Here is a 72,089-nt window from a genome sequence, read left to right as displayed (position 1 = left end):
AATAGACGATACTATCTGTTGTCTGCAGAAGACTATCATTCGTTTTCCCGACGTAACAGCGAGGGAACATGCAAAAGTAGTGGGGAAGATCATTATGCATATATAATGACAAGGTTTTCTTCTATGGAAATTGCTATGAAAGAATCATGGGATTCTAAGTTATTTTTCAAGTATCAAGATCAAGTGCTTGAAGAACTCAAATTTTGGATAGAATGTATTCGTTGTGATAATACAACATTTCTACATTCTATTAAAAGGAAAAATGTAATCATTTATTCAGATGCAAGTAGCTCAGCATCAAGCGCATACACAGTCGAGGTTAATTCTAAGGTGTTTCATTTGATGTGGAAAGAACATGAGAAAAGTATGAGTTCTACGTGGAGAGAGTTGAAGGCTATAGAATTAGCGTTAGCTTCTTTCAAAAAAGAACTAAAAAATATGACAGTAAAGTGGTTTACCGATAATCAAAGTTGTGCGAAAATAGTACATTCCGATAGCATGAAGTATCACTTACAAGTTTTAGCATATAATATTTTCAAAATGTGTGCTGAAGATAAAATTTCTCTTGATGTTCAATGGGTTCCGAGATCAGAAAATGAAAAAGCGGATTTTTTCAGTAAAATGATTGATCACGATGATTGGGAAGTTACCATAGAATTTTTCGAATTTGTTAGTTCTATGTTCGGTCCTTTCTCTGTTGATAGATTCGCAAATTTTAACAATCGTAAACTTGTAAGATATAACTCAAAATTTTGGAACCCTGAATCAGAAGCTGTAGATTGCTTTACACAGAATTGGGTAGGCGAAAACAATTGGCTAGTTCCTCCCATTCATTTGATAGTTTCTACTATAAAACATTTACTAGATTGCAAAGCCTATGGTATTTTGATAGTACCTAACTGGCCCTCAGCTGTATTTTGGCCAATGTTGTTTGATGTAGATCTAAATTATAAGATTTATGTTAAAGATGTGTTATTGTTTAAAGATACAAGGGAGATAATCATTCAAGGTCAGAACAAGAACTGTCTATTTGGTTCTGTATATTTTGGCTCTGGAATACTTGCGGTAAGCTTAGATGCTACAAATCTTTAATTTGTGATGGTGTATTGCAGATGGTTTAGGCCCTGGTACACCTCGAGCAATGATTGTTGCCTAGCTGTGGCAAATGTAATTGATGTATTGCAGCGAAAAGTGGTCCTGGTACATCAGAGAGGGTGTATTGCAGATGATGAAGGTCCTGATACACCATACAATATGTAATTTGAATTTTAGAAGATGCTAATCTTTTGCTTTAATAAACACATTTTGCAGATATATTTAAAGTGGGCAGATGGACAGGACTTAATTGTGGATTACAGGATCATCGTCTAGCGGAACTTGCGTCTGAACTACCCCGATATTGTATAACATCTAAGGTTTTGCAGGATTCTTGAGATTCTCAGAAATAGTCAACATCCGTTATTCAGATATCTGTATACAGACTAATTGTGTAGAAATTAACATCGTTTAAAGTAAAACAGATGTTTATAAAACTGGTCATAAAGTTTGTATTGCTAGAACATTTTGTGACACATGTCCTGTAAATATGCTGGAAAAGTTCTTAAAATTGTCAGAAGCTGACATGCATTCTTCTCAATACTTGTTTAGATCTCTGTCGTTTTGTAAAAAATCCAATATTTATAAACTCAGATCGGATAATCGTCCGATTTCTTATACAAGGGCAAGGGAAATCATATTGGACGCACTTGAAAAGATTGGTTTAGACAAGCGTAAATTTGGTGTACAGTTTGAGATCAGGTGGCGCCACCTCTGCAGCCGCCTCAGGTGTTTGTGATAGACTTTTAAGAAGCATGGGCGGTGGAGGTCAGATAATGCTAAAGATGGATATGTTAAAGAAAACCAAACCGAAAAAACTTTCAGTCACAAAAAAAATAGGGTATTTAGTATATTCGTATTCCTTTCTTCTTTGTCTTCGAAATAATTAAACTGCATTTTCATTTTGAAATACGAGATTTGATTTTATCATTGGTCTAGTTGTTGCCGAGCACACGTATTTATTAATGTTACTCAAACATGTGTTTGTGTTTGTTTATTCTCGTCATATATTGGCTGTTAATATTGTCACCTAGTCAGGTGACATAAATATTCATAGCACGGGCTATTAGTGACCATGAAAGAAATTTTGTACAGAGAAAGCCATTCGAAGGCTCTGTTTCGTGCAGTCTTATAAGCCCCACCCACCCGCCCATTGCTACGTTTTGAATATTGTAGATTTATACTTTTTAGTAAATTTTTTATTCTCTATTTTGTAGAATTTGGAGATGCATGCATGCGGACATAGTGTAGAAAAAGAAAAATTGAATGTTATGTGTATTGATAATTAAACTGCATTTTCAGAGCGCTTCACATCCTACCTCACGAGTTTGTGTTTATTTCATAAATGTTTTATGTTCGTTTGAGTGAAACGAATAAGAACATAAGTCCTACAAAGCACTGTTCACCTTTCTTTTTTCTTACAGGGAGTCGAATGCGATCTACTTGAGGCAGTCAAGGAGTGTAGAGTTGTTGTTGAGATGCTGAGGCAGGAAAGGGAAGATGATTCAGTTTGGGACGAGTTGTATCAGGTGGCATTATATTTAGCTGCACCGCTACAAGTGGATGAAAGTATGCCAAGACGGTGTGGAAGACAGACAGGGAGAGCCAATCACCCAGCTGATACTCCCCGACAGTATTGGCGCATTTCATTGTATTATCCATTTGTGGATCACGTTATTATGGAACTCGATTCGCGACTACTTAAATCCGAGGATCGTTTCATGGCGCAACACTTTCTTCCCATATATTTAGAAAATATTACCAATGAACATATTGCAGCCATATACAATGCCTTTCAGGACGATATCATATTGTCTTTGGAAGAGTTTAGGAGAGAAGTTGCCCGTTGGCGCACAAGATGGGGATTGACGGCGCAAGATGAGAAACCGCGCACACTTTGCAGTACATTAGATTCTATTAATTCAGCGCTATATCCAACAATAGAGTCCATTTTATTCATATTGCTAACCGTGCCGGTAGCAAGTGCAACTGCAGAGAGGTCCTTCAGCGTTTTGCGGCGACTGAAAACGTACGTCCGTTCCACTATGCGAAATGACAGATTGTCATCGCTTGGACTTCTCCATATTCACAGAGATTTTAGAATTGATATAGAAAAAGCAATGGAACAATTTGTTAATGCTAAATCCAGAAAAATGGATTTTGGAGAATTTTAGGTAAAGGCTAAAGGATAAAACACGAAACATGACGCCGCACGTTTTGGGGAAATTAAATTTGCTGGATTGAAATTGTTTTGTTTTATTTTCATTATTTAAAAATTAGACAAAAAATGGAACTAAAAATACCTTTTTAAAGTAATCACAAAAATTCAGACAATGCACTTGATTTTATAAAAAAAAAAACATAAATATTTTTTAAATATTATGGAATTCCATATACGACAGTCAACTGCTTACTGCCAACTGCTCACTGCTTACTGCCAACTGCTCACTGCTTACTGCCAACTGCCACACATATTTGAATAAATTTTCATATTTATATTGATATTTATGTGAATTTTCATAAAACCAGACGCGGATCCAGGATATTTTTTACAGGAGGGGCTCAGCCCAGTAAAAGAAATTCCAACCCAGAAATTTCGTGACAAGAAAAAAACAAAACAAAACAAAAACTTAAACTCCTTTCCTAAACGTGAAAAACCTATTTCGGGGTGGGGGCTGGGGTGGGGGGTTGACATTTATGCTTCGTATATATGACTTTTCATATCAACTTAACACGGATCCGCGTTTTCAAGGGGGAGGGGGTTGCAAGGTCAATTTTGGTTGGTTTAGTATAGGCCTATACATTAAATAACTGTACAAATTCCAGGAGATGGTCTAGACCCCCCTCCTCCCACCGACCCCCCCCCCCCCCCCTCTAGATCCGTGTATGTAAAACATAACTTATTTGGGAAAACAAAGAGATATAAATCTTTAATTTGAGGAAATATTTCACTTTAGGAATTAACGGAAATGGAAATTTATTTTCAAAACATCTTCCCCCGTGAAACAACAAATCCTTTTTTTTTAGTTTCTATTCATCCCAAAGGTTTTCTCTTGGGGGGGGGGGGGGGCACGTGTTTTTGAAGATTAAAAACAGGAAAATAGTCATTTTATTACCAATTTCAAATGAGGTAACAAATAAAAAATGTTTTTACAGATCTAACAGATCTAACATTAGCCAATAAAACGATTTACATAAGACACATATAAAAATTCCCACACATAGGTACTTTTTCTAGGGTCAAAAGAAAATCCGAAAGATATTACAAGATATTTTAAACTGGGCAAAAGTTGTTTGTTATTATAACTTTCAGTAATATTTCTAGTATAAATACATATACCAACAAATGTTATTCAAGACCCTTTTAAAAGTTTGTTCTTTTGTCGTATGTGACCCCCCCCCCCCCCCCTTACCCGCATCAAAAAAAGCTATCAAATTATTTGCCTGCAACGAAATGCAGAAATTAAATGTTTTGTTTTTAAGAAGAAATACCCCTTCTTCCGATTTACTCCTTCCTCGTCTTTACAGTTTAAAAGTTCCTAAATCCGCCAAATTTTGTTATTTGTTATTACTACGCACACTAACTCTCGATTCCCGCCTACATTTTCCACCAATTAATTCAGTATAAATGGCAATTTGGACATGAAAACTTGTTTGAATGCAAAGAAAAGTTCATTAGTATTAAGTACTTATTTTAAAAACCAGTGACAAAAAGAAGTTGCTCTTATTTACAACTCCTTTCATAAGGGGGTAGAAAATTTTATCACTTGAAATCAGGCTAAAAACATCACCATTTTCAAATACTCATGAAAATGAAAATGGATAAATGACTCTTCAAATCTCACCGTATGTTTTAACTTGTGTAAAATTTAACATATGAGACTGATAAAGTGATAAAGTACATTTTTTTTTGTTATCTCACTTGAAATTGGTAATAAAATGACTATTGTCCTGTTTTTAATCTTTAAACACGTGCCCCCCCCCCCTCCTCGTAAGACAACAAAACCTGTGGAATGAATAAAAACTGAAAAAAAAGGATTTGTTAATTCACGGAGGAAGATGTTTTGAAAATAAATTTCCATTTTCCGTTAATTTCTATAGTGAAATATTTCCTCAAATTAAAGATTTATATCTCTTTGTTTTCCCAAATAAGTTATGTTTTACATACACGGATCTAGAGGGGGGGGGGGGGGGTCGGTGGGAGGAGGGGGGTCTAGACCATCTCCTGGAATTTGTACAGTTATTTAATGTATAGGCCTATACTAAACCAACCAAAATTGACCTTGCAACCCCCTCCCCCTTGAAAACGCGGATCCGTGTTAAGTTGATATGAAAAGTCATATATACGAAGCATAAATGTCAACCCCCCACCCCAGCCCCCACCCCGAAATAGGTTTTTCACGTTTAGGAAAGGAGTTTAAGTTTTTGTTTTGTTTTGTTTTTTTCTTGTCACGAAATTTCTGGGTTGGAATTTTTTTTTACTGGGCTGAGCCCCTCCTGTAAAAAAAATCCTGGATCCGCGTCTGGTTTTATGAAAATTCACATAAATATCAATATAAATATGAAAATTTATTCAAATATGTGTGGCAGTTGGCAGTAAGCAGTGAGCAGTTGGCAGTAAGCAGTGAGCAGTTGGCAGTAAGCAGTTGGCTGTCGTATATGGAATTCCATAAAATATTAATAGATCTATTATTTTTTGGTGTCATAAATCAAAATATCTCGAAGTTGACTTCTATGGCATGTCAAACGTTGCAATATTCGATTTTTTCCATTTGCATTGTATAATTTTCCATTTGTATTGTATAATTTTTATTTGTATTGTATAATTTTCTATTTGTATTGTATAATTTTTCATTTGTATTGTATAATTTTTATTTGTATTCTATAATTTTCTATGTGTATTGTATAATTTTCATTTGTATTGTATAATTTTTATTTCTATTGTATAATTTTCCATTTGCATTGTATAATTTCTTATTTGTATTGTAAAATTTCTTATTTGTATCCGATAATTTTTCATTTGTATTGTATCCGCGGACTGTTTATTTGTTTCGTTACGAAGGATTTCATTGGTCAAGTTTCAGCCTGTATCGGGTTGAAGATGTACCGGATGCTCAAAGCAAACTGGGCTCATATGTATTTGCTTGATTGATTGATTGATTATTGTTTAACGCCAAGTCGGCAATATTTCAGCCATATTTCGGCGATATATGTATTTGCGTGCATGTTAGACGGTCATTGGATTCTAAAAAAGGAGCGCTGGTAGATGGCAAATAAATAATCTGTCCTTAGAAATGCTGACTGAGAAAATAAATAAATTGACCTTGAGTGGTGGCACCTACCCCCACCCCCAAAAAACTGAGTTTTCGGGTTTGGGCGGATTTTCTTCTTTTTGTTTTTCTCCTTGTCTCTGGTCATATTGGAAATAAATATTTTCTCCTGCGAGAGAATGAAAATAAATAATCGGATTCGACACCCCCCGAGAATCAAATGGTCGTCCCTTAGCATGCACTGCAAATAGAGGAGCCGAGTTTGTGTTTGTAGAGAGTGCGCGATCGGAATTGTGGGAAGGGTACCAGACTAAGTTTGTGATGGGCACCTGAGACCTTTATACAGACTAAATTTTATGACCAATGACATCCTTCGTAACGAAATAAATAAACAATCCTCGGATACAATACAAATGAAAAATTATCGCATACAAATAAGAAATTATACAATACAAATCAGAAATTATACAATGCAAATGGAAAATTATACAATACAAATAAAAATTATACAATACAAATTATTTTTTTTACAACACAAATGGAAAATATAGAATACAAATAAACATTATACAATCCAAATGGAAAATTATAAAATCCAAATGGAAAATTATAGAATACAAATAAAAATTATACAATACAAATGGAAAATTATACAATACAAATGAAAAATTATACAACACAAATGAAAAATTATACAATACAAATAAAAATTATACAATACAAATGGAAAGTTATACAATACAAATGGAAAAGATCAAATATTGCAACGTTTGACATGCCATAGACTTCATCTCGTAGCATACGTTATATATTTAAAAATACCGTAAATTTTGTTCAGTCTAAACGTGAAAACCCAGGAGCCCCCAGACCCCCTGCCTTTTTTTGGCGTGCACTTCATTTTCGTCTAGCTACGCCCCTGAGTATAGGTCTTTATTTTTACATAGGTACTGGTCTAAATATGACGTCATATTTCTTACGTTGACGTTAAATAATGACGTCAGTTTTGGAGTACGCTAGTATTGTAAATAAAGTACGGCGCACTTTCAAAATAAGCAATTTTATGTTTCATTGTTGCCGGAAAGTTTTACACTTATTTTCTCCGTGCCTACATGCATACATATTTTTGAGGGGGAGGGGGGGGGGAGATACGTGTTCTTTATATTATAAGTGGTTCTTTATTTTGAGTAACAACTTATAAAATGTATTGAGCCATTTTATTCCCTAGTTAACCCTCTTACTGCCAGAACTGTGTCAAAATTGTGCAGTTGATACGCCAGAACTTTTTCTTACAAGTAACAGAGTGCATTGGATATTTCTTTTCTAAATGTAAGCAACATCCTATAGATAAATTCTTTATTGTTATACTTTTATAAATTACTAAATGACGAACACAAGGACATTTCAACTTCTGAGTTAATGACGTCAGCTCCTTTGCTAATATTACGTCACAGTCGTAAGAAAAAGTCAGCGTAATTTGTCAAAGTAATAAAAAATCATAATGTAATTTACGAGTATTTTAAACTCAATAATGAGCTGATTTTTTTCCCCCTGCTGTTTAAATTACAACTTATAAACCTCTCATTTAGAAGAGAGAATAACATAATAAAAAAGTATTCTAGTTATAAATTCAACTAGTATTTTATATCTTCCTTTGGCTATAAAAATAGGAAAACGTCATCTGAATATACCCCACACTTTTCGCCTAAAAATTTTTGGGGGGACAAAATAAATAAGACTATTCTGTATGTCTATTCGATCTACATCATGGCCATAGAAACCGGGAGTGGGGGGGGGGGGAAGGGGGCTGTAACGCATCCTAAACTTTACCGATATATACTGTAGATTCCTAAATATACACGAGGAATGAATTATCGCGTAATTACGCGAGAAGCACCGCTCGCGAAATAAAATTACTCGCTTTTATTTTTATGGTGCTTTAATGTATGTAAAATCTCTAGATAAATCACCCATTCGCGAATTATTGTTCTCGCGATTTGACGCCCTTGGGTCATTTCGCGATAAGTATTCGTGTTAAATAAGGAATTTACAGTAGTAGACTGTGGAAAACATAGCTAGTACAATATATAAACATAGTTACTTTAGCTTGTCTCTCCCCCCCCCCCCCCAATATTAACATAAATAGCGCCTGCATACTTTTTGTAGCTTGTCAAAGAATTTGTTTGATAGCCCCCACCCCCAAATGAAATTCCTTAAATTACTATGGATATTGGACTGAAACGCTCGACAACATATAAGTTATGAAACCCAACCAGTGATTTTAAGAATTTAAAATTCATATACGTCCCATTTTAGAATTCAAAATTCATATATGTAACGTCTAATGCCATGATATGAAAATCTGATGGGCCTAATTTTACAAATTTGATTCATTATTCTGTTCAAAATTTGTTGCTGATTGTAAGCAGGGTTAATCGAAATCTTTAGGCAAATCTTAAGAATGACGTATGAACTTTCTGAAACATATGAAACATAAAAGAAACACAGCTTACGTGTAATTGCAGAACACAACATTTCTTTAATTACATGTAGTCATAATATTAAATAGTATTGCTTGCATAAAAATTTCGATATTTCAAAATTGTTGTAAAAATAAATTTTATTTTCAAGAAATTAATGTAAAGAAGAAAAGTAATTAAGTTGCATGTAATCATAAAATACATTTTTCTGATAGCCGTTAGTTATTTGGTAAAACAGACCAGTTGTATAGGTATTCTTGTATACGTTTGTTGTGCAGAACAAATATACTTGTAATAGTCAAAGCAGAGGATCGAAAAAAGGAGAAATCATTTCAAATCCCAAGCCCCCCCTCCCCCCCCAATCCCGGACACTTCTTTGACGGTCAATTTAGCATTGAAATTGAAACAATCTTGAATGAAAGGACAATCGGCTTTCCTACATTTGGTGCATTATATGTTCAACTCTCGCACGATTTTGCATTTAACAAACGTGGAAATCACCATCTCATCAAGAATTTTTTTTTACGGATAAACGGCCTGTTTCTGACAGAATTCAGAAACTGTAACAGATCATATCCAGTCGATGAAAGTCGTCTAAAAATGTAAACTAATTCAACCGAGGTTATACAAGTATTACTTGGGTAGCTATTAAATTTATTCATATCAATACACTGTTATAATTTAACTATCAAGTGTAAAAAAGGCGATGATTTCGCCTCAAAAATGTCTTCGAATTGAACAAGCATTCAGCAGTAATATGCATCCATGTGCGTTATTAGCAGTTTGTCCTCCACCTTTCTGGATCTTTCATTGATGGATATGTTGATATCAAGGTCGGTGGCAAATAATGAAAATTTTCAAAACAACAGCTTAAGGATGAGAACAGGAATAATGTTATAGATGTTTATTTCAGTGGCGTGGCTATAGGCCAAAATAGTGTGGATGCTTTTTCTGAATCAAGCTAAGGAATCTGGGGAAGCGTTTAGCCTTCCCCCAGCCGGGGGTTGGGGGGGGGGGGATTCACGGAAATTGACAATATTTAGGAGTGTTACATTGAGTATTCAGTGTTTGGATAATGCATAAGAATTTATCTTTGAACACTGATACCAATTTATTAAAATACGTTCTCTTTTCACAGAATTTTGTGTTTTTCTTTAAAAAAAAAAATAATGTGGATGCTAAGGCATGCAAGCATACATAGAAGCTATGCCATTGTAATTTATGAAGACCAGGAAATATTAATCCCGCTAAAAATGTATTTCAAGTATTCTTTCTCGTTACTACTATATAAAGAAATTGTCAGAGGAATAAATGCACAAAGTGCGATTATTTGCTCAGAAACATATCGGAATTCAGGTAAGTTAGTGTTTCTCAGGAACGGATCTTTCAATATATAACAATAGTTGGTGCGGGAGGAAAAGTTTTTTTCTTCGTGTGACATCCCGCAGTCACCGAATTTACAAATATATAACAAATCAAGCGAGTATTCTATCTGTAGATCATTAGATATGTAATATATTAATCGAAGAAACAATGATTTATTGAAGGTGCACTATTTCCAAACATAAATTAAACTATTTTCCTTCTTTTAAAGAAATGGCGTCTATACGTCCCATGATTCACTTGTACATGTAGTACATGTACTCCTGGTTTGATTTTCTGAATTTCCCATTCCCGGCCATGTTTTTTTCTTTTGATTCCCGAAATCAAGTTTTTAAGAGTAAAGTTTACTAAATAGCCATAAACATCTGATTTATTTCTGATCAGCTAAAAATTCATAATCTAATTTTTCTGTATATACTCTGGCCCCAAGATCGTTTAGCAATCCTAGACTTTTAAATACAAAATTTCTGTAATTCACAAAACGGATATTTATTAGAAACTGACCTTTGAAAATTAAAATTCTGAGAGGAAAGTTAGGTGGAGGGGGTGATATTCTCGATTTAGATTATATATTTTAATACCCTCGCACCTCGCAGGACAGAGTACTGTAGATCACTAAATTTTAACGACACATTGTTTCCGCGAAATAATCCACCCTTAATAAGCGAGACAATTTTTTTTTACGAATTGTGGTAATTACTCTATATAATTTTTATAAATACTTCTATACATGAGAATGAAATTTTTGCGAGCACATTGTCTCGCGTAATTACGCGAAAATAAAGTTCTCGCGAATAAAAAATGATTTACAGTATTTATTTCCAAGATATACAATTCTAAAACTTTATTTTTATTTACTTTCTTTACCAGAAAAAGTTTCTTCCTAAGGTAGAAGAGATGATTTATTAACAAAATTTTCAAGGGCAGAGTGTTTCATTCCAAAATCTGAACACCCCCCCCCCCCATTTTAACTGGCCGTCCCCTTAATAACACGAAAGGGAAAGATACATCTTAAATTCTATGTATGAATCTATGAATAAAAATGAAGACAATACAGGTATACTTATCATACTTTGCAAACTATAAGTGCTAACAAAGATTCTAAGCCATGTCTTTAAAATAGGCTATGATATTTATGAAGTCATTATCATTATTCTTTGTAACGTTCTTTCTTTTTTTTTTTGGCGACTCTTAAAGTTAATCTATAGTAAAAGTACCAAAAAGAAATCAAAGACCGTTTCATTTATAATTTGCAAAGTCCATTGCAAAGTGTCTTGGATATGCCCTGTATGTATTGTGACGTTTTTGACTTCATCACTGTGAGTTTGACGTCGTCATTGTATCACGGTTGTCTTTCAATATTTGCCAAGATAACGTTACAGTTTTTATTACTTGGAGCAAATAAATGCTTAAATAAATACACGATTTATAAACTTAAGCACTGAATAGATCAATACTTTTTTAATATAAAATACTTTTGATGGGACATATATGACCCCTGTGGCAGCCAGTGGGTAGAGCCCATATATGACCCCTCGGGCAGTAAGAGGGTTAATCATATTGATATACACGATTACACAGGCTCAGGTGTAGCGTCGATTTCCAAATGATTGTTGGGGGGGGGGGGGGGGGGGGCAGAGATAATTGACAAGAAAAAAAATCCGAATAAAAAGCAACCGTGAAAAGTTCAACCTGAAAAAGCGACCCCAACTTTGTTCGGATATTAATACTGATAACATGGGATATTTGAAGCTACTACAACACAAATGAGGAGGGGATGGGACAAACAGCCCCTATATAAATAATTGTATACTAAATTAACACACAATTAAACGGAGGATTAGGGTACAAATTTTGCAAAATGAATAAATAAGTAAATAAATTTTGCTATAAAAGAATTTGAATAATGGATCTTCAAGAGCATTATACTGTGTGCATAATAAAATAACATTTACATCGTCAGTGATTTTAATTATGCTTGAAAATATGTATGAAAAAGAAGAAACAATGGATTACGCTGTAAAGAAAGTATGATTGAACTTCTGATAAAAGTTCATATGCGACATCTTCTGAGAATGAATCACTGATCTAAAAGGAAAAAAAATACTTTTACATGTAACAAGTGGTTATGGGTGTCATTCAGCTATTATAAAAAAAAAATGTTCAAAATCATCAACCACGTCACACCAATCGGAAGGCACAAAGTCAGTCAAGAAATCTATACATTATGGGAAAGATGAAAATTAAAGCAACAGTGATGATTTTAGCAAAAGAAAAAAACGGAAAAAAAAAACAGATTCGTGCAAAACTTTGATGACCGTTTAATATGTAAGAAAGCATTTTTTTTCTTGTTTTTTTTTTAAAACTGATTATTGTATTAAATTAGCCCTGCTTGGATGTCGAGTTTCAACTCTGATATCTCGACACCCCGATATCTCGACATTTTCTGAAAGTTCCGTTGACTTGTACATGACCTTTAGGAAAAAGTACACACGCACACCCTTACACACACACCTTTCTGCTTTTAGAGAAAAAAAAACCGTTTCTAATCCAATCGTGTGGTAAGAACCAAAAATACAACTCATGTTCTGTAATTTCAAGATTCCGAGAAAGTGATATTTTTAAAATAATAACTATGAAAATGGCTAAGTCGCCTATGAAGAGAGTCGAGTACACCGATGGGGTTTCAAACATTAAATGGATATTGCTTAACTGCATTGCCATATATAAAAAAAATAAACGTGTGTTGGACGTATTATTTAATTATATGAACATTTTATTGTATCGAAATATGAAAAGCTAAGATGTCAGGTTAGCTGATGTCACGGAGGAAGATGAATAGGTGACCATAATTGCGTAAACATAAATTCAAGTCTCGCGAGATATTCAGTTTCAATTTCAGATTTAATGCAACTGTAATTCACTTTGCTCAAAAAAAGCCCAGCTCCGTTAAATGTGCATAATTATATATATATAGAAAAGAGCTAAGAGCAGTACAAGTATCTCTTTGATCAATTTTTTTTTTTTTTTTTTTTTTTTTTTTTTTTAGAACTTTTCGTAAATCTGAGTTGGAAACTAGACAATCGCTGTAAACATATTAGTAATTAATCTCTCGCGAGATTTTTTTAATTCCAGGAATCCATGCAGAAAGGTCAATATCGGATCAAGCGCAATGCTACAAGGAATTCCTTTTCTTATAGGATTGAAATGACGAGCTTTAATAAGCTTGAATATGACACGTGACTGACGGCTATATTTCTATGTCCAGCAGGTGAAGTTAGATCACGAAGGTCAAATCATTCCGACATTATTAAATGGCAAGATTGAAATATGCTGCTTATGTCATTTCCATCTGTTAGAGTCAAAACATTCATTTTGATGATAGAGAATGGGTCTGAGAAAACATGGGATTGAAATTCATTTTCAATCCACCTCAGCTACTCTTGTACGCACTGTGTTAATGATAGATCCAGAACACATATAATGTCAATTTCGGAATAGTTTGACATTTATATAAATCAGGTAGAGTTTTCTGTCCAATGTTTTTGTTTTATGATTGATTGATTTTTATTGTTTAAAGCCGATAATAATCAATCAATCATTAAAAAAAAACATTGGACAGAAAACTCTGATTTATATAAATTTCAAACTATTTCGAAATTGATTTAAGAAATAATAAGAGGACGACCATTTGATTTCGAAAGGGGGGGGGGGGGGCGGACTAGTCCTTAAAAATAAGCAAAAAGTTTTTGAGCTTGGAAAGCCCCCTTCCCCTTTTCCCGTTTTTGCTTGTCAACCGTTTTTCTGTGAAGAAGACTGAAATAAGATAAAATCTCTTGACATCCTTGAAATAAATAAACGATGTATTCTGAAGGCATGGACATAAATAAATTTAACCCCCCCCCCCCCTTATAATCAAATGGCCGCCCGATGAAAGAATACATCTATACGTTTGAAATTGGATTGAAAATGCTTATCTACATAATTTTCAAACTATTCGGGAATTGAAAATAATTTGACTTTTGAAGCATACATTAATACTTTGTCTATGAAATCAGCTTGAGTGGATTGAAAACCAACCTCAAACTTGAATTTCAATCCACTGTTTTCTCAGACGTCCGTGTCGAATTGTATCATTATCAATCATCAAATAAGATGGAAATGGCGTAAGATATATATTTCCAATCTTTCCAGAAACTGTTCCGCGGTCTAGGGAATCTATTTTACAGAAACCAATTTGCATGTTTTCTTTTTGAGATTTCAGTTTCGGCTCTTTTAAGAAATGATGTACGATTGTTGTGTCCAAGTGGTAAGCGTCAAGAGCACAGGTAAAAGGAAAAGAAGACCACTTTTGATAGAGTTTGATTTACTTGGAAAAAGCTAAGAAATTGACTAAAAGTTTCAATTTTCATGAATGGAATAACCTTTCACAAAACAATGTCTTGACATCAATATGCGCCTCTTTTTTTGTTTTTATTCCATATCTAGGACAGGCGAAGAAGTTGAATTGTACGATCAATGGAAACTTATTTAAAATATTTTATCAACGTATTTAAAAAAAATATCCGCTTGGAAGTAGAAAAAGATTTATTTTTTTTATGTATGACTTTTTATGAACAGAATAAACTTTAAGAAAAAAAAATCATGCATCATGAATTCATCTGAATTATTTTTTTCCGTTAGAATCCATCGGTGATACAGAGATACTTGGGTGTTGTTATCTTCTCTTAACAAAGCTAGAGGGGAAAAAGAAACACGCTTGTGGTGGGTGGGGGGATGCATGCTTATAACTGAAATTAATTTCTTTTTTATATCGGAATCAATTTGCTTTTTTGCGAGGGGATGGCCCGCTTTATGCGCGGTGCCCTTGTTTGGGTTGGATTTCTTATTTCTCTAAGGGCCATCCGTGTTATTCTTTTTTTTTTTTTTTTTGGAGTGTGTGGGGGGAGGGGGGGGGGGGTGCTTTATATACTTTATTAATTGAGCTAGAGTTTTAAATATAAAAAAAACCTTTTGTTGAATTCTATTATTTTTTTCGACTGAAAATAAACCGATTCCAGATCCTAAATTTCTAGACTCCCCCCTCCTCCCTTACGAAATAACTGCATCTGCCTCTAGAAGTATGAACTAAGGCGTCTTTTTCTTAGGACATACTAGTAGCTTAGAAGAAAAAATAAAATATTTTCTCAAGTTTGTATGTGTTAAAACGATTAAAATTATTTAAATAATTCTAAGAATGTTTAGAAACTAAATTTGACGCACGCGACATAATTAGGTTTTTAGTCAGTAACGTCAACGTAATTTTGAAGTGCCTTACTAAAATGTTTATAAAATACTGAAAAAAAATCAGATATTTTAAAAAAGTTATTTATACATGTATTTGCATTCAGAAAGGGCCAGGCTATTTAAGGACCTTTACTCGTGACGGCAGTCATATATTTATAACATTTAATTTATTTTTTGAAAAAGCTTGAAAAGAAATATTTAAAGACTTTCCTTGCATATGCTAGCTACAGGATAAATATTGGCTAAATTTACTTTATGGCGATTAAAAACTACTGGAATGAATATGACTTTATTATTCGAATTTTCCTTGAAAACTATAAACATCCTATTACATTGGTTAAACAGGTGCTTGTTTCACTATCAATTTGACGCTTTTTTCTGAAGCAAATTATTTTACGTCTCAGTTGAAGTCAGTACGGCATTCATGACGTTATAGACGTAACTATATTCGGCGTCGAAAGGACAAGATTGTTACCCCATACAAGGCGCGGATCAGTGTAGTAAAACACTTATCCACTGGTTGTAAATGGGATAGCTCTTTCATCAAACTCTTGACAGGAACTATTCCCCTTGGACAAGCCTTCGGGGAATAGTTCCTGTCGCGGGTTTGATAAAAGAGCTATCCCAATCATCACAGTGGATAAGTGTATACTATGGCCCTTCTTCATCAGCAAATTTATTTCTATGTCATGGAATATATATGGACTTCCATATAAATATGACTAATCACGACTAAACTGTTCTTGAGAAAAAGATTTTGATCACCCATACTGGTCCCACCCTAACTCCAGGGGTCATGATTTGAACAAATTTTTATCTACACTATATTAGGAACTTTCACACATTTCATCATTTCTGGCTCAGTGGTTCTTGAAAAGTACCCTACCCAATTTTTACTTTTTCTTAATTATCTCCCTTTGGAAAAGGATGTGGCTTTTTATTTGAACTTGAATCCCCTTCACCCAAGGATCCTCTGTGCCAAGGTTGGTTGAAATTGGCTCAGTAGTTCTGGAGAAGAAGAGTTTACAAGGATGTCAACGACAATGGACAAATTTTGATCAGAAAAGCTCAGGTGAGCTATAAATGTGTCCGCCACTCTGATACAGTCTTCTTTTATAAATAACAATAATGACAAAATCCCATCTTAGAAATAAATAATTTACTGAGCCACACACAGTGATCGACAACAAAAGCAAACAGTGTATCTTCACATTCCAGGCAGGCATAACATAACTACAGGGAAAGTCTAATTAATTTCAAGTATAAATAAATAATTAAATATGAATATGATCCATGGAGTGTCTCTCTTTAAATATCCCTTTACAATGTTTGTAAACTTTGTCACTGTTCATCATAGCTCATCACATCCATGTCTTTTCATTCACTAAGGAAAGGCATCTGTTACAAAAAAGGAATAATTTTATAAAAATGAAATTAATCCTGCATTCCTTAAGGACATACGCAACGTACCTTACCTACTGATAATTTTTCGAGATATTCTTGATTTAAGATTATAGTACCATCAGATGTTCGTAGACAAAAAATCAGCATGCATTACCAGGGGTTTTGAAAAGATATCATTTGATGAAAATTCTTGTATAATTCAAAGAAAAATATACAAAAATTACTTAACATATATTCTAAATGTCTTGCTTATCCAAACTTGTTTTAGAAGAAGTGTACAATAGCATATATCGACATTAAAATGTAGGACACAGTTCCATTAAGTATTGGAACTCTTCAACTCCAGGGAAAAATACAATAAAGTTCAAACTAGTTGCGTATGTCCTTAATGCTCTTAGCTTTAATCAGCAATCAATTAAAACTTAATACATAATGTAGCTCATAAAATATAAAAATTGTATAACATTACCTTATGCCTTGTGTATTTTATTGAGGAATTTATCAAAGTCCACTTTACTCAGGTCAACTGTTCTTTTCCCATTTCGTGCCTGGAAATTGATTTAAAAATTTGTTCTGATAACGATTGCTGTATATATGGTATATAAAATATATGGTTTTAGAATTATTTCAATATAATTTTAATTTACAGCACAAAATATGATATTGAAAATGAAATACCTTTTTACTTTTTCTCTCTGTCTTGCTTGGCTGAAATTACGACACGAATATGAATAAAATAGTTCCAAGATCTATCTTTTCATCAGACATAAAAAACCCCAAAGTGCTCTATCTTTTTAATATCCTCTTTAATTTTTTACTTATAAAACAGAAGATCATTCAATTATCCTTTATATTTCAGACAGAAAATTAAGCACATCCTACCTCTCCTGGAGTTATCTCTCTTAGTCTTTTCACTCCTTTCTTTTTCGTCACCGACTTGGGGGATGTTACTCTTTGTGGATTAATTTTTGAAGGTGAGACCACACTTCGTAACAGACGGCCAGGACTTCCAATCAGTCGTGGGCTCTGCCTGACAGCTTTACTGGGCGTTCGTTTTCCCTTTGGGGTTCGTGGAGACTTGGACACTCTTGTCACCTCCTTTGTGGTATCACATTCTCGTGACTCCACAGTTGATATTTGATTCTTTCCTTCCTGGGAGGCAGTTGAGAAAAAGTAACAACCCCCTCCATGTTTCAGTGAAGCTGTGATTCTTTTCTTTGGGGGAGTTGACATGTTGATCAGGGGTCCAGGACTTTCCAGATCTGGGAGGGAATTACTGTTGCTACTATAAATATCACTTGGCTTCCCATGGAAGCTTCTCACAGATGATGGGTTGCTGTCCACACTGGTGGACCCTGTGTTTAAAGTTCTTCTCTTTGAATCACTATTTGGTTTCCTGCTTGCATTACTATCACAACTATCTGAAATTGTGATCACTGATGAAGATTTTTTAGTATGGTTGTCAACACCCACAGATGAAAATTTTTCAGGAGTTACATGTATATTCTCTGTTCTCTGTACATATTCTGAACATTTGGACACAGGTGTACCAGTACTTAGAGGCTCTGGAGATAAATCTGGCAATTCGCAGTCCCCATCAACATCTACATCACTATCTCCTCCTTCAACACTTCCCGAGGAAAACTGCTCAAATTTTGGCATAATTACCCCAGCAGGGACAGTAATGTTTCCCCCCTTCTTGTAAATCTCTGATCTAACTGGAATAATGCCCGAAGCCAAGTCAAATGCATTAGGCAAAAAGAAAGGTGACACAGTTCTTATTGGACGTGGTGTCTTGTTTAACTTAATTTTCTTTCTGGTGTTTCCTTCTACAATGTATACAGAACCCGAAGCATCTGGAATTAAATCGTCCTTTTCAAAGTTCTTCAATTCTGTGTGTTCAACAACTATATCCTTTTTTTCTATAACTTTCACCTGGACATTGGTTTGCTTCTTACATATCCCATCATCTTTTTTATCTGTTTTTGCTTTTCCTTTCACATCATCTTTACTCTTTGCTTTTCCCTTGGACTGTTTATTCATGAGTCCCCCTGGTTTTACAGGGCTTTTAATATCACTGTAGGTCTTCTTCTTGCGTCCCCTGCCATAACCTGGTTTTCGGATTTCTACTGTTCCAGCATCTGGACCAAAATCCAGAGATCTTACATGGAGTTTTTTCTCCGGATAATATCGTCCCACTGGAATGGCAATAAGCTGTCCCAAACTTTCTTCTTTGTCCTTCCTCTCCGGAGTAGAGTTTAACTGTTCACCATCAACTGTCTCCAGGGGACTTGAAGTTATCACTGAAGCAGCAGCCGATAAAATATCCATCACAGGTGCCTGAGTTGAGATAATGTCCTGCTCTGCTGCAGGCACAACATTCTGTCCTGATGAATCAAAGCCTGTCTGAATCACAGCGGGAGTTCCTTTACTGTCAATGTACACTGTATTATAATGCAGTGCTGGGTCTGTTACAGTTATAACTTGTCCCTGATATGGCGCAGTATTCTGTATATATGTCATCCCACTAGAATACACATTTTCACTAGTTGCAACAGATGCAGTGTCTGAAAAAATAGGTGTGTTTTGAGATGTTGTGTTAGCTAGTGTATATAGAGTGGGTGTGAGTATTTGACTGGCATGTGGCACGGCTACACTTGGACTGTCAAACTGACTAGATGACACATGTTCATAGTACTGGTTTCCATGAGAAACAGCAAGGTCTGGACTATGGTAACGCACAGGTGAGGCAAGAAAGTCTTGGTTAGGTGAGTATGGAATTTTACTGTAGTCTGTTTCCCCATCATCTAGCATCCTCCCGTCATCCTGATCAACAGCATTCATCTGTTGTGACCCTTCAGTATTGTGCCTTGCAGGGAAAGACAAAGCATTTGATGCTGCCTGAGAACTTGGAACTTTGACAGTTGATTTTTCTTTAACCCTTAATCCAATATCCTGTTCTGTATTTTGATGAACTGGTAAAGACTTTCTTGAAGAGGGTTTATTGTTGTCTTTCAGAGCAGACACTGCTGTCAGCACAGTCTTGGGTGTTAGTCCAACCTCACTGGAAATGTTCCCAGCAATGTTTTGTGTGCTACCACTTGTGATTTGTACAGGTGACATGAAATTATAAATTGAGGGCATTGACAAGTTATTCATGATTTCAGGTTTTGGAATGCCCTCTGACCCAGGTTTTGGGATGATGTCTGAACCAGGTTTTGTGATGACCTCTGCCTCAGGATTTGTGAAGACCTCTGACCCAGGTTTGGGTATGACCTCAGAGCTAGGTTTTGGGATGACCTCTGATCCAGGTTTTGGGACAACCTCTGATCCAGATTTTGTGATGACCTCTGACTCAGGTTTTGGCATGACCTTAGAGCCAGGTTTTGGGATATTCTCTAACCCAGGTTTTGGGATGTCTTCTGACCCAGGTTTTGGGATGACCTCTGATCCAGGTTCTGGGATGACCTTTGAGTTTTTTATTGATGGTAACACACCATGTTGTTCTGATGATTTGGATGTGATCTCTGGTTCATTATTGTCTTTTCTGATGTTTTCCTCATTACTTTTTCGGACTTTTCTTTTCGGATTTCTACGTTTATCTGCAGACAAGACAACCTTTTTACTTTTCTTTCCTTTGGTTTTTCCCTTCTTTTCAGGAGTCACCAGTTTTATCAGTGCCTTTAAATCTGTAAAGACACACAAGTATCTCAAATTAAAAATATACAGTTGAATACCCCTTATGAGATCAACATGGTGAAATAAGATCCCTTGAGGCGACCTGACCTGACTGAGGCCATGAAGTTGTCAGGTCAGGTCAGGTCAGTGAGTGTGCCAGGTCGAGGGTCCTTATTTTATTATGTTGAACTCATAAGCGGTAATGAATTGTTTTATTACATCGACATAATATGAAATGATTTTTGTCGGCCTAATTTCTAAAACTGTATAAATTTTGGCTTTACTTCCTGATATCGACCTTCAATCACAAAGCTGGGATTCCCAACTCAAAACAATGAACCTCAATTGTTAAATGAAAACGTCATTTATAATAGTTTCCTGATAACCAATGTTAAACAAACCCTCTAAGGAATATATGATATCGAATATTGGAGAGTTCTTCATGAATTAGCAATGTTCCTTGATAGGAATTCATAAGTGAAGATGCTAATTAATGTTTTTGCCTGCAAGTATTTTTTTTCACAACTCACTTATATAAAAACACTTTGTGATTGTCAGTAATATGCACTGTTATAAACTCACAATTACTGTTCTTAAATGCAATGAAAATCAGGCATAGATATTTTACAGTATAAAAAAGCCAAATCTGCATTCCTTAAATTTGACATTGTAATGAAATTTTCCATATATAAACAATAAATCTTATTAAAGAATAACTGTCTTATTTTTTGGATTCATGATGTGATCAATCGAGTGGCTTGCATGATAATTTGCATAAACGCCGAAGGCGTTTATGCATAAAATTATCACGCAAGCCAATCGATTGATCATCATCATGAATCCAAAAAATCTGACAGTTATTCCTTATATTTACATGCTCCTGATTGTGCAAATTCCCATGCTAATAGCCCCGCTTCTGTCTCTATTTGTCCCGCCCCGCACGTGATTTTTTTTTAACCGCACCTATCGACGAACCAGTAGATTTATGTAGAAATAAAATATTTTTACAATTTGTAATTTTATCTCAGACAAAGACATTGGAAATGTAAATATTGATGTATAAATCCATCATTTTCTAAATCATAAACTGACAATGCCCATTTTATAACAGCATGATTTTTTAAACATACATGTATAATCATTTCTATATATACATAAAGTTTAATTTGAAGGGAACTTTGATTAACAGATCATTATACATTTATTGCATGATCGTGAGAGAAATATGAAGATTTATTCAGCCAAGAAAAATCATATTCCCCGAGGGCCTCGACTGAGGGAATATGATATTTCTTGGCTGAATAAATCTTCATGTTTCCCATACATTCATGCGATAAATTGTTTGTTATACTGAAACAAGCAAAAACTTTAAAAATAAGCATAAACTTTCAAATTCAGCACCCTCTTAAATTCACTTTCAATTTTAACGTAGTGTTACTGAAACAATTTACAGAAGTCCGTCAGTAATTTTGTGACGTGCACCAGGCTATTGTGATGTCTACTACTCTCAGGAGTTTTCGTTCAACAAACAATAACTATTGCGGGAAAATGCACCAAGTCTCCGAAGAGGTTGAATATGATGAAAAGCATGGCGACGACAGGGAAATATGAAGTTTTATGACCCTGTCATGTGATAATCTTAAACCAATCAGACAACGTGTTGTATAGAATAATTAAAATGAAGTATAATAATATTTAGTGGATGTATTGACTGGGTCATTACATGTATACTCCAGTTGCAACGGTTCCTAGGTCATCAATATTATTATTGCCATAAACAGTACTTTTTTGAGTCATAATTGAGTTTTAAATCCTTCTTAGAAGCCAATCAAATTTGAGTATTCTCAATAGAGGTATAACAGGTAATTAAAGTGAGGAAGAGCTACACATTTTGACATGGATAAAATGATATAATGAAATAAAAATTAAAATGATATGAAATTTCATTCACTGATTGGGGAAGTAAACATGAAAAAGCCTTCTGAAATTTCTCTTATTTTTCCAGTAAAACTTTTAAATATTGAAAAATTCTTTCAAGACAAAAGTGTTTACATCTAGGAACACACTACAATAGTAAAACATTTCATAGAGACCATCTACACTTTGGCAATAGGATTATATTTACCTGGTGACCATTGACATTTCTTTGTTGGTGAAGCAAAATCAGTTTCATTTTTGCCTTCTTTCTTCTTCTTACTGCTGTTTCTTTTTCCACTTTTGTCTTTAGGACTTCTCTGAAAAAATTCATATGATGCAGTTGAAGAAGTCTGTTCATTTAAATTGTTTATGCATGCCATAGACAGTTAAAGGACAAGGTATGGTAACAGCTGAAGTTTGCCCCTAATTGATAAAAATCATAACATAGTAAAAATTGACAATTTGCAATTTAGAGCTATACATGCTTTTTTTAAAACGTGCATCGATTTTTAATTCAAATTGCATAATGAAGCCACAAGAGGGTGACTAATTGGAACATATTTATCCACTTTTCACTTCAGAAAATATGGAGCGAAAGCTTGCTTATCTGAGATTTTCAGTTAAAGATGTACATATATCTGAAACTAGTGCAAGAATTGAAATATATAAATTTGGTAAATAAGCAAGCTTGTGCTCCATGTTTTCTGAAACAATATTTGTCTTAAAATTCATGAAAATTTGAAAAATGAGAAAACTTGGAATTTGACAAATTTTCTGACCTCCCTGTGACATATGTATACTCAATGTAAAACAGGGATGACAACAGGTTTTTTGGTTATGAACTATTGCATCGTTCTTTGGTACATCCCAAATTAAGGACCAAAAAAGGGGTCAAAACCTAACTTGTCCTTTATGACTTAATCAAATGTAAAAATTGTCAACCTTTTTACTGCTGGACTCTCTAGAAATGCTTTTTTCCAGTGTGGAGACAAAATCCATCATCTCTGAGAACACCCCACTGTTGGTAGTACTGTGTGAAGTGTGGGGGCTATCCCTGGCCCCAGCTCTCTCTGTCACTGGAGTACTACACTCCTCCCCTGCAACCCCATTGATAAAGGAATGGTATGACATAGGTGGACGACCAGGGTCTGTAACTGTTGTCAGATTTCTGTCCATCTCCAGAGGGGCTTCCTGGGGGGATTTCATCACACTCTTGACTGAAATCACAGGGAATCCATGGGCCTCTGATACTGATGTCTCAAAAGTCTCCACCATATCTGTGCTAATTTGATCTTTGGATGACTTTAAGGATCGGCTACCACCTGCTCTAGCTTTCTTTGAGGATGATTTGTCTTTATCTACTTTTCCAGGTTTTGAGTGACTAGATCTCTCACGAGTATTTTTGGGTGTATTGCACTTTTCTGAATCTGTCCCCTTAACTGAAGGCATACTTTCATTACATGATATCACTTCACTATGTTTCTGAAACCCCTGTTCAGAGACATTTGGCTGCTGGGAGTCGGTGTAATTGTCAGAAACATGCAATGCGACATTTGGTTGAGGTGAATCTGCGGAAAGAGTTGATGATTGTCCCGAATTTTGATGAGGTAACGCTAAACTTCTACAATTTTCACTCACATGGAATGGTGACTGTACAGCATTACTCTGTGAGAATTTTGGAGACTGGTGTAATGTTGTTGGAACAATACTTTGTAAAGGTGTTAACATTTGATTTGTCAATGTTTTTCTCTGAGCAGGGGAATGCACCGGTGAATTTTTACCTTGCTGAACATCACAAGGAACATTTACATATATTTTGTTTGTCAACTTTGTAAATGGTTGTGGACTAGAAGAAATGACCTCTTGACCTTTCACATTTTCACCAATCTTTGGTGACTGGCATGGCACAATACTGTCGTTTATGGATGGAGATCCACCTTGATTGGGTTCTTTTCTGACTGAAGGGGACATGACACTGTTGATAAGACTCAAAACGGGTCCTGAAGATATTCCTGCTATAGCAACAGCTGAACAATTCTGTATGCTACTGGCAGCTGAATTTCCAGAGGAGAAAATCACCACTGAAGAACATACAGGTTGCTGCTGACTTCCAACAGTATCTTGTCCTGAAGCCAATGGGACAGAATTTCCAAGTTGAATCAACTGTGGTTTGGGACTATCACATTTATTATGCATTACATCTGTGCGCTTCGTCTGTTCACGATCCTGATCACAGGTAGGTTCATTTGTTTCTGGGGCTCTCTGAGAAGGAAGATTATCTATCAATGGCTGAACTGATTCAAAAATATTTCTCGACACAGTTTGACTCTGTCCCCACGACACAATCGCTACTGTGGATGTAGAGGTAGGCGTAGAAGCAGTCAAGTTGTTGTTAAGGTGAGCAGGACTCCATTCCATTCCAGAGACATTTGTAGCAGTCTCCGCTTTCTGGTAGTTTGTAGTCTGGTCCAATACACCTTTTTGGTATGAGCAGTTTTGTGAGGGACCCGGCTGGGGGGACTGTAGTATTTCCATGATGAGATTCTCTTCACTTGTAGTGTTGCTGGGATCTGGGCAGTCTATGGGCTCTGAAATGGAGAATGAAGCCATGTACTTTATATTTTGTTCATTAAGAATGCATTGCATTTGTCCATATCATTAAAAATTCTCCTCTTCAGATAAACATTTGATTATGTTTAGGGATGTCAATTTTATTCGGACAGCTTAGTCGAATAGTTGGAGGCTTTAGTCGAACGTTAGTCGAATATTCGTTGCATTTATTAATAAAATTTTCAAGTCATTTTTTTACTATTTGTCTTTTACAGACTACTTGTACAATATTTAATCTACGCTATCACCAATATACAACGAATTTTGAATCGTAAATATTTACATAGTAATAAATATATGTATTCAACATATTTGATTTCAAATATAATATTTACTGCACATTTTATCTAAATGCAGGATATCTAACGCTCGCATTTGTCCTTTCTTTTCATAATGCTAGTACATGTACCCGTTAACTGAAGCCATTTGTACGTGACGTGTCAGTGACTAATGACTGGTAAACAATGAAAGCGTACCTCTTATAAAAACAGAGAGAGATAGCTATAAATTTCAATTATGAGAATTCGTGCAAACAATCAAAACAATCTTAAAATGACTGCAGGCATGATATGAATATCAGAAAGAAAACCATTTAATTACGCTCATAACTGCCCCCCCCCCCCCCCTTCCAATTTACATGAATTTAAATTTATGTAACAGCTGTTTAATTACTGTTTATGAATATAGTTGGGTTAAGTCAGGTCTTATGGAATTGAAGGTTGAAACTTCATAATTTGAATCTACAAATTTTAATCCAATCAATTCTTGAACGCCCTCTCCATTTACAATAAAAAGGGGTAGACAATCCCTGATAATCATGTTTGTGATAGCAATTTTTTTCCGGCTCTGCAGTTGGGAATTTCCGCGGGAAATTTCTAGGAAAGTTTCACTTGAAGACTCCAGTAGGTTTGACGGACTCAGCATATGATACATCATATTTCATGTTCCACTGCAGAATACAAGTTCAGTTTCATATAAGCTCCATAACGTACATTTAACTGTATTTCTATCCTGACATCTTTAAAATGTAGATTCTGGAGGCATGTTTTGCCGAACATAATTTGACGCACAAATAATTTTCTATGCACAGTTTAGCCTTACCCTGAGTTTTACATACGAAAACATTGATCTGTTAATAAATGAATTGGGCGGATCCAAGTTTATTATCTTGAATTTATAAATACTTTTAAATAGAAATTTTTAACGAATAACCAAGTAAAAAAATTTTAGTCGATATGATCGAACGATAGTCGAGTACCCGAATATCGCTGACATCCCTAATTATGTTGGATAAAAATAAAAAGATTTTTCCTAATTGCTTTCAATTATCTTTACATTCATTCAATTTATACCAGAATCCTGTGTACAAGTTTTCATACAAAATCTTTTCCCCTGAAACATCTACTTTAAAACTTGAAATAAATGTACATGTATGTACCAGAAATTTAGCCAGAAGTATTGTACATACCTGTAAACAATGGAAGACTATGGTTGGTAAAATATTGTACATACCTGTAAATGATGGAAGACTCTGGTTGGTGATCGTTGCTTCTTTCCCCATTTCCAGCTTGATCCCACTAAAATCTGTCTTCTGATTTTCTGAGGCAGAATGAGGCTCTACAAACATTCATTTCAAAGTCAAGATTTAAGAAAATAATAATACATTTAAGTCTTTTAAAATCTCTTTAAGGCATTGCAGAATAAATAATTCATATCCATCTCTTATCCAAAAATATACAATTTATAAATTATCTACTTAAAAACAAATATCAAATTTATAACTCAAGCAAAATTTAATATGATTTTTATCAAATTACATGAATTGCATATTTGTTTAACTTTAATAACAAGTCATGTACAAGAAACTCGTCTCCTTAATATTAAGGTCAATGATTTTCAAGTTGCACTTTTGTTTATAAGCACCTCATTTTCAAATTATATGCTAGTAAGAAATTTTCACCCAAGTTTAAACTTTCAGGTTAACAGATGAACAAAATGATCTTAGTCTAATCTATTGTTATTAAAAATTATTACATAACCACTTAAAAATAACAACCAATTTACTACTTTTCCTATGCTAACACTTCTTTATAGGAAAAACAGCTCACTGACAGATTCCTGCGACACATCTCACTGCTTACTGAAATTCCATATGCGATGTAATAAGATGAAATATACCTTGAAAGAGGTTAAATAAGGATTCAAAGTTGGGGTCCTTGCTGGTACGTTCTATAATTCCCCCTATCTGGACCTCGGTCATCTGGGTCTCCTATTTAAACATCAAACATTTAATATCAGAAAAAAAATAGTATCAGAAATTTGACTGTAACTAAGAGGATATATCATAGTGTTAGATTTAGAAATTCTTCTTTAACATAAATATTCTGTAAACATATTACATTTGGTGGTGAAGCAGAAAGCAGCATCTGATCAATCAAATACATATACATCAGTTTCTGACTATGTATATGTACATCTAGCATAATCAGATAGCACTAAAATAGATCTTTGTTAACTTGTTGTGATTAATTTTGTACAAACTAAAATATAATACATTTACAGTATCATTAAAATACTCCTTTCATAACATGGAATGTACATATTCATTAGAAAAATCACTATATGTTCGTTCATTTTCTGCCTGGTATTACTAAATATTTACATTTGCTGTGTTTTTCTACTATACTAACTAAGAAATTGATTTGAATGCCATTTTCGTGTAAACTCAGAAATATACACAGAGAAACTCACGCTAAAAAGACGTCACAATGAGGCTCAGAGATGTTAATAAAAATATAATGATATAGGGCAGCGAGAAATTCATTGAGTGTAATTTTGCTACTTAAATATATTTTCACAATATATCAGCCACTTGGACTTAATTGCATGTTAAGGTACTGTACCCTAACCCAAATTGCAGCAAAATTTCCCCTCTTACATTCATATTGAGGATATCATCCAACAGTACATTTAGTCCCTCCTGCAGATCTACACTCTGTATTTTATCTGGTTCCGACTCCCCTGGTGTAGGTGCTATCTCTGGTTTTTCTGGCTTATCTGATTTTGGACTGGCAGGGATGTTTTGTAATTTTTCCGACTTTTTTCTTGTACGTCTTTCCACTGTTTCCAAACCCAGTGTTTTGTTTATATTTGCTGCTAGGCGTTCATGAAGTAAGGAGTTGTTTATTAACTCATTAAAGAAGAGCTGAAAGTATAATTACAATTTTCATAATTACAGATTATATTGATAGTTATTTTAGAACCATGATATACAATGCCTGAACATACATCAATTGACAAGGTTTGAAGATTCAATATTAAACACTGCATAAGAAATGATCAGGATGCAATTTTGATTTGATGTCACAAAAATTACATACTGTTATGTTTTCTACCAAAAGAGAATTTTCATCTCTGCTTTTGTTGCTGTCATTTAAACTTGAGTTGCCTTTCCCCCGATTCTTCTTTTGTTTTGGTAGCCTTTAATGCAAAGAGAATATGTATTTGATCTTAATTCAAAGACTCAATGTTTGTGTTTCAAAATAAACTTGCCCCCACATAGATCTTAGCAGTTAAAGTTAACAAGCTTTTTAACAACTGTGGGTTCTTGGAGAAAATAAAAACTGTGAACATGCACATCACTGTGCATAAAAGGAGTAGCTATTTCAACAGAAAAACTTTTTTCAAAAGAAAACCATGCACTATAATAGTATATTTTGAATTTCAAAATCATGAAAACAGTAGATCAATGAATGAGAGTTGAAATACCTCTTTCTACGTGGAGTTCTATCTATGTTTGTCTGTGATGTCTCGTCAGTCTGTTTTACAGGTGTATGTGGTGCCTCAGGAATTTTTCCTACCTCGGTCAAGTTAATAGCCTGTTGAAAAGGAGTGGTCATCCTCTCGGTCAAATTCAGGGCCTGCTGGAAGGGAATGACCATCTGCTCAGGAGTCTTAGGCTGTCCCGATTCTGATGACTCTTGGCTATTTTCCTCAGAAGATGTTTGCTGGACAACTCTCTGGTCACTTCGACTATCCATCTCCTTGCATTTTGAAGTTGAAGGTTGTTCCACGCTTGACTGTAAACTCTCTACAATAGGTAACCCTGGCAGCACACCTCCCAGGACCTCAATGTTGTTATCTTGTTCCTCTACAAGATTCCCTGGTTTTGGACTTGACATGCCCAGACCATCTGACATAGTCTGACTTCTTGTCAGTTCACAGGGCATGTTCATATGGTCTTTTAAACCCTCTTTCTTGCTCTGAAAACTTATCACAGAATTAGACAACACTGCTGTCAATTCTACTTTCTTTGATGACGTATCATCTGGAATGTTTTCACTGACTTGGTTTTGTTCACTGGGAAAAACATCATAGTTCTCTCCTGTGTCTTTGTCCTGTCTACTAGTATTCCTGATTTTGTTTGCTTCCTTAGAATTTTCATCATCTTTGTCTTCTGATTCACCTTTACCTGACTTAAGCTGTATTGCACCAGAATTATCTTGATCACTTTGGCTCAGCATTCTTTTTGGGTTTTTCTGCGAGTCTGAGTCTTTAGATGCTATTCCTTCTATCCTGCTATCTACAGTGCCTCGCATTCTGTGTAGTTTTTTGGCTGAGTTGTGTAATAAATCTGATACAGAGTTGGACCTCTGCACTGAGTTTTTGTGATGGGAGGAAACAGAGGGAGGGGCAGAATGTAAGATAAACTCTGTCTCTCTGTTATCTGTGTCCACAGATCTCCCTGAAAGAACAGGATAATCTCACATAACATAAAAAAGTAGTCCATTTTTCATGACTACATCTGTAATTTGTCATGTATATAAAATTAAAAATCTTTGAAAAATACTGCAATATCACTAAATGAGCACAAAATGCTTTATGATATTGTTGACAATATCATGACAGCAAAGTTTCTTACTATATCTCCATCAGGCATCTTTACTACTTCTTTGAGAAAATTTAAGGTAGAACAATTAATATCTAATGACTACATGTAAATATCAGAACTCACTACTGATCTCTTCCTGTGACCTTCTAATCCTACCATTGTCTTTTCTGGTGTCAGTATCGGTGGGCGGGGTCAACACTCCACAATGCCCCGCCTCTGGTGGCTCCTCTGATGACATTTCACTGTCTGTCACGCCCACTCCTAATTTTTCACTTGAGTCAGTGAACCTTTCATTTGCTTGGGTGGCTGAGATTTTACTACACAGATCCAGTTTTCGCTGACGTCGCTCAGTTTCTCGCCTGCGTTTTTTCTCTATCAACATGCGCCTTACTCTTGTGCTCTGAGTAACTCCATCAGCATTGCGATTTTGCTTAGATGCTGTGTGTTCCTTCAAAGTCCTCACTACAGCATCCAGTTGTGACCACAGAGCTGCATTCCCCATTGTTTGCCTTCTTTGTGTATCTGTACAAGAATTACACACAGTACAATCATACATGTATCTGCATAACAGAATGCTAATCAGCTACTGAACTGAACAATACTTTACAGGTGAATCAATTATAAGCTTTCATTACTAAAGAAATATCATTATATGAATACATGTACATGTATATGCTAAATGTCTATAATTTGTAATCAGTGCAGATTAACATGTTCTTACCTGTCAGTTTATACTGAGCGTATTCCTGCAGCATTTGGTTGAGGGTCAAGCCATTGACATGTAGGGGATAATTCTGACCCCGCCTCTTTAAAGTGAGGTACTCCTGAAGATGTGGGCATTCTTTAATGAAGCACTTGTAAGAATTCACATATCCCTCATCTGACAAGTAACCTAAGTTAAACAAGTATTCCTTCATTAAACTGCCCATAAAAAAAAATTGATCGGTGATTTATGTGCACCTTAGTTTTTACACAAGTACTAAATGCAATTTATTAATCTCAAACATTTGAACACAAGCTACTTTTGAACCTTGTCCCATTAATTTTGTGAATCATACACATTCCAACACCCTACTAACCCTAAGCAATACAATCACAACTGTGACAAAAGTATTTTGGAACAAATTGCCAGTGTGCTAGAATTTTTTTGAGGGAATGCCTTAGCACTTGCATTTACATTTCACATTTTACATTTTCTCGTTTTACAGTAAATGAACTTATAAATTTGACATAATTTTAACTAGAGATGGGTATTGCCAAAAATTTTGTATCAAAATATATCACGATTTTTTAAAAAAAAATTCACAATAATATCATGACATTTTACATTGAATATTAACTATGAGTTAAAATGAAATTTCCATAATTTTTCTAAAAAAATGTATTTTGAAAACATGGAAAAATATAACTTCATTTTTTTCATCTTTATTTATACATGTATATTTAGAGCCCTCTATCATGTCTATACTTTGCACACTAAAAGAGTTAACATTTTGTGGTATTTTCATACAGACAGAGTAATCTGCCCTTGATCTAGAATAAAATAATTGAAATGCACAGTGTATGACTTAACTTGTGATCAAAATCAAGCATTCATTAAATTTTAATAGGCCAAGCAAACAGATTGAACACTATTAGGTATTTTGCCCACTAAAATAAACAACAGTGATTTCTTCATTGAGTTTGAACATTTTTCTTTGGGGTAAATCAGGGCTTGAAATAATTATTTTTTTCACTGGTCACTCAGGCTATTAACTTTAAATTTTACTGGTCAGTTGATAACTTTCACTTTCCCATTGGGTTAGTAGGTGTGAAAAAGACTGTCCCAAAAACAGTGCTTAGGCCAAATAAAAAAATATGGGTGGTTCCGGTTACCCGACCGTCCCTATTTTATACCCCCGACCTTAAACTTTTTTCCGGCAATTTTCATATTTTTTCCGGAATTTTCCCCGCCTTCTGTCATCGGCTCCGGTATTAGTTTAAGTTTCAGCAATGGCGGCCTCCATGCAAAAGATCGTTTCAACACTTACTGACTTAGTGCAGAGACATATATGTCTCTGCTTAGTGCAAGTTTTCAATTAATAGTGTTAAATCTAAAGCAAGCTAGCATAGCGCGGAAGCATTCCTTTTTCCAACACCATGTTTTTTGCTTTGTTTTTGCTTGCCAAAATTAAATAAATATACGTTCACAGACAGCTGGCCAGGTAATATGCCTTTGGGAGTTAGGGAGATAACACGAGAAAAACATCATTTGATTGCATTGATTACGCAAGAAATAGCCCAATGTTTAAGATAGATTAACTTGTAAATTATGAAATAATTTAAATCAGGATCATTTCTTTTAAACAGAAAGTAGAAAAAAAAAAAAAACAGTTGATGAGGAAAAGTGAAAAACAAGACAGCTGAATTTACCTGAATAAAGTCAACTCACATAGTACCAATATATATGAGAAATGAGCTTGGAAGTATAAAGTCTTCAATGAGGCAAAAAGTTTTCATTGTAAGAATCTAAAATTTTAACAATATTAAATATATTTCCTCTGACAGCTCTTAAATGTAGCAGTACTCTATGTCTGTTTTCTAGTTTATCGTTCAAAATTTATTATTAAATAAAATAAGAATTACTCTGGATAAAAGTCATTAATTTCATTTATAAACATAGATTTAAAAAAGGATTTTCACCTCAAACTTTTTTTTTACAAAAAGAAATTAATAAGATTATTAGTGTATTTATTATTTTTGATTTAAAAATATTTGTTTCATATTCATAACTTAGGGTGTCCCTACCAATGTTGACTTGTATATTATCACGCCACATCTAAACGTCACTTGCAAAGCAGTGATAGGTATTATTTAGAAAAATTTAGAAAATCATTTTGTAAAAAAAAAAAAAAAAAAAAAAAAAAAAATTACCTACCTACCTACCCTAATTTTTTTGGAGGTGTAACCGGAACCACACATATTTTTTTGTTTGGCCTTAACAAGGGCACCGCAAGGCAGAGCATCCCCTCGCAAAAGAGCACATCAATCCCAATATAAATTATTGCTTGCTTAAATTTCGTTACGCACACACTTACTTATACTTACCCACACAAGAGCATTTCTATATACCCCCTCCAATTTTGTTGCGAGGGGATAAAAATCAGTCATTCAAATAGAACCTGGACGCACAAACCTGACTAGTTAACTAGCCCAACTGTAGATTAATTTTGATATGCATAAAAAGAATCACTGGTCCCAAGGACATGTGCTTTCTACAAAGCACTAGCCCAAATCCAAAATTTACTGGCCCCAGACCAGCGGGCCATCAGTTATTTCGAGTCATGTAAACGCAGGGTACCCTATGTTAAAAAATGTAATATATAAGATCAATATTTACACCTTTACACACTATAATTTTCTCAGTGTCCCAAAATACTTTTCCTCTACGGCATAGAGGGTTCTGTTTTCAACATTTTTTATTACAATTCTGGTAACTGTAATTCAAACACGTCAAAAGTTTGAACAAAAAATTAACTATTTTTGAAACTTATAATTACATAGTAAATACCAGTATTTCAGTCTCTGTATCACGATACAGCGGGGTTTTTTTTCCTTATATAACTGGTACCAATAAACGGTACCATTCCCAATGCCAAAAAACGTTAGTTTTTCCCCATTTTGAGACTAAAAATTCCCAATTCCATTGCCAAGCAACAGACTACGATGATATCAAATTTCTGTTTTATATGAAACATCGTACAAGTTGACGAATTGTTTCACATTCGCTTAAATCGAAAGTAGAGATTAGTCGTAATATGGCGGGACCTGTGGTGTAGACAGCATAGTGTCATACATTTTGACAAATTGAAACCATGAAAATGCGAAAACAAGGGACATTGATCAGTCAGGGGTGAGAATGAAAATCATCATTTTTAAAAATGATGATTTCTAGTCATAAACTTGAGTTTTAATAATGACTAAAATTCATAATTTTGTAGAATAATGATGAAAAACAGTCATAACTATTTGGAGTTTAAAATATAGAGTTACTTCTAAAAATAAATATGACTGTATTTCATCATTTTTTATCAAATTGTTAGGTCTGGGCGCACTTAATTATCTCGTTAGTTTTACGGGGCGCACTAATTTATTTTGGTTTATTTTGGACTCGGGCGAACAAGTAGATAAGGCCAATGAACCCAATATCCTAACTGGAATATTAGATTTATTTCCAGTTTCTTGAAAATGGAAAATTCTTGCTTAACTTCAAAGTATTGTAGGATTTCAAAGAAAGAACCCCCAAAAAAACAATTAAGAAAGCCAATCATAGGCAACAAGCTGTAGAGGGCCCTGAGGAAGACCAGTGCTTTGCACTAATCGGGTTACTTTCTTTAAATATAGGTATTATTATTACTGATATGGAACACAGCTGATTACAGGGTGTCTGACACATCGCTCTGGTTTCAAAGACGAAACATCCCACACGATGACACCAAAATATATTACTCAAGTATAAATAGACGAATACACATATTTTGAAACCATCAGCTGATGCTAATAACAAGTGCAGAAAGCCCTATACATTAAAATGATAACATATTAATTGATGAAATATTACCTAACACTAATCTTGCAACCTCTGATGGTAAAAAGTTCAAAACTTCCGTTGCCATCCTGAAACAGCCCTTCGTTCAAACGTCGAAACGTTTAGCATCTAGTCTTTTAAAATGGCGGGTACATGACACATTCAATTTCCCGTTGTCGTAAATTTCTTAATTCAGACGAGATGATCGAGAAAGCAATATGAGTGCAAATTGTTGATTTTTCTTACCATACAGAGACATATCATTTGTATGTTGATACGCAATCGTTTATTACATTCGTTTTATTTTTCTAGTGTCGCAAAATTCAATGTTCGATAAAGATCAAAGGTCACAAAAGCGAAACTAGAAAAATGTAACATGAACCTCTCTTTACAGACGAAAGGTAGACATGGTTATTCTGTCGAGTTTTCACCGTTCTTTGCAACAAAACTAGCGTGTGCTACATCACAATATTATGGAATAGCAGGTAGTGTGATTTTTTTTTTGGGGGGGGGGGTTCAATAAACCGTAACAATGCCTGATAGCAAGGATAAGAATATTATATGACATTATTTTCTTGCAGGATCAGGAACACTATACATTCTTGAGGCTGGACCCGGTGGATTGGTACCACAAACCGTATTTGAATGGAATGATGGTCTATTTGATGTTACATGGGCAGAAAACAATGAAAATGTTTTAGTTACTGGAGCAGGAGATGGCAGTGTTGTTGTGTGGGACATACAGCAGAGAAGGGTACTTGATCTTTGAAGTATATTATCATGAGGAGGGGATCATTACCCTCTGAATTAATTTTTTTTAACTTGTCATTACCAATAATGATACATGTATTTGATAACTGCTGAAAAAGAAGTCAGAGTGTTTCTTCGTGAAAATATATTATATATAATATATTCGTCCCTGAATTCATTAACTATTATAATGATTATATCAACAGACAAATATGATTGAAAGAGTCAATAAGAAGCTTTAAATTCTTATGTTGTGTATCAAATCATATTATAAAAGAAACAGATCATCAAAATATCGTGTGCGAATGTAAAAGTTTATTTTATTGACTTCAATCATCGGTGTGATCATAATCATAGAAGTTTTTAAAAAAAATATTTTAGGTAATAATTGTTAATATGGTATGTACGAGAAGTGATCAAAAAGTTCGCGAACTAACTCTATATCTACCTATCCATAGTTCAGAGCAGAATGAATTTTGGCACATATATAGTCCTATACATGTGCTTGATGTAGCATGAGTTATGTTGTAATTTGCGTCATATTTATGACATCATGATGTAAAAATGACGTCAATATAGAGGCGACTGTGACTAAAATGGATGAGTCAGTCATACTTGAGCAGAGAACAATAATAAAGTTTTACGTATAACTCGGAAAATCCTTCACGGAAATATACAATGATTTACATAAAGTATATGGGGATAGCAGGCTTGCAAAAAGTTCAATAAGTAAGTGGATTAAACGTTTTATTGAGGGAAGGGAGACTTTGAAAGATGATGATCGATCTGGGTTGCCCACTGAACGTTAGTACAGAGACAAATGTATCTCAGGTTGAACAGTTTGTGATGAAAGATAGAACAGTTACTATTAGAGAAATAGCTGATGATCTTAGCATGTCTTATGGAACTGTTCAGGAGATTTTAACGAGTAAGCTTAAAATGCGGCGAGTTTGTGCAAGGTGGGTTCCTCGCCTCCTTCTGCCAGAACAAATGAAGATGCGGGTAAATGTTTGCAAGTCTTACGTCAGTAGATATGAAAAAGAAGGGAATTTTTTCATGAATAGAATTATAACATGTGATGAAACATGGGTACATTTCTATGAACTAGAAAGTAAACAACAAAGTTCAATTTGGAAGCATTCTTCCTCTCCTTCACCATTGAAAGCACGTGTAACGAAGTCTGCAGGGAAGGTTATGCTCATTGTTTTCTGTGACATCAACAGAATTATTCTAAATCACATGGTACCACCTAAAACTTCAGTTACTGGAGACTACTATGCGCGGGTTATCAAATCAGATTTGATGAGAGCAGTAAAAAGAAAGCGCCCTGATCTGATATGAGCTGGATTCATTTTACACCAGGATAACGCGCCTAGCCATAAAAGTCGGGTTGTGATGGACACCATGGAAACACTGGGTATAGAAAACCTAACTCACCCCCGTGCAGCCCAGATTTGGCAATTTGTGACTTCTGGCTATTTCCAGTTCTGAAAGATAACTTACGGGGAGAGAAATATGAGTCCCGAGAAGATCTTGGTACTGCTGTGAACAAGGCGTTAAGAAGCATGTCAATTGATGGCTTGGATGACGTGTTTTGGACATGGGCAGACCGATGGCAAAAGTGCATAAAAGCAAGAGGGGCCTACTTTGAAAAAGAGTAAACTGAAAATCCCACTTTGAATAATATTATGGAAGTTATCCAATAAGTTCGCGAACTTTTTGATCACCCCTCGTACACATAATTAAAATGTAATGTAAATTCACATTAATTTATTTGCCTTTTTTCAGGGTCCCATAAAAGCATTCAAAGAACATGTAAAGGAGGTAAACTATTTCTTGATTCAATCAACAAATTTTCTCTTGGGTAATGATTGATTGTAATGGCCAAGCAAGTTCATATTATTTATTGACTAATGTATGAATGTATTTGAAGTTAAATTAAAAACAAAATAAAATAACTTTTTTTTTATTTCTGTTTCCACAGGTGAATTCAGTTCACTGGAGCCAGACCAGACAAGAACATTATTTCCTCAGTGGATCATGGGACAAAAGTATTAAATTAGTAAGTAGAAGTCAGCATGCAGGGCTTTCGATAATTTTGAAGTGGAAAGGTAAATTTATAAATTTTAGGAGGCTGTTTTAGAATTATTCGCTATAGTTTACCTTGCTAATTAAGAAATTTGAAGCAGTGAATTACAATCATTCATTGAAATGGTGATAAATTGCCTCCTGTGTCCCTTTATTGAAAGCATTGGCATGGTAAATTTATATAATTTGGTTCTGATAAATCTCTATTTAACAGCATTCTAAAGAAAAAAAGAGTGAAACTGAAATAGTTAACAGAGCAGTTATAGGTTTTCATGATTTCAAGAATTTCTAAGACATTGATCCAAGTTCTTTATCTCTGTCTTGTACCATTTTTCATCATTTGTTAATTAAACTATCTTGTATATTTTAAAGCTAATCAATATATCTGATTTTTACAGTGGGAAATTTCACGGGGGAACTCTCTCACCACGTTAAATGGGCATGAAGCCATTGTATACAGCGTCCGTTGGTCTCCCAGTATCCCAGGTTGCTTCGCATCAGCTTCAGGTCTGCACCTCAATACTTCACTACACACTGCTTGTTCTGAGGAGGAACTTGTGAAATTATAATTAAATTTTGGCCAAACATTCAGATTTTCTTCTATTTCTTGTAATTATTGTTTGACTTTCTTGAAGGTTGCAAAGTTAAAATATACTTATGAACTTTTTATTGTTTACATTTTCAAGTCAATTACAGTAAAACTTGTTTAGTACGAACATGGATATACCAAATTTACAAATAAAGCAGTTTTTTAATACTTGCCAATTAAAGTTCTTAACAATTCCTTGTAAATTAAATTTAAAGATTATAACAAACTTTTATACATATTTTACGGATATAGTAATTTGATTTTGTGTCCTGTAGAGGTAAAACATAAGGAAATTCATCTTTTATGATGATGAGGTTTAAAAGATCTCATCGTTGAACCGATATATTTTTTGTAAGCATATACATCTAATATTTAATTCATCAGAAAACTTAAGTTTTCCAAGGCATTAAGTATTCAGTAATCATACATGTACTTGAAGGAAGACATGTATATTGTAAATTTGCTGTATATACTTACCTGGGGTAAATGAAATTGTATACAAATACAACAAATTACAGATTTCCAGTAAATTCACAGGTACCCAGGAATTCACTATAATTAAGGTTTACTGTAATTCACATTGTATATTGTAAATTTTTTTTTTTTTAGTATTTTATTTTATTTTTTAACTTGTACAAAAAGAAGGATCATGATAAGTTTTTACAAAGTAATAATTTTATTTTACACAGGGGACCACACAGTGAGAATATGGGATATAAGGAGACCAGAAATGTCACAGACTGTAATACCTGCACACAACTCAGAAATCCTCACCTGTGATTGGTCAAAATATGACCAGGTGAATTTTTATATTGTCCTTTTTACATTTATTTTCAATCCCATGTTATTCAGGTGGAAACCCTTTTAAAAGTAGGTAAATGTACATGGATTCTGCCCTGTTTAAGACATCGTTTTGTGTAGTTACTTATCCTAGATCTCTGTTGTAGACTGCTTATCCTAGATCTCTGTTGTAGAACCTGCTGTTTAGTGGGGGAGTGGATGGTGCTATCAGAGGATGGGACGTTAGGAACCCCCAGTCCCCCATCTGTGACATGAGGGGTCACTCTCTGGCTGTCAGGAGAATCAAGGTCACACATTTGAATATATTTATAAAGATTCTTAATTTTACAGAAACATTTTTAATAATCACCAGGCCACATTTTGTTGATGTTGTAGCAATCATATGTAGACTATATGTATACAGAAATAAACTTGCCAGCTTTAAAAATAAACATTTAAAAAGTCAGTGCAGTTTACTTGTAGATTGAAAGGAGAGAGAGTGTTAGAACTCAAGTTGATAAAGTGTACTGTTTTGTGCTTTTGTTAATGTCACTTTAATTATTAAAAACCTCGATCTCTGAATTAATTCTTTCATATGTACATTGTATTACACTAGCTTCAGAACTGGCTATAAACTTACATGGGGTATATTCATTTATGTTTTCCATCACAGGCTTCAGCCTTTCAACGGAACATTCTAGCTTCTGTGTCGTATGATTTCACTACAAGGTAAGTACAGGTAATTAACATCTCAGGTAAGAAAAAATTGATGATGTAATTGGCTAGCACTCAATATATGTGTATTTTCTTATTTTAAATTCAGTTTTATGTGATTTCATTCAAATATATTTCCTATGAAAATGCATAAAACTCCTGTAAAAATATGATTTTTTAAAATATTATGTTTGAATGTGTTTGGTAATGACAGTATTGATTTTTATTACAAAGGTTATGGGACTTTACAATAAATATGGCAGTAGAAACATTGGAGCACCACACAGAGTTTGTGTATGGACTGGATTTTAATCTATTTAAACCTGGAGAAATGGCTGACTGCTCTTGGGATGGGATTTTAAGAGTGTTCACGCCTAAAACTCTGTCTAATCCAGGAATGTCCCTACAACACTAAATCTTGGCTTCTTTTTGTGAAAAAGAAGGTTATTCCAGTTTCTCAGTGGAGAAATCTCCTCAGGAGTTCCTTAGAGGAAAGCTTATATGTATATTAGTCAGTGCATACCTATAATTTTACTGTTATATATAAAATACATGGTTACTGTCTTGAAATATAAGCGATATTTGGGCGAGGGTAAGAAAATGTGATAGAGGGCGAGGCTTGCCGAGCCCTCTATCACGTTTTCGACCCGAGCCCAAATATCGCTTATATTTCAAGACAGTCTCCATGTATTTTGTTTATCCTGCAACACATTTTTACAGGACCTCCAAAACGAGCTGTTTTCAACTGATTTAGGTACATCTCTGCAGTTGAAACTAAGATGCCATGGCGTAAACATTGCAATATTCATGACGTCACAGTGCTTTTAGAACGTTGGAATACGTGCACGAGGCTTTATTAGGGCATTGACCGAATAAAGCTTTAATTGGTTTATTAGGTTACCTTTATTAGGTCAATACAAGGGGTAGTTGCAGGATAAATATTAGTATAAGCTATTTATTTTATCATGTAGCAAGTATTTGAGTTGTTATTTGAAAATGAAAAATCATTCCATTTGTTTAATCAAACAGAATGTGTGCTATTACATGTAATTACATTTTTTAATGTTTTACCAATCTGAATAATATATATATCATATTTCCAGCAGTTCATTAGTTACAATTTGCCACTGGTATGATCGTAATTAATCACTGATCATAATTAGGCCAACTATATTGGATTGTTGGATAAATTTGCTGTCAAGGAACACTCATTCATGAAAAATGTGTCAAATGAAAATGGTTATTTTTACATGTAAATATATATGTCATTGAAAATTTTAGTACACCTACCATTGTGAGTGTTTGAGTTTAGCAATTATAAATTTTGTCTTTCATGTATATTATATAAATGACGTTTTAACTTATAAATCTTTCAAAGGTTCTTGAATTTTATCAAGATTGCAAATATAGCAAAACAAATTAAACACAATGAGTAATTTTCCCCTTGTACAGGATGTACAATTGTTATGTTCTGCTAAATCAATGAAATCTATTAATAAAACATGTACAAAATACATGTTTTTTTTTCCTCATTTGAAAAAAAGACAAAATAAAGCCAAAGTATAGGCTGACCATCAGCCAGCCTCAAAGGTTGCCTATCTCTGCGACATTCCTCGTGTGAACTGCAGTGGCCCCCCGATGGTGTCCCTCTTTTTCAGATCTCGGCAACTTAGCACGTGCGATTATTAACTGTGGCCCTCGAAGGTTTCTTCGCCAACTTATTGTTTTTGTTGGTACGATGGGAAGCAAAATGAATGTTCACTCATTAAACAAACCTTTTAATAAATGAAGATTTTATTCTGTATTTATCAATAGGATGTTTTTTTTTTCCTTCAAGATTCCCCTAAAAGAAATTGCAAGTTAACATCTTTTTAGCTACAGCATCGTCTCAAGCACGGTCCAGAGTCCGCTCGTAGCTATCTCCTATACGGTCAGACGTACAGTTTGCCCGTGGTTTCCGAACTACAGCTGATGCTGAGTATATTGCAGGCGCGGATTCAGGACCCCGTTTTTCAAAAGACCAGAATATTTTTTGTGATACCTTCCGTCTTGACATTCATTTGAAAATGGTATTTATCAATTTTAAATAGAGTTTTAGGAGTTTTAGCCAATGAGTTTTAGCAGAATCATTAATTTTGCAATATTTGACTTCGGTCTTAGTCGCGTTTTTTTTAAAACGCGCTCTAGACAGGCTCTCTCGGAGCGCACCTCCTCAGGTATAATTTTTATACCTGGATGCTTTCTTTGACCTGTTGGAAATAGAACATGGCGGTACCCAGACCCTCGGTATGTGATAGCAAGCCCTTTAGCGCAAAATCCTGGATTCGCGCCTGAGTGCTACACTTTAAGCTAAAATGAGGAAATCATACAATAGACGAGAAAATGCAAAGATTGAATTATTTAAATATAAATTAATGTGCGGTAATCCAGTTTTACAAGTTAATGACTAAGAAAATTACCTACAGGCGCGGATCCAGGTCAGACTTCGATTCGAAATGATTTTTTTGACAAGCCAAAAAAAAAAAAATGTTATCAATTTCCTTCAAACCTGAAGAACCTATTTCGCTGGGGTGTGGGGTGGAGGTAGATGGGTGTAGAAGAAAACACTTTCCCAAGTCATTTTGTTCTCACACATGACTCGGCTTATCATTTTAAGAGGGGTCTGTGTTTCCTTGGGGGATCCAGATCATTTTTTTCGTTTCTTTTACGTAGAAATTTTAACTCTGACAATCCCAGGGGGCGGCGAGAAGTAGGTGGTGTTCCGGACACCCCTACCCCATTCGCGCATGACCTAATACTTTAATACTTTTCATCAAGGTATATTTTTCATGAAGCTCTGATGTCCTCCATGAAATGCATCAGAGTGAAAAGTGTCATGCGCTTCACTTTTAAAACTGATATATATTACTTAATTAAACAATTTGGACTGTTAGTTTATTTAAATTAACAGATGCCTATATAAGTATTTGCACATACGAATTCGTTTTTTTTTTTTGTTTTTTTTTTGTCTATAGAACTTGTTATGACCTCCATCTGTGAACAATTTATAGGAGAAGTAACATTTGTGAACGTGATAAAAATATATATAACGATTGATCGTCAATGTGAAGAATAATAGCCGTTTAAAATTCGTGATATCATGTCTCTGCCAACGGGGAAAAATATTGATCTTGGCATGACTCTCTGTTTGTGTGTGTCACAAAATTTGGTCCCGATAAAACTCTTGAATCCTTGACTGGAATATGGTTGTCAAAGGTTAACAACACGTCTCTGGAAACTGATAAGAGTTGTTTCGGAATTTTTTTGACAAGGAAAAAAAAAAGAAAACAAAAGAAAACAACAATTTGCACTTGCCCAAATATGAAAATCTTACTTTTAGTGTGTGTGTGTGGGGGGGGGGGAGGAGGAGGAGGAGGAGACACTTTCCTAAATCAATTTTCATCAGATAGATGACTCTCCTTGCTGTTTAAAGAGGGGTCGGTGTTACCCGGGAGGATCGAGGTCATTTTTTCGCTATTTTTACATTGAAATTTAATAACTCTGAAAATCCCACATATGGGTTCATACCCCCCCCCCCCCCAAGATCCGTCCATGGAGGACGATTGGCGGATAACTGGTACAGAGAAGAAGGCTGTTTTTTTCTCAAAGAAAAGAAATTTGAAATACGGAACAATTTAGGACAATATCACTCTTGAATGAGAAGGAAAAATATACTTTGCAATCTTAGCTACATAGGAGGATGTCTAGTTCCATGCTTGAAAATCAGTAAATTGACATCACTGTGCAGAAGGGAGGGATCGATACCTTGAGTATCAGGATGTATCTAGCACCCATTTTTTTGACGCAGATAATACGGGAAACCAAAGAGTCTAAAGGGGAACTGGCAGTTAAGAGTTTCGCTTGAGACACAGTGATATAGTTCGAAGATTGGCAATAGGAAAGCAAGGGCTTAATGTCACACCAACAGCAAGTTGGGGGACAGCTTCTGTAGAGGAGAAACGAAATTTGGTGCAGAGAGAAGTGTGTACAATGGAGGAAGATTCTAGAATGGTGAAGAAAGTTGGAATGAAGCTAAGAATCAGGGTAGCTGGTTGAACTGGGAAGATACACGTCAAGTAAAGTTGAGATGGAATGAATATTTGGAAGGTGCAACCATTCAGTCTCAGTTTAAGCTGAAATTAGTTAATGATTTTCTTTACAGCCCAACCAATCTTGTAACATGGGGAATTGCGGATGATCCAAAGTGTGTCCTCTGTAGTAAACCAGCAAACTGGAGCACTTATTATCAGCATGCTCACAGGCTTTGAAAGACGGGAGATACATTTGGAGACATTCTTCAGTTCTAGCCAGTACAGAGCTCTGATACCTTAATTGGAGAAAAGTATCAAAACGCCAAAGAAAAACGGAGAGGGCCTGAAATCGTCCACTTTGTGAAAGAAGGTGAAAAAGGGCTAAACGTTAGTGTTGAAGGATGTGGTCTGCTCGGGAAGGTAACAGATTGGCAGATGCGGGTGAATCTGAAGAATAGATCAGAATTTCATCCTAAGATAGCAGTTACAAACAAGAGACCTGACATAGTTATCTGGTCAGTGACAACAAAACAGGCAGTTCTTATTCCTAACAATGTGGGACAATATCAATCCTGAATGTAGAAGGAAAAATATACCTTGAAATTTTAGCTAGGGAAATGTCTTGTTCCATGCTTGAAAATCAGTATATTGCATCATTGTACAGAAGGGAGTCCGAATTCCCTGAGTATCAGGATGTATCGAGCACACAGGTGTATTGACAGTCAGATAATACGGGAAACCAGGGAGTCCAAAAGGGAACTGGCAGTCATGTGTCTCGCTTGAGACACAGTGATATGTGGGTGAATTTAAAAAAAAAAGACCAAACACGTAGTTTTTAACCTGCACTAAAAGTACAGACAATGGGAATAAATTTCTATGTCTCAGAATATGTCTTTAACTAGTGTCTAAATACCTGCCAAATATCTCATTGATATCTCAATTCATAAAAAAGTTATGCCCAAAAATGATGCTAAAATGTCAGGAGTGCAACACCTTTTTGTGACATTTTGAATATTTATTATTTTTTTTTTAAAGATCTGTGAAATAAATGATAATGGTTTATGGTGACATTTTGAAAATTCATTATTTTTTTTCAAAGATCTGTGAAATAAATGATAATGATTTATGGTTGAAATAGAGACTTTCCTGATAATATTCAAAGTATTGAACTTTAAATGTAGACTGTAGCAACTTTTGTTTGACCAAGTTGTGGTCATGGCTGATGTTGAAAAAAATGTTATACCATGTCAGGAGTGCAGCAGACAAAAAATTTTAAAAAATTTAAAAATCTGAAAAACAAGTCAAAAAAGAATATTCAAATTGTAAAACAATAACTGATATACAATTTAAATTTCAAAATGTTATATAAATCACAAGCAGCATTAATGAGAGTCAAGTATCTGTGCATATCCAATAATGGCAGGAGTGCAACATTTGATGTTTTGTTCCCCAGTATGAAAAAACCTTATCAGTATATGATTTCTTTTTATTTTGGAAAATAAAGACACAAGAACATTTTTACCAAATAGATTTATCAATTACAGGGTATGCCTGTGTTTCAGATCTATACTTTTATGGTCAGGAGTGCAACACATTTTTTTTTTAAAGATTCAAGTTACTTTTACTCATGCTAAGAAATATTCTTTAATTAATAATGATCTATTTGAATAATTTAATTCTAAATTATTGACAGTTTTATTAGTAAAATTCTTCTCTTTTTCAATTTTATTAATTCAGATGTGTTTTTATCTGTTCTTTGATTTTTTTAAGAATGTGATAAATAACTTCACTGAAACAACAGAACAAGTTCTGATGTAATTTTAGCTTCACAGTTTTACTTTAAAGACTCTCATACTCTTGGTCAGGAGTGTAACAAATATGTTAGAATGATTGGTGATCAAATATGGATAAATATAAAGAAAAAAAATGATGATAGAATGTTTCTGGTTGACCTCAGTTGCTTACAGTATTTGTCCTGTGAAGGAAAATATACTATAAAATATATTTTATCTTCTAAATATATATTTTAGCTAGTTTTTAACATAAATAGGGAATAATTCAAGATATAAAGTCAAGTTCAGATACTTTCATGTGTTTTAATTATGAATTATTGGATTATAAATATTGCACAATTTCATTACACTTGATGTTGCCAACACTTTATGAATTTGTGTGTTCTGTTGTTTTAATTTTAAATTTTACTGCAGTCAGGAGTGCAACAAAACTATTTTATAATTATCAATGATCTTCATCTATCTCTACTAAAAAAAAAGTCTTGAAAATAAGAAAAACTTGCCGTAAATGATAAAAATATCAAAACGACGAACTGACTTACAAACTAAGAATGGGTTAATGTGTGTTATAATTTTTAAAACAACGTTAAATAAAATCGGATATCGGATGTCAGGAGTGCAACACAATAATGTAACAAAGGGTCACTTCAAAATCTAGTATTTTTTGTAAGAAAACTTGTATGTCAAAATTCTCTTTTGTCTTAAATTTAAAAAACTGACTTAAATGGACATAAAAATGATTGGGGGGGGGGGATTTTATTGTTTCATATCTCCTTCATATTAAAACTTTTTCAACCAGAATTGAAAAACTAATGTAAAATAACAATCAAAAAGCCAATTTCTTTCAACATGTACAAGAGAAGAAACTCGATCAAGGTTTAGATCTAATCATTTATATCCCTGATACCATTTGAAAGTATAAAACACTATAATTTCATTTTATTATTAGAGAGTCTTTTAGGATAAAGTGATATTTTCTTTTTTCAAATAAAGTTTTACTAATAAAAATTCTGAAACTTTTTTATCCAATTAATTGTCTATTCCATTGCAACTTCGGGGATTTTAACTAGAATGTATTTACAATATGATGGTATAAGTGAAAAATATGGGTAGTTGAATTTTTTCAAAAAAAAATTATTTGTTGTTCTTTTTTTAATTCACCCATAGCTGGAAGATTGGCAATAGGAAGGCAAGGGATTGATGTCACACCAACAGGAAACAAAATTTGGTACAGAGAGAAGTGTGTACAAGAAGAATATTACATTATACATTGTTAATTTTTCAATCAATACAGTGAATCAAGGCATGATTGAAATTCACAAACAGTACATGCTTTATAAATTTTCAGATCAATTCCTGAAAAATGTGTCAGAATTTACCTTACCATGTCTACTAAATAAAAATGCTTTTGTGCAATAACATTTTTTAAAATTACTTGTAAAATAGAAAATACAGAGGTTCTTTAAAAATATCTCTTCTTTCCGATTAGCACTAAAATCTACAGACACAAAGAATGGGAACTCAGTTTGATGAATTGAACTTACATGAAAATTATTAAAATTCAATGACAAAAATATTCTTCATAACATTATGTCAAATACTTGTGTTTGTAAACACGGGCACATTTATTCAGAAAATAACCTCAGTTTAATGAATTGAAGTTCCATGAAAATTATCAAAATTCAATGACAAAAATGTTCTTTATTGCAGCCCGGAGGACCGGGCTGCTCTATACATATAAGTTTAAGTGTTGGTATATGGGGATTGAGGTGGGAGAAGTTATTCAGAATTAAAGGTTTTCTAAACATTAAAAAGATTGTTAATCAGAATGTTCTTTCCCTTTATAAATTACGAGATACACAATATATTTACTTCAATAAAGTGAATCTGTAAAAATATATATGTTTTTCATATTTAATATATAAAGTTGCTTATCATTTACTATCGAAAAAACGACAGGTCCCTTTTTTTAGAACACCGAATTTTACTTATCGCATAAAAACGTACTTTACACAGTTCGTGTTTTATTTTCTTAAAGTGATAGACATTTTTGAAAATAGGTGATGCATGTGTCTGGTTTCAATTTATATTTTATGCAGCCAACATTTACTTGAGGAATTGATAAAGTTTAAAAGGGTATCGTTTTTGTTCGATTTTCATCCGACTATAGGTTTTCAAAATATTCTCGACTATCGTCTCCTTCATTTAGACGCATGCCTTTTTCACACATATCGAAGCGGTTTGATGATCAAGACTCATTTCCATTGTTTACTTTATTTATTTCCCGGGCGACAATTGATGGTTACATCAATGTTTTCTTGTTACATCATGTCAAACACTTGTGTTTTGTAAACACGGGCACGAGCTCTGTTATTCTAAATGTTTACGTTTTAGCGGGTGTGTTCAATTTGTTTACTCTGCACACATCACTGAGCACGGACTGCTGGTTTTGCTTATTTGTTTTCAGTTTATTTTTCTTTGGTCATAATTTATGCTATTGAACCCCACCAGGTGATATAAATACATCCTTTCAATTATGATGTATTTAAAAAAAAATATGTACATGCAATGATATGTAGTCAACATAAAATATCACACGCTTTACATTCAGCTTTTGCAAATATAGAACTTGTACATCAGGGGCGGATCCAGGAATTATTTTCGGGGGGGGGGGGTGTCTGTTACCACATCAACTCTAACAAATGTCGGAATCGGAAATGTTTTTGACAAGCAAAAAATAAAAAATGATATGCGTAAACAACTTGACCAAACCTTATTTCGGGGGGGGGGGGGCTTATTCTCCTTACTATTTTTATTTTTAAGAGGAGTCCATGTTTCCTATTGGGATCCAAGGTAAGTTCTTCCTTACGTCTACAAAGAAATTTAATTTATAATTCTTAAAATTCCAGGGGGTCCGACCCCCTCTAGATCCGCCCTTGTACAGTACCATGAATATTCCAATTTATTTCTCCTTACCAACAATTACTTTATCAAAGAGCTCATCGTGAAGTGATTATCATTTATGAAGATTTTTTATTTTAATATTGATACGTACATTTACATATTCAGTCATAAAGTAAATTATTAATTAATGTGATTTGAAATATCAATCATAGAATATAAATCTTTAAAAAATGAGAAAAATTTTAAATGATTAAAGTTTTTGGGTTTAATTACATGTATAATTTTTAAAAAATGGGATTTTTAAAGTTGAAAACAATGTTTTTTTTTTTAAAGTTTTATCGAGGGGGACAATTTCCCCTTCCCATCCGTCCTCCCCTCCCACCCTTGGATCTGCATTTTGTGACACTAAAACTGTAAAAAAAAATTCTTTAATTTGAAATATAGATGTTTTTCCCCCTTTAAAATTCAAAATTAATGTTCGTTTTGTTTTCGAAGATAACCAAAATAATTTAAAAACCTAGATTCGTTTTTTTCTTTTTGTTTAAGACGATATGTCAATTAAACGTCAACATCTAGTTTTGAGAACCTCGTTTGGGTCTGATGGTTTTTAAAACATGAGTGGGTTTTTTTCCCATTTTGCAAATTAACCAAATTTTAGTTTGTCTTCAAAAGTAAGCGATGTTTAAAAATATAAGTTCGCCTTCTGAAAGTGTCTGGACAGAGAGAGTTTTTCATGCTTGTTTCATGTTGTAAACAAATTTACCTGGGGCAGTACCTTCAAAATTTACAACATGACACTTAAAGGAAAACATAACTTCATTCAATTTAAAAACCTTAAATTAACAGTTTCATCTCATTTTATTTTATCCATTTATCGTCTGCCTGTATGTGTGACTTTGTCAGCTTTGAGGCATGAATTATAATAACAAAGGCTATGTCAATATTTAAGACGAATGTGTCTCATATTTCAGTAAACTACAACTCCTTAGCCCCCCCCCCCCCCCCCCCCCCGGCAAAAAGAAAGCAAACAATCAAAACAAAAACATCTCAATTCTGTTGATATGAATAAAAACTTTCATTGTTCACTGTTAGAAATTTAATAAGGATAATTTATTCATTTTGTGGTTTATTTCACGTCCAAAGTATGTGCATTCTATGATAATTCTTTCTCAGTTCAATGAAAGTAAAATGCATCAAAATATACTTTGCTATGACTGCTGTCGATTTTATTGGCTTAAGCACACACATGCACTGTAATATCTCTCTAAAAAATCACAGACTTTTTAAGGGAATGATGTTTTTTCCATGCAATAACGTTTTTTAAAGTGACTGTATAAAATAAATCTCATTTAAGCTAATCGGTATCTTACATCATGCCGAATGCGTATGGATCATGCAAAATATTTTTTTTTTGGTTGTTTGCATAATAATGCAACCAATGCAACACTATTACTTAATCATTCAACGTGAAATAACGATTCAATAAAATATAGGAAGAGCAAAGATGATTGAAGCGTTAAAAATCAAAGTCGCATTCTTTGTTTCAAAGGAATGGAATCTTTAATTAGTTACTATTTTTTTCTTGAAATGATTTAAAATGTTTAAGTTGATATTTTTTCGTGATAAAGCATAGTCTTTGAATAATATTTTCTCAAATATGGATAACCCCCGTTGATTTTGGGAAATCACTCTGAATTTCCCTAAAAACTTGCGACAGATATAAACACTCCTTGGAGTGGTCTTGAGCAACAAGAATTGTGGAAAACCATACAAGCAGAATACATTTGAAATTTAAATATTCAAACATATTTTTTTCTTGAGAATACATTATTTTATAAATGATAAAATGGAAAGCTTATAAATTTTTTAAAAAAAAAAAGAATAGATGCCCTAAAACACAAATGATGGAATACGCGGAAGTAGGTAAACCTTCACTGAATCGGTAAACAGACAACATAAATTTCTACTGAAAAAAAAATATCAGCAATGCACGTGACAATCATTTTGTCATGTTCATTAGTCCCAATCAAATATAAGGTCAACCACACGTCATTTGCAATTGTTTGCAATTTTTTGAACGTGTTTACCTGAAATGGGTTTCCCCGACAAATGACGTCTGCTAATATTAACAGTCATAAAATGTCGATCGGGAGTTTGTTTTCATATATTGTTAAATATGCAAAGTCTCAAAAGGTAAGTTGTTTTTATTGAAAAAGAAAAAAAAAAGATACTTTTTTTCTTCTAAAAATATTTATCATTTAAAACAGGTTTTTAAAGATTCTCACAAAAAATGTTTTATTTTTTACTTAATAAAATTGTTTGTACATTATTAAATTAAGAAAATCCCAAAAAAGACTTTTTATTTTCTGAATGTTCTTTAAGAACTTTTGAGAATTCATGTTTATGATTTGATTTACACCGAAATGAATAGGTTAATGTAGCACAGTACGTCTGAAGTTTCTCCTTCACATTTAAGGAATGAATTTAATAGCTACCCAGGTTATACCAGTATAACTTGGGTAGCTATTAAATCCATTCCTTATAAATTAATTTTCCATTATTAAGTGTAAAAAATAAGACAATTTCTCCTTCAAAAATGCCTTCAAATTGTACGTATTTTAAATGTAACGTCAAGCGGATTGATACGTTTTTGACGTAAGTCATTGTGACGTAGGCAACCCAGGTTATACGCTATATTCTAATATTTTTTTCCATCAAATGACGCGTTACAATCAAAATTAAATTATTAGTTAATATTTTTGCGAGGAGTAAAGATGGGTCCTCTGTTCTATTCTTCAAAATATATACATTCATATTTTTAACATATCTCATAATTGTCGCTAACATTCAGACTTTTTGGTAATTAAATTGAAACACAAAAAAACGTATTTCTAAACCATTTAAAAGTAGTAGACTTTCATGAGCTTCAATGTAATAACCAATGAAAACTTGCAAATAGTCCAGGGCAAAATTTTCAAAATAGTTCAATTATTTTTTGTTCACATCCTAGTAACCATTCATTTAATATATTTTTGTAGAATATTCTTGTGCATGCTATTATGTACCGAAACAGCATGGACCTCACTGCCAAATTCTCAAATGAATTCCCTCCTCTCCGAAACCATTGATGCTCCCAAGTCATCGTCTAGTGTCCAATCGAAGGTGCCTTTTAGGGAGAGTAAAATTTCACCAAGCAGTAGACGTATTCCCAGCTTCGGACGGATAGATAATTCGATGAGACCACTAGAACCGAGGAGAGACTCCATTGCACCCTCTGTCGCGGAGGTGAAGAGCGCCATCAATGAAGTTCAATCTCTGGTTCAAAAGGAGGCCCAGATTGATAGACAGCTTTTTGAACAAAGTAAAAAAAATATTTAAACTAAATATCTTGCTTTGTATGATAGAGTTGTTTTTATATCTTTTAATTGAGTTATTATGTTTTTGGAATATTCTAAAGAGAAAATACTAAAGTAAAGGAGCATAATATCTGTAAATTTCTCTTGGATTATTCATGATGAATTTATACATTTCATGAGTGCAAAAACAATTTCATAATTTCATCACAGTTCAAGAAAAAATGCGATATATAGGGACTTTGATTACGTTTTAATTTGATACTTTATCTTATATTTTTATCTTAAAATTTGAAAACAATGTAAAACAGGTATAAGATCGCAATATTGCATGGATGTACATTTTTGAACACCAATGTGCTTTAGATCTGTCGTCCATCAAACGTTCCAACTTGCTACAGATGAACTTTGATATCTCGAACACCGGTATATCGACTACCAGTGATATATCAAAATTACTCCATGTAGTAGTCTTCAGTCCCATTTACAGTTTGAGTTAGAGATTTAAAGTTGAACAGTAATAAGATTACTATGTGCGTCATCGTCGAAAGGCTTACCAAGAAATCATTATAAACATTGTTTTTATCTTTTAGAAATTGATCTTCCAAATCAGAATACAGCCGGATTTGGTCCTCATTTGTTGACCACCTCGGAGGCTCAGAACATCGCCCAACAGTCAGCCACTTTTATTGGTAGTGTTGCAAGAGCAATCGAGAAAACCCAGAGTAGAATGAGGTAAATATTTCCGAGAGCAAAATACAAAATATGGTAATAATTTCTTCTGTTCATGTCGAATTTTTGTCTGAAGTAGCAAAGATGATTCAAACAACATTTAGGTGCTCTATATTAACTCTTTTATGATCACATTTTGAGCACCAAGATTGAGATGTTCATGTAAAAACCTTTTTGTCAAGTTCGATATTACCCGGTATTAATCGAGTAGGGATTGCTTTCATGAAACAGCTGGATAACACTAAATTTTTACAAATATCATATATCATAATATTATATTATTCTCTTCATGTTTTCATAACTGTTGTTTTTTAATTTAAGTAACAAAGCTATTTGTAATCATTTTTAGTCATATTTAGCTTGTTTTATTAAATGGCTTTGTCTTTTCTTTCTTTAGACCTAAATTTGGAACAACATCTATATCAAACAAAGCCGTTCTCTCCCGCATACCTGAAATACCTAGTTTATCGGTACAGTTCAGACCTTTTTGTCCATATAATAGCAAACCTTCCTGCAAATCCAATGCTAAATATAGAACTGCTGATGGAACGTGTAATAACTTAAATAATCCACTTTGGGGGCGATCTCAAACGCCATTCGAACGATTTGTGTTTCCATTTTACGAAGATGGTAAGTCAAATTCTGAACATAAGTATATTTTTGACTATTTGAAGATCATAAAGTGTTGCATAATTGAATAAATTATATATATATATATATATATATATATATATATATATATATATATATATATATATATATATATATATATATATATATATATATATATATATATATATATATGCAACAATCTATTGGAATTCTCATTGCTCCTCGTTATTAGCAGACTTTCTTTTTTATTCATATGAAGCAGAATTTGTTCAAAATCTTATACGTGAAAAGAAGAAAACACTTGCTGTGGCCTTCGACTCGACATTTAGATATATCGACGACATATTGTCAATTAACAATGGTTATTTCCATTCTTATATCAATACGATATATCCTGGTGAGCTTGAGATAAAAGATACCACAGAGTTTGACACATCTGTTTCATGTTTGGACATTTTACTTGAAAAAGACGCAAATGGTAATCTAACAACCAAGCTTTATGATAAACGTGATGACTTTAACTTTTCAATCGTCAGCTTCCCTTACTTATGCAGCAATATACCTTCACCACCTGCAAACGGGGTTTATATCTCTCAGTTGATTCGATATGCAAGAGCATGCTCTACGTATGTACAATTTCTAAAACGAGGTAAATTATTGACAAACAAGTTGATGAAACAAGAATATCAACAGTCTTGTTTAAAGTCATCATTTTGTAAGTTCTATGGTCGATACAATGACCTTGTCAGCAAATACAATTTATCACTGAGTCAAATGCTGACTGACGTTTTTCACACTAATTGTTAAGCCATTATCAACACACTGAATTGTCGACGGATTTTTCCGTTATTTCCCGATCATGATAAGGAGCACACGGCGGGTGTGACCGGTCGGCAGGGGATGCTCACTCCTCCATGGCACCTGATCCAATGCACCTCTGATGTTTTGGAGGTCCGTGTTTGCTCTGCTCCTATTTTGTATTATTTAATGGACTTTTGAGCTTGAATACTGTTCGTTATCTTCATATATTTCATGTACAGTGTTGTAAAGCAAAAACAATACTAACATGTTTGTTCGGAATTAGAAATTATGGATTTTAAAAAGATATTTACATATACATGTGCCTGTTGACAGATGTTCAAGACCCAAGAAGTCGGGACGTAAATGGAAGTCCTTTACCAGGTCCCAGGGAAATAAGCATTGCTGTCCATCAGAGGAGTACGAACACACACGTCATGGATCTCTCACAATTCACCATGGAATTCGGACAATTCGTCAGTCACGACATCCAATTTAACGCTTTGTCTAAAGGTATATATATAAAAATTTTTGAATGAAAAATCTTACAGAGAATATTACCAGCATTGCAGGCTGTAGCACTAGTTTTATTTTGTCTATGTAAGAGATGCCTTTCTTAAAGCATAACCTATACGAATTGATCACGAACCTTTCCCATCAATTGAAAGTCTTTGCAGATCTGTTTTTAATGCAATGGGAAAATAAAGAAGGAAAATATGGGAACTCTTGGAAAAAGTGACTATACATAAATACATAAATGGGGAAAATCTTTAAAAGACATTTTGAATTTGATTTGCTTATAAATACAGGGGCTTGCATTTATAGGTTACTTGAACACAAATCTCAATTGCTGTGGAAGAAGAAATTTGATTAGATCAAATTGTTTGCCAATTTCCTTACCAAAAGACGATCCTTATTTCGGGGCTTTTAAGAGGACTTGTATGAACTTTGTCAGATCTTTACCCTCAGCAGCATTAGACTGTAGTGTCGGTAAGCCAGAAACTAAATCCTTACATGATTTTTACTAATTGCATTCTGAGAGAGAGAGAGAGAGAGAGAGAGAGAGAGAGAGAGAGAGAGAGAGAGAAACAAATCTAATTTCAATATTGCAATGTTAGAAATTTTACATTGTCACTAGAAATTCGTATCATTGTCAGTTATACTCGAACAACCTGCAGTAGCATTTCTTTGTTGCTATGTTTTAAATTCAATTAATCATTAATTATTTTACAGGCCCACGTCAACAAATTAACCAGAACACACACTATATTGACGGTTCTGCTATCTATGGCTCCGACCAAAGCACAATGAATTCATTAAGACTTAAAAGAGATGGTAGGTTTAGTAATTGTGACAGCTAAATGTGAAAAATTGAATTATTTCTGTGAAATAGAAAATATTTAGGGAGGAATTTTTCTTACCTGATTTTCCATTTTAAACTGTATACAACAAGATATGCTTGTTCAGAGAGAAGACTGTATACGCACACATTTCAGAAAAAAGATCCATTTTACCTAGTCTTCAACAAGGTTTCCACGATTCAGTTGTACAATGCTACAAGTTTATATATATAGTTTATTCCAGTCAATGTTGTAACAATTGAATATCTTCACCAGGTCTGTTAAGATCAACAACTGTTGATGGCAAAGAACTTTTATCACAAGATACCAGCAATTCAGCCTCTTGTCGATTGCCATCTAACGACAATAAAGTTAAATGTTTCAAAGCAGGTAAAGAAATTTCAGGATTCTTGAGATAATTACATTTTTGTTCGATTTATCGAAATACTTGTTGATTGTGGTTCATCAATAGTTTTTCTATCTTATAGAAGTTTAAGTCCTTAGTCTTCAAGTCTTTAATTTTAAAAAGTAAGGAAAATTCAGTTATTTCATAAAGACAAATAAGCAATCGGTGGAAAAAAGCAAATAAAAACAATGTCATTCAAATCTAAGTTAAAGTTGCGAAATCTAAATGATCCAAGGAAACCTAAACCCCTTTTCAAAAATCTGAAATCTTAGAAATTTTAAAGAAGAAGTTCTAATTAGTTTATATAATAGTTTCAATCTAAATATTTTTGATATTAAAAAAAAAACAACTTTGTACGCCTATTACAATTTTTATTAGGTGATAGACGAGTTAACCAGCAAGCAGCTTTAATTTCCCTCCAAACCATTTGGCACCGGGAGCACAACAGAATTGCTAAAAATCTCAAACAAGTAAATCCACATTGGGACGACGAAACACTGTTCCAGGAGTCTCGTAAAATTGTTGGCGCTCTTATTCAGCATATCACCTACCACCAATACCTGCAAGAAATATTAGGAAACAATATTATGAACCAATTTGACCTGAAGCCAAAATCCTCAGGATATTTCACTGGCTATAATGCTAAATTTAAACCGATGATCAGGAATTCCTTCTCCGCGGCAGCCTTCAGGTTTGGGCATAGCATGATTAACGACAAATTGTCTTACCATCCAACAAAAACTTTCTCTAACAACATCATGACTGATTTGAGAAACATCATTTTAAAACCAGAATGGATATATAGAAAAGATGGTGGAGTAGGGGCTGTTACAAAAGGATTGTACGAAACAAATGCACAGAGTGTCGACATGTACGTAAACCCATGCAGCTGCATTTTGAATTTGAAGTTTTTTTTAGATTTTATTTTTTTTTTTTGATTTCTTCAATCTGTCGTAGGGCTTTGATGCAGACAGAAAGAAAATGGGAAACATATATATTTAAAAAATAAGAGGAAGTCAATTCAATGTTTGTTTGTTTTTCTGTCGTCAGGAGGAAATCATATGAAGTAACCAGGCATTTGTTCGAATCAAGTCCAGGGAATGGTATTGATCTAGCAGCAGTAAACATTCAGAGAGGTCGTGACCATGGTATACCACCGTACAACTTCTGGAGGATGGTCTGTGGTTTAGAACCAGCCACGTCATTTACAAGTGGAACTGGTGGGCTTGTGGATCATCCAGGAGACGCCATCATTGCCTTGAAATCCATTTATAAGTAGGTTAATTCTTATATACTAATATTTATACTAATAGCTTGTTCATATTTTTAGATTCGAAGGATTAATATGTAAATTCTGCGTGATCCTTTATTTTCTTTTTTCTTGTCCAATATTTTGTTTTCTGTCGTAGGTTACTGATTTAGAAAATAATATGAATAAACACTAATAAAACGTGTAAGAAACAGAATTATTCATTTCAGAACAATCATTGTATCTTTTAATTTCGAAAATTTGGAAATCACGATAAAATTTTATTTTATTTCAGAAATGTGGATGATATAGATCTCTTCACAGGAGGTGTCTCAGAAAACCCTCTTCCAGGTGCACGTGTTGGGCCGTTATTTGCCTGCATTATTGGACTGCAGTTTAAGGCCCTCAAATACGGAGATAGGTTTTACTACGAAAACAACAAAGACAACGTGAAATTTACTCAAGAACAGCTGAACGAAATACGGAAAACACTAATGGCGAATGTCATCTGCAGAAATACAGACATTGATAAAATTCATAGGAATGTCTTTGAGAAGAAGACTGTAAGGTATGTTGGTACATTGCACCGAATAAGCATATAAAACACGATTCTCTTCTTAATAATCATATTTTTCAAAAATGATTGTTTTTAAATAATCACATAAATTTAACAAAAATCCAAGAACGACTTCAAGTAATCTTAGGTAACTTGTTTATTCGATTTTTTTTTAAATTGTTTCTTTGCATTTTGCTCTCAAGAAACATTTTTTCTACAAAAGGTGAAGTTCTATTATAAATTATTTTTAGCACCCCAGAGTTCTCATGTTCTTCATTCAAAAACGACATCGATTTTACCAAATGGGACTCTTGTATTCCCCGAAATGGCGGATGGTCGTCATGGAGATCGGTTGGTGGATGTGCCTCTCGCAGAACATGCAATAACCCTTCACCTAATAAGTGTGGGAAACCGTGCAGCGGAAGTTCTTATAAATTTGAATGTTCATTGGATCTAACACAAAGACGACCAGTGACTCCAAGGATTTTCCCAAACATCCGGGAAGGACCATTTACCAATCCTAGATTTCAAAGGGGGCGAGTTGCAATACCTTGATTCCAATCAAAATGTGTCTTAAAATATGTGCAATATTTGTTATGTTTTTTTATATTCATAATTTGTGAATAAATTGAATTTTGACGAAAATGCGGTTTCTCCAACAAGAGTCGTAGATTTGAAAACTTTAAATTGCCTGAAGGATATTAGATGTTTTTGAACTGTGAATATGCGCAATTATGAACAGTTTTAGCCAGCAGTCTTGACGCTGTTAAAACGTAATACTGGCGAATATAATAAGTATGGTAAACTATTTGCTCATCTAATAATTCTTGAATCAAGTTGTAGTAACAATTGACCAATTTTATTGGATGAAATGCACATGGCAATTCTGCATATTAAAAAAAATTGTCAAATCGTTATTTATTGAGATTTCGTCTGACTGATATTTACGTACGAAGAACTTGCGTTCATTAAACATATTTTGAAGATTTGATTTATTCTCTTTTTTTCTCTCTCTCTCTCCCGCTCTCTTTATTAAGAAAGCCTGATCAAGGGGCCATGTATTCCACAATTTTGGAACAGGATTAATTCTCATAATAATCATGCAAACGGTTTGCCTGTTAGATGTCCATAAAGAAGACAATTCTATAAGCAGTATCGGAAATGTTATGTCAACCACTTTTCTTTTGATTTAAATTTTAAAAAAATGGCACATTTAAATATAAAATTATTATTTAAAAACATATTACCTTCTATTAATTTTGCCTTAAATTGACTTGATATATACCGTATATATTCGCCTATAAGTCGGTTGTATTTTTGAAGGATTTGCCATTGGCCCGCTTATAAGGCAGTATAACTTTTTGCCAGAATCGGTTGACAATTTCAATTCAATGCTCAAATTTTTTACCCTTTGTTTCAATAATATTTTGAGAAATGACGCCGATTAATAATCTTTTTTTCTCAACAAATTTCATTTCAATACTCTAATGTATTTACCTGTGTTCAATAATATTTTGGGATATGATATCGATAGTTAACCTTTTATTTTTCAACAAAGCAAACAGCTACCATTACATAATTATAAAAATAAATAAAGTGTCAAAATCATTCAATATGGTTATCAATAACAATTAGGTTATACTGTTAAAATGCCCTGGCCTGTGTAAAAGTACACTTTTCAATACTATTTGGAAAGCTAACAAAAAACAAAATAGACACTACTGCCTGAAAAAGAAAAAAAATCTAGAATGTTACAAATTCTCAAAATGTTTGCACCAATAAACAAAAAAACCTAAGAGTGTTATGTTACAACTCTCACATGAGGTGCCCCTACTCTCGCAGAGAAATAAATATTTTAAAACACATTCTGTGAATGTTGTTTTTGAGAAAAATAAGGTTGAAAATAATTATATGCAGCAGATGGTCATTGAATATATTTGATCACAAAAGTTCACTCGAAATGCAGCACAAATAACACTATCACAACAGCAAGAAAGAATTAAATCATATTTGCTAAATGACATGACATCTTTGTTATTTTTTTTTTGCACCATTTAGAATACATGCATCTTTCAATGCAAATTTCATACATGCAATAAAAAAATCCAGAAGAAGCGACAGTAAGGAAGCAAGACTAACCAACTGGATGAAATATGAAGATAACGAACAGTATTCAATCTCGAAAGTCCAATGAAACGATACAAATTTGAAGCAGAGAACAAACAGGGACCTCAAAATTTATAGAAGGGATCAGGTGCCATGTAGGAGTGAGCATTCCCTGCCGACCGGTCACACCCGCCGTGTGCTCTTTGTCATGATCGAAAAAAACGGAAAAATCCGTAGACAGCTCAGTGTATAAGTTATAAAGCTGCTTTCTGGTGAATTTGTGGCCACAGCAGTTGCGGATGCCAAACCTAGAAGACCTATGAAAACATATATACAGAGGAAAATATCAAAATGCTCTTGCTCAAGATTATCGATTTAGAGACTCTGAAATATTGTAAACAAGAATGCTATGCCAAAATTCAAATCTATGTCAAATTGCTTATGTGTTTTTCCCCTCTTTAAGATCAAATAAGTATGACAATGATTTTGATTTCATTTCATGCTAGCCTGTTACTCTGATAGTTTGAGAAATACGTTCCATGTATTCATTATTTGCCGATTTTTCTCGGACTCTCGTTCTCTGATTTTTTTAAATTGTCAAAAGCAGTCACTCAACAAGGCTATATGTCTTTTGGAGATGTTGAAAAAAAAAACAAGATACAAAAAATCGGAGAAATATCATTATCTTACTCCTTAGGATTTAACATTATACATTGATTAACTGGGTTTGAGGGCAACATGCCTTTTGTCGGACCTAAGAACCAAATCGTTTGCGTGAGGCCTTTAAGCCTAAGGCAAACGGATTGGTTCTTAGGTCCAACAAAGCCCATTTGCCCGAGAACATAGTCAATGTTTGTTATACCTTTTATTTATTTATTTATTTATTTGATATACATGTATCTTTTGCTGGTTTCCATGATGTAAATTTCCTTAACCACACTGCGGTTAAACTCGTCGTTCAATTCCGTCACCTTCGAACAAGAACGAAGGCAAATAAGATTTAGCTGACCCCGCCCACTTTGTGTGGTAAGCGAACCAATATCTCATCGACAGGTCCAACTCTGCGGTCACTCTGCAGTCAAAAATCATTTTTTTGGACTGCTCAGTGAAACATTGGAGATGTTAGACGTTCTTAAAGTATATATTTATACAGGAACCACTTTTTAAAAGTATAACAAATCATATTTTTATCTATTGTGCCTGTTATTATATATCTTTCTATTAATAAAGGAGCTAGCTCTTAAATCTGGTAAGAATGTTGAAAATTGCTGATATTGATGCTTTATTTATTCCAATGAGAACGTAAAAGTAAAAACATTTTCATTGATTCCTTAATTATTCAGTTCAGTTAAAAATAAGAAATACATATCTTCGAGTATTTCATCCAAATGGTACCTTTATTTCACTTCAGAAATAACGATGGACACTGAAATAAATTTTATTCACGATGAGAGATAATTGTGAGTCCATCTCATTTTGTCCTTAATCTTAAACGGAGCTAAATGAAGATACTTGAATATTGGTAAAAAGTCTATTTGTTGATTTTGATGTCTGAGATCTGATATATTTTGCTTTGAATGCACATCGCCTCTCTATTTTAAGAAAGGAATAGACTCTGTGAACATTTGTAACTTTCTTAATCATAAAAATAAGTTCAGTTTTGCATTCCACCATATCTTAAGTTTAATAAAAACAGCGTTTTCAAGGATTTTACCAAGCTACCCTTGTATTTCAATTTGTATTAATATATTTTATAAACCAATCTTTGACAAAGTATGCGGTTTTTGTCAGTTTTACAAACTCTCAACTTGAAAACTATGAATTGACTATGCTGACAAGTTTAATAGATATGCTTGTATTGTGACAAAGCTCAAAGTGTTATACAGAATAAGAAATGATCAAAACTGGAAAAATAGCCCATCAGCATGTAATTTGGTTTTGCGTTTGGTTTTACCAAGAACGTTTGAAAGAACAATAACACCAAGAATATTTTTAATGAGCTTTAATACACATCATTGTCCCTTACATTTCAGTTTTATACTGTTCAGTTTAAAACAACTTGTAAATTAGAATGTTGCTCACGAAAAAGTGTTCAACTTCCAAAAGCAAAATTTACTTTTCCCCCTTACTCTTATAAATTTGCCTCTGTGTGGCCTAAAAAGAAAAATAATAGGATATATATGCAAGGCGTTTCATGTAGTTTGTACGTTTCCTATCCGGATTAAAAGAATGTTTCTTATTCAGGAAGCAAATATGCAAATTACGACTAAAAAGTATATATTTCGATATAAATACTTAAGTAATACAACATGTAAATACTGCATTAAGGAAAGTAATACCTTTGTCAATGCCTTCGTCTAAACACAAGAAATATTGTGCATTCTTCATATGTATTTCGTGTCCTACAGAATACACCATCAAAATCACAGTCTGAAAATTCATGAACCAATTTTAGTGCACAAATTTTATAACTTTAGAAATTCATTAAGAATTTTCGAGTTATAAACATGTACTAGTAATGCGGTAGATCGGACATGTAAGAAGAATCACAGAGATTGAGACAACGGTAAGATAAAACGACTATTCAAGCTGTAAATGGCCAAAATTTGACAGCCATTATCAAGATAGAAGCAATTCCCAAAACACCTACGAATACATTAACTAGTATTTAATTTACAAATACTGCAAACTTAATTTCTTCGACAAAACTAAAATGAAGAGCTATTTTAAAAATAATCCAAAATGAAGGTTTATAAAAATTTTATGTGTCATTATTACTGCAGTTTTTGATACATAGTTCTGCATAGGTTACTGGTACTTAAAAGTGCTATATCTGCTATAAATTTAGCAATGCAATAGTATCAAACTACCATTTTTTAAAAATTGATCAGAATTTGTAATCTATATCATAACATAAATTGAACTAATGTCTTACATTTTACAAAAAATGCACATGTTTTACATTGTCATTTAAACTTCTATCGTTTTCGGTTAAACCAGAGTAACCTGCATAAGCATTTCTCTGTTGCTATGTTTAAACTTCAATTAATCATTAATTATTTTACAGGCCCACGTCAACAAATTAACCAGAACACACACTATATTGACGGCTCTGCTATGTACGGCTCCGACCAGAGCACAATGAATTCATTAAGACTTAAAAGAGATGGTAGGTTTTAATAATTGTGATATCTTAATGTGAAACTTATGTAACTATACCAAATATTGAAAACATACTAGGGTGTACTTATTTGCTTTTCCCTAATAAATTGTATGCAGAAACAGGGGATACCTACTCCTCCAAGGCACCTGATTCCATCTAAATATGGAATTTCCGGGGGTCCATGTTTTATGCCCTGTTCACAGTTTATATTTGTTTGTAGATTTTTTTCGAGACTGATCACTGCTCATTATCTTCATGTTTTCATACGATGCAAAAAGTGCCCGTTATGAAGAAAGAAAACTGCATGTATGCAGATTTTAGGGGAAAAAGATCCAGATTGTATCTAGTCTTGAACAAAATTGCCACACTTCAAAGTTACATATTTTTAAAAATATACTATTCTACTGATAATACCAGTCTTACAACTGTATTTTTTTTTTATCAGGTCTATTGAAAACAACAACAGTTGATGGCAACGAACTTTTATCACAAGATACCAGCAATTCAGCCTCTTACCGATTGCCATCGAACGATAATAAAGTTAAATGTTTCAATGCAGGTAAAGAAATTCAGAATTCTTGTAAATATTTCATTTTTTTTTTTGTCCGATCTACCGCATTACTTGTAAATTAGGCCTTGTCAATAGTATTCATGTCTTAAAGAATTTAATGTCTTTAGTCTTCAAGTCTAAGGAAAATTTAGCTATCTTACAAAGACAAAAAAGCCTTTGGTGCAAAAAAACATATCAAAAAAGCATATCAGAACAGTGTCATTCAAAAAAAGTTAAAGTTGAAAAACCTAAATCCAAAGAACCCTTTCGAAAATCAGAAATCTTAATAGGAGCATTGCAATTAGTTTTTTTTATAGCTTCAAACTGATACTTTGTTATGAAACTTAAAACACATAATACAACTTTTATCAGGTGATAGACGAGTTAACCAGCAAGCAGCTTTAGTTTCCCTTCAGACCATTTGACACCGGGAGCACAATAGAATTGCTAAAAATCTCAAACAAGTAAATCCACATTGGGACGACGAAACACTGTTCCAGGAGTCTCGTAAAATTGATGGCGCTCTTATTCAGCATATCACCTACCATCAATACCTGCAAGAAATATTAGGAAACGATATTATGAACCAAAATGACGTTAAGCCAAAATCCGCAGGTTATTTCACTGGCTATAATGCTAAATTTAAACCGATGATCAGTAATTTTCTCTCCGCGGCAGTCTTCAGGTTTGGGCATAGCTTGATAAACGACAAATTGTCTTATCATCCAACAAAAACTTTCTCTACCAACATCATGTATGATTGCGAAATAATATGTAGTGACCAGGCATTTGTTCGAATCGGGACCAGGAAATGGTATTGATCTAGCAGCAGTAAACATTCAGAGTGGTCGTGACCATGGTATACCACCATACAACTTCTGGAGAATGGTATGTGGTTTAGAACCAGCCACTTCGTTTACAGGTGGAACTGGAGGACTTCTGGGTCATCCAGCAGACGCCATCATTGTCTTAAATCCATTTACAAGTAAGTTAATCTTAAATACATTTATTTAAATACTACAGTATAAATTAATACATTCAAGCTAGAAAATCAGAAGTTTACAAAGTAAAATAAATCTAACTTTGCATTTTTTAAAAATTACGAACAATATGATTATACACCTAGCAGTTACTAGTACATGGAAGTTACAGTATGATTAATGATACAGTTATCACAGTATATCAATTGTATGGCAAGTCACAACTAAGCTTTGTCTTATTTCAGGAACGTGGACTACATAGATCTTTTCACAGGAGGAGTCTCAGAAAATCCTCTTCCAGGTGCACGAGTGGCACCTTTATTTGCCTACATTATTGGACTGCAGTGTAAGGCCTTAAAATATGGAGACAGATTTTACTACGAAAACAACGAAGACAACGTGAAATTTACTCCCGAACAACTGAATAAAATACGTATTACACTAATGGCGAATGTCATCTGCAGAAACACAGACATTGATAAAATTCATAGGAATGTCTTTGAGAAGGAGACGATAAGGTATGCTGTGTTACAACGCACTTTGAAAAATTACGCACTTTGAAAAAAAAATTTCAAAGTGCGTTAATTTTGGGACCACGTTAACGCACTTTGAAAAAAAATATATTTCTTTTCAAAGTGCGTTAATATCGACCATATTAACGCACTTTGAAAAAAAAATGTGCATGGCTCGGTCAATATTCTTGCAAATTTTAGGAATGATAAATGATTATTTGAACCTGGTTGGATAACTTTTCGATGATGACGTCAGGATCTGAGATATAGACGTTTTAAAGATTTTAAGGAATTGTCTTGTTTCCAAAGATTCTCGTAACTGTTATAAAAGGGAAATGGGTCTTAGAAATGATGGAGGAATGACTGTTTAATAGCACACTTTGTGTCTTTTTTCCTTTTCTTTTTAAAATTTTATCCAGTCTCTAATAAGTTCGGTAGATGTAGGTGTCGATAAGTGATTAGCTCTCTCCTTCTTTCCCTCTCATCTATTTTTCTATCATTTTCATCTATCTATCTATTGTGAATATATATAAAACAATGGTTCTCATTTATTTGATAGTAAGAAAATACCCCTTAGCCACATTACTCAGTCGACTGAAATTTTTACCTCGTTCACTAATAACTTTTTCTCAAAAAGTTATGCAGTCAGATTACTTCAAAATCTGTAATTTGATATCATAAAAACGCTAGACATGTCAAATAGCATGTTTTAATTACCATGTAAATGCATTTTTTCTGAGGAATCATTGTGTATACATTTTGAATAAAGGTTATGGAGCTCTCTTCTTTTATATAATAGGGTGCGTAATTTTTTTTTCAGGAAATTTAAACTAATCTCAATTTTTTCATCTCTTTTACTTTAACTCAAATTTATTGTGAGAAATAATATCAATGTCATACCAGTTAAGTAAATACATACATTTGTATAGGAAAGATAGAGAGTTGGGCTGAGGGACTTTCTACCAGTCTTCTCCTCGTTCTCGATGAGGGTAGATCAATTCATCAGTTTTTCGGAAAAAATATAACAAATGCTGTCTATTATTAAAATCTACCCTCGTTCTCGATGAGGGTAGATCAATTCATCAGTTTTTCGGAAAAAATATAACAAATGCTGTCTATTATTAAAATCTAAGTCCAGAATTATTGTTTTATACGTATTTTTTCAAAGTGCGTTAAGTGTCTCCATGGTAAAAAATGTTGATGTACACTCTTAACGCACTTTGAAAAAAAAATTTCAAAGTGCGTTGATTCTCTCCAAAATTTAACACACTTTGAATTTTTTTTTTCAAAGTGCGTTGATTTTGTCCCAATTTTAACGCACTTTGAAAATATTTTTCAAAGTGCGTAATTTTTTTCAGTGCGTTGCCACAATGCTGTAAAATTGTACTAATGATTAAAAGATACACGATTTTCTTTCCAATAATCCTATTTATCAAGGTAAATGTTTAAAATAAAAAAAATGTATGACTTCAAGCTATCCTGAGTAACTTGTTTAATCGTTTTCTCCTACAAACAGCTGACGTTCTAATATAAATTTATTTTAGTACTCCAGAGTTCTCATGTTCTGAATTCAAAAAACGACATTGATTTTACCAAATGTGATTTTTGTATTCCTCGAAATGGAGGATGGTCACCATGGTGATCAGTCGGCAGATGTACCTCTCCCAGAACATGCGATAATCCTTCACCTAATAGGTGTGGGAAACCATGCAGCGGAAGTTCTTACAAATTTGGATGTCAAATTCTTGATCTAACACAAAGACAAGCAGTGAATCCAAGGATTTTTCCAAACATCGAGGAACAACCAGATTTGACTAAACATAGGATTAGACTTCCAAATGGGCGAATTGCAAAACCTTGATTCCAATCATTTTTTTTTTCTGAAAAATGTGCAATATTTTGTATTTCTTTTCTCTTTAAAAATCCAAAAATATAATACTTTTTGCTTGTAATATTAGTGATTTGTAAATGAATTGAACGAGTCGAGTTTTGAGGAAAATGTGGTTTATCTATCAGAAACTGTAGATATGAAAACTTTGAATCGACTATGCTGAATGATATTAGATATTTTTAGATGTTTTTCACTCGAGAGACAAGATTCTTTGATATTTTCACTCATGCTTCGCACTTCGAAATAAATTCCATATTCAACTACAAAACATTGAATATCCTCTTTATCCTTCATAAAGGTGGTATTTACCGCTTATGCAGATTTAATGCAAACATGCTCTCACGTCGTTTTTTTTTTTTTTAGAAAAAAAACCAACTTTAATTTACACTCTCCTTAAATTTATCAATATCTTGTCTTTAGAATTTACTGATTTAAAGGTGCTTGGACACAGATTTGAAGTTAATATTTTCTCAAATTTTCTGTATAATTTCATGACTTATATGTTGCTATAGCATTTCATATTAAAATATAATAAAAATCTTATTTCATCTCGTAATTATTGAAACTTCAAATTTCTGAACGCGTTTGATTGACACATCCTTGCACTTTCACAAATTTTAATTTTATTCGTAATACTTAAGAAAAGTGGCAATTTTGTTGTGTATTAATGAAAAATATTAAAACTATAATCCAGTAAATTCAGAGTAGAAATGTTCGAAAGCAAAACCCACTCACAGTATTGTCAGTCCGTGCTCAGTGGTGTGTGCAGAGTTTAACAATTGAACACACCCGGTGAATCGTAAACATTAACAATAACAGAGCTCGTGCCCTGTTTACAAAAACAGTTTACGTTTCACGGGTGTATTCAATTTGTTAAACTCTGTACACAACACTGAGCACGGGCTGACGATATTAGTGAGGGGATTTGCTTTCGCACATTTCTACTCTGAATTTTCTGGATTATAGATGTAATGTTTTTCATTAATACACAACAAAATCGCTTCTTTTCTTAAATGTTAAGGATAAAGATAAAATTTCTGAAAGTGCAAGGATGTGTTATTCAAACGCGGCCAGGAATTCGTAGTTCCAATATTTTCCAGATAAAATAAGTTTTTAATTATATTTTCGTGTGAAATGCTATTGCAATATATAAGTCGTGATATCATACAGAAAATTTGAGAAAATATTAACTTCAAATCTGTGTCTAAGCACCTTTAAAGGCTGACTGCACTTAAGGACATGCCAAAATTGTGACAAAATAAACTTTCAAAACAAGCATTTTACTTTTAATTGCAGAAATGGTCAACAACTAATCTACAACTTTACGTAATTACATTAAATAAAAGTATGTATTTACGAAATACGAAGCTGTTTTCAAAGGCGGGGGTCACCACTAGCCAAGGTTTTCTGATAGGTAAGCCCTTGGCACACGGTGTTAAAAAAGTTGGGATTTTTTTCTCAAGTTGTGATTGGAGTTGATCGACATCGTTCGACCAATCAGCAGTTGTTTTTTGTAAATGAAGATATTTGCGTTCGGGATATATCTTGACTCTTTAATATCGGGAATGAAAAACGCAAGTAAACAACGATCCGTAAGATAACATGCCATTCTATGAATAGCTATATGGTGTCATCCAATATCTTAAGCTACGTACAAAATAAGTGATTAAGAATCAATACTGAAGATGCAGATTTGCATTTTAACATGTTTAAATAACAAATCAACATAACTCAATACCTTCTTGTTAATTATTCTAAAAAAAACATTATTTATTTAAATACGCTTTTTATTTCTGTCGATGACGCAATCTGTGCGTAACCTGTTTAGAATCATGATCACGTGACGAAAACAATCCCGTCTTTTGTCAGCACCGTATGCCAAGGGTTTATGAGAAGAGTAGCGTATCAGAAACCTTTGGCTAGCGAAGATGGAATCTTATTTCTTGAATCTCCATCCTTTTTCACTGACTTTATACATAGTCAGCGCATGTTTGTCTATTGTTCCCCGTTTAACAGTTGTTGTATATTTGCATTAATAATGTTGTGTCAAAAGGAGATTAATAGATAAACATGCGCTCATGGTTTAAAAGAGAAAAAACTGCCTCTTCTTACATTCGCCCTCTGTTGTAACTTAGGCTATGGCATGTTGAATATTATAATTTCCCACGTGATTTCTTACCTCAGGTAAATCTGTGAATACTAAATTCCGTTACGTGGCTTGTAAGGTAGCATGTTTTGTACTTACTAGGACACTGTGCTCGAACACGTTGAATTATCAGGCATCGATTCAAAGTATTCTTTCCTTACATGGAAGTGCTGATATTGTTAATTTCGGTTTGAAATCTTTGTTAATAGTGTACTTGTGCCATACAGAATAAGGGGGAGATGGGAAAGAGTAATCTCGTATTTTTATACATGTCATTGTTATTTATCTAGTCTAATTTCAGAGCCATTCTTATAATGTAGACTCCACCTCTCATGCATACCTAATGTTTAATCAAGGGCAGGTAAGTGTAAATTCACTATATCTGAAAAACAGTAAAGGCAAAAAACATAGAATTATTTTATTGTATCACAGTCTAAAATCATTTTAACATTTAAATTTTGGTGCCAAATTGACAGAATTCTTCAGTAAATATACAAAAGTGAAATAAGGTTAAGATGTAAAAGCAACAGAAGCGACGAAAAAAGACCCAAAACCCAGCGTTAAGTGCAGTTATCCTTTAGGGCTAATTTATTGATTTTGCCACTAAATTTAACGGCAACAGAAATTTTGTTCTGTTGAATTGTAAACAAAATCAATAAAACACAGTTATCAAGAAAGAAGTTTAAAATGACCATATATTGAATTGTCAAAGCATGAAATAAAAGGCAAAAATTAATGTGGAATGAAAAAAAAGCAACCAAGAATTTAGAACGCAGTAAGAATATTTTCACAACAAAAATATCGAACACGACCAACAGCATTCATTGTTTTATCACACGTGAAAAAAAGCAATAGAATAGTAATAATGGTAAAAATATTAGAAAGGAAAAAGAAAGTGACGAAAATCTTCAAGTTTTACCTTACATTCAAGAAAATAAACTTCATAAACAATATCTTTTATATTAATGTCATAGTAGTTTAGTGGACATTTTTTCTCTTTATGTACAAATCATAATTATAGAAATACTGAAAAGAGTATCAAAATCCTTAAGTATATTTATTAATAAAAAAATGAAGTAATACGGTTGAATTTCCTTGTCTTTGTAAAAAGTAAAAGTAACACATTTCAAAATTTTCACATTTTCAAAAAAGATAATAAACACTACTGCCTAAAAAAGAAAAAAAATATTCTAGATGTTACCAATTCTCAAAATGTTTGCATCAAACAATAAACCTTGAGTGTTATATTAGCGATACCTTGAGAATAGTCCCACGAGAAGAGAAAATAAAATATTACGAGAATAAATATAATAATCTATGACTCAAATTCAAACGTTTTTAAGGGACGTTTTGATGAAATCTAATGTCCTAATGGTCTTATACATTTTGTCAGTAGAGCTTGCTAAACAAGAAAATACATACTGAAGTTGGATCAATCATTGAAAACAACATTAGGAGCAACTAATTCAAATGTTAAATAAGAAGCATCATCCAAAATTGAACAAGGCCCGACCAGGCCATAAATATATAAATATCTAAATGCACATTTCCTTCGTAAATAGGCACAACAAAATATTAGTTTGCGGTGAAAGCAATTGTTTATAGGACTACGCACAACCATCAACCAAGCAAAGAATGAACTGTCCAAAAATGATGTTTCCGAAGGTACTTTTCTAAAAAAGAGGAAAAAGAAATTGAATCATATCATTGAATATTAAAATCAAATACACGAAGAAAGCTTTGAAAGTAAAATACTTACCAAATCTAATTAACGATTATCTGCTTCTAGTCCAGTGGGCTATAGCCATCTTTCTTACACAAATATATGCTACAAGGTATCGCCATTGTAATCTGAAATTTCAATTTATATGGACTATTGAGATTGATTGCTGTTCGTTATCTTCATATTTCATGTTAAAATCTTTGTAAATAATGAGTAAATTTTGTATCAAATTGTTCATTTCATGATTGCTTACCATAAAAAGTATGATTGAATTCATAGTTACTGAGAGATAAAATGACCATCCAAGTTGTGTGTGATCAAAATTTGACAACATTACCATGTCCAGAGCGAATCCTAGGACACCTGCAATATTCACAGCGAATACATAGATGAAAGTGAAGTAAAAAACATTAACTGGTGCACAACATTATAACATTTTACTACATACGAGGGTTGTCCCAGAAAAATGCGAACTTTTTGAATATTTCAAAAACTAATCGACCATAATAAATAACTTTTTACACCTTGTTGGGAAATGAAATTTTTGCTATTTGGACAAAATATTATAATGTTGTAATGTCATTTGCATGTAAAAATAGCTTTTAAAGGGTGTCAGATATCGGTGCTCGGCGCACGTGGCAATTTTTTGAGCTTTAGAAATAGCATTATCAGGGAAGTTTCCTTTATTACAAGGCTATAAGGAAATTTAAAGTGAAAAAAATTACCTCCATAATAACTCTATGATCTGAAATACTCATGTGTAAAAATTCATTAATTTAGCATCACAAGTGACAAAAATTTGACGTTAGATGCAAAAACACCTTTACTAAGATATTGTCAAAAATAGTTACGTCGGGCGATAATGCGGAGCACCAAATTATCAAGCAGTACTGTTGAGCGGGATATGAATCCTGTCCATACGGGAAAAGATATGTAAACGATGGAACGACACAAACATATTTTATACCTGGTTCAAGAGGTTCGAGGATGGCTTGACTGATTATTCGATGGAAAAAGCGTTTGGTAAACCAACAAACTGAAAAGTCAGAAGCTGGAAGTCATACGTGCCGACGGCCGTTTTACTAAGCGAGCAGTTAGGTAAACTTATGACCTGGGTTGGGAAATTGTTAAAGTTTATTGAAAGAATTAATTCCGCGATCTTTAATTTGGAAACGTTAATTAATACCTGAGATGGATTACTTGGTAAGTAAAAGGGAATTAAATCCAGTGTCGAATTTATGCTTCAAACGAATTTTATCAGACGCACTATTCCTTAATAAATTCACAAAGCCACAAGTTACGTTTTGACGTCGTCAGTGGTTCGCGACAGCTATTTTGTGGTTAATTTACCTGAGAGAAAAAAATGTTATTTATAGACATATTTTATTGAAATTACGCATTATTCAAAAAATGTTCATTATGGTGTATGCCAATTTTTAACTTTATAGTATTAGTGAAACAAAAGATATTGAAAATGTTAGCGTTTTTCTGGGACAACCCTCGTATATGTATATCTTATCAAAAAGCACACATCTGAGCTGGCGGTCTTGATTTAAAATAAACTTTTGAGGGGTTTCATATTCAAATCTTGTAAAACCATTTGTTATTAACATTTTAGTACCAAAAAATCGTTATAAACATTTTGGTACCAAAAAAAAAAAAAAAAAAAAAAAAAAAAAAAAAAAACCACCCCCCCCAAAAAACAA

At 33.6% G+C, this 72,089-nt stretch overlaps 3 protein-coding genes and 1 long non-coding RNA gene across 4 annotated transcripts; 2 read left to right on the top strand and 2 right to left on the bottom strand.

Annotated features, from left to right (window-relative positions):
* Positions 1 to 16,657: 16,657 nt before the first annotated feature.
* Positions 16,658 to 34,728, bottom strand: LOC133201741 (protein NPAT-like). The gene is made up of 14 exons (XM_061337530.1): positions 34,612 to 34,728; positions 30,733 to 30,903; positions 30,135 to 30,533; positions 28,889 to 29,864; positions 28,501 to 28,600; positions 28,059 to 28,325; positions 27,299 to 27,389; positions 26,633 to 26,737; positions 23,453 to 25,098; positions 22,719 to 22,827; positions 17,798 to 20,604; positions 17,594 to 17,623; positions 17,385 to 17,463; positions 16,658 to 16,909 (listed from the first exon to the last, which is right to left on the bottom strand). The coding sequence occupies exons 1-13, from the start codon at positions 34,664 to 34,666 to the stop codon at positions 17,386 to 17,388; spliced, it is 6,834 nt and encodes a 2,277-aa protein (XP_061193514.1). The 5' UTR covers positions 34,667 to 34,728; the 3' UTR covers positions 16,658 to 16,909; position 17,385.
* A 190-nt stretch (positions 34,729 to 34,918) lies between these two features.
* Positions 34,919 to 41,013, top strand: LOC133201739 (peroxisomal targeting signal 2 receptor-like). The gene is made up of 9 exons (XM_061337529.1): positions 34,919 to 35,063; positions 35,160 to 35,332; positions 37,117 to 37,152; positions 37,313 to 37,390; positions 37,815 to 37,923; positions 38,695 to 38,804; positions 38,980 to 39,093; positions 39,459 to 39,514; positions 39,734 to 41,013. The coding sequence occupies exons 1-9, from the start codon at positions 34,955 to 34,957 to the stop codon at positions 39,912 to 39,914; spliced, it is 966 nt and encodes a 321-aa protein (XP_061193513.1). The 5' UTR covers positions 34,919 to 34,954; the 3' UTR covers positions 39,915 to 41,013.
* A 9,412-nt stretch (positions 41,014 to 50,425) lies between these two features.
* On the top strand, positions 50,426 to 58,303 carry LOC133201738 (chorion peroxidase-like). Its single transcript, XM_061337528.1, has 12 exons — positions 50,426 to 50,459; positions 51,305 to 51,627; positions 52,213 to 52,354; positions 52,749 to 52,981; positions 54,098 to 54,274; positions 54,587 to 54,751; positions 54,995 to 55,096; positions 55,378 to 55,491; positions 55,886 to 56,378; positions 56,558 to 56,782; positions 57,052 to 57,324; positions 57,564 to 58,303. The coding sequence occupies exons 1-12, from the start codon at positions 50,443 to 50,445 to the stop codon at positions 57,865 to 57,867; spliced, it is 2,568 nt and encodes an 855-aa protein (XP_061193512.1). The 5' UTR covers positions 50,426 to 50,442; the 3' UTR covers positions 57,868 to 58,303.
* An 11,847-nt stretch (positions 58,304 to 70,150) lies between these two features.
* LOC133201574 (uncharacterized) lies at positions 70,151 to 70,740 on the bottom strand. Its single transcript, XR_009723118.1, has 3 exons — positions 70,637 to 70,740; positions 70,420 to 70,511; positions 70,151 to 70,333 (listed from the first exon to the last, which is right to left on the bottom strand). It is a non-coding gene; the product is annotated as an uncharacterized LOC133201574 (long non-coding RNA).
* Between the last annotated feature and the right edge of the window lie 1,349 nt (positions 70,741 to 72,089).

This window comes from Saccostrea echinata, unplaced genomic scaffold (genome assembly GCF_033153115.1).
Source record: "Saccostrea echinata isolate AGI-Se365-2 ecotype Australia unplaced genomic scaffold, CSIRO_AGI_Sech_v1 ptg000045l, whole genome shotgun sequence".
NCBI classification, from domain to species: Eukaryota; Metazoa; Mollusca; class Bivalvia; order Ostreida; family Ostreidae; genus Saccostrea; species Saccostrea echinata.
This window is presented reverse-complemented; position numbering and strand designations above follow the sequence as displayed.

What these genes read in the sequence shown, in the direction of transcription:
- LOC133201739 (XM_061337529.1), top strand. Translation starts at nt 34,955, where the DNA reads ATGAACCTCTCTTTACAGACGAAAGGTAGACATGGTTATTCTGTCGAG. An exon ending in GGGACATACAGCAGAGAAGG is followed by an intron (nt 35,333 to 37,116) that starts GTACTTGATCTT and finishes GCCTTTTTTCAG; the next exon opens with GGTCCCATAAAAGCATTCAA. An exon ending in ATTGGTCAAAATATGACCAG is followed by an intron (nt 38,805 to 38,979) that starts GTGAATTTTTAT and finishes TCTCTGTTGTAG; the next exon opens with AACCTGCTGTTTAGTGGGGG.
- LOC133201738 (XM_061337528.1), top strand. An exon ending in TAGACAGCTTTTTGAACAAA is followed by an intron (nt 51,628 to 52,212) that starts GTAAAAAAAATA and finishes TTTATCTTTTAG; the next exon opens with AAATTGATCTTCCAAATCAG. An exon ending in ATTTAACGCTTTGTCTAAAG is followed by an intron (nt 54,275 to 54,586) that starts GTATATATATAA and finishes TTGCATTTATAG; the next exon opens with GTTACTTGAACACAAATCTC.
- LOC133201741 (XM_061337530.1), bottom strand. Translation starts at nt 34,666, where the DNA reads ATGGCAACGGAAGTTTTGAACTTTTTACCATCAGAGGTTGCAAGATTA. An exon ending in GGTTGCAAGATTAGTGTTAG is followed by an intron (nt 30,904 to 34,611) that starts GTAATATTTCAT and finishes TGTTTAACTTAG; the next exon opens with GTTACTTGTCAGATGAGGGA. An exon ending in GAGAGTCCAGCAGTAAAAAG is followed by an intron (nt 22,828 to 23,452) that starts GTTGACAATTTT and finishes GAATTTTTTCAG; the next exon opens with AGAAGTCCTAAAGACAAAAG.